The 71,638-nt window shown below is 38.0% G+C and overlaps 5 protein-coding genes across 9 annotated transcripts; 4 read left to right on the top strand and 1 right to left on the bottom strand.

Moving 5' to 3' along the window:
- Positions 1–254: 254 nt before the first annotated feature.
- On the bottom strand, positions 255–4,862 carry LOC104425528 (rab3 GTPase-activating protein non-catalytic subunit). The gene is made up of 8 exons (XM_010038233.3): positions 4,406–4,862; positions 2,988–3,122; positions 2,242–2,430; positions 1,935–1,996; positions 1,644–1,801; positions 1,266–1,414; positions 1,039–1,179; positions 255–546 (listed from the first exon to the last, which is right to left on the bottom strand). The coding sequence occupies exons 1-8, from the start codon at positions 4,748–4,750 to the stop codon at positions 358–360; spliced, it is 1,368 nt and encodes a 455-aa protein (XP_010036535.2). The 5' UTR covers positions 4,751–4,862; the 3' UTR covers positions 255–357.
- A 1,615-nt stretch (positions 4,863–6,477) lies between these two features.
- LOC104425527 lies at positions 6,478–23,541 on the top strand. 4 transcript variants are annotated; one of them, XM_010038231.3, is made up of 15 exons: positions 6,496–7,066; positions 8,332–8,466; positions 8,636–8,715; positions 8,851–8,934; positions 9,791–9,878; positions 9,994–10,142; positions 10,298–12,302; positions 15,812–16,122; positions 16,370–16,685; positions 16,783–16,938; positions 17,031–17,172; positions 17,829–17,905; positions 18,514–18,653; positions 21,233–21,341; positions 22,603–23,541. In XM_010038231.3, the coding sequence occupies exons 1-15, from the start codon at positions 6,899–6,901 to the stop codon at positions 22,795–22,797; spliced, it is 4,155 nt and encodes a 1,384-aa protein (XP_010036533.2). In that variant the 5' UTR covers positions 6,496–6,898; the 3' UTR covers positions 22,798–23,541. The 4 variants fall into 4 exon arrangements, 1 of the variants encoding a protein (XP_010036533.2); XR_005547790.1 differs by lacking the exons at positions 18,514–18,653; positions 21,233–21,341; positions 22,603–23,541 and having other exon boundaries at positions 6,483–7,066; positions 16,783–16,912; XR_005547792.1 differs by lacking the exons at positions 17,829–17,905; positions 18,514–18,653; positions 21,233–21,341; positions 22,603–23,541 and having other exon boundaries at positions 6,478–7,066; positions 16,413–16,685; positions 16,783–16,912.
- A 1,272-nt stretch (positions 23,542–24,813) lies between these two features.
- On the top strand, positions 24,814–26,977 carry LOC104425526. Its single transcript, XM_010038229.3, has one exon. It carries the CDS (start codon positions 24,840–24,842, stop codon positions 26,664–26,666), a length of 1,827 nt encoding a protein of 608 aa, XP_010036531.2. The 5' UTR covers positions 24,814–24,839; the 3' UTR covers positions 26,667–26,977.
- A 22,674-nt stretch (positions 26,978–49,651) lies between these two features.
- On the top strand, positions 49,652–53,904 carry LOC104427530 (disease resistance protein RGA2). 2 transcript variants are annotated; one of them, XM_018864709.2, is made up of 2 exons: positions 49,652–50,039; positions 53,625–53,904. In XM_018864709.2, exons 1-2 carry the CDS (start codon positions 49,740–49,742, stop codon positions 53,691–53,693), a joined length of 369 nt encoding a protein of 122 aa, XP_018720254.1. In that variant the 5' UTR covers positions 49,652–49,739; the 3' UTR covers positions 53,694–53,904. The 2 variants fall into 2 exon arrangements, with proteins under 2 accessions (XP_018720254.1, XP_010038912.2); XM_010040610.3 differs by having other exon boundaries at positions 49,652–52,319.
- Positions 53,905–67,780: 13,876 nt separating this feature from the next.
- Positions 67,781–69,516, top strand: LOC104425525 (strigolactone esterase D14). Its single transcript, XM_010038228.3, has 2 exons — positions 67,781–68,259; positions 68,949–69,516. The coding sequence occupies exons 1-2, from the start codon at positions 67,874–67,876 to the stop codon at positions 69,400–69,402; spliced, it is 840 nt and encodes a 279-aa protein (XP_010036530.2). The 5' UTR covers positions 67,781–67,873; the 3' UTR covers positions 69,403–69,516.
- Positions 69,517–71,638: the final 2,122 nt, after the last annotated feature.

The raw sequence follows: 71,638 nt of genomic DNA, 5'->3' as shown, positions 1-71,638 counted from the left end.
GGCCCCACAACAACCACTGTGATGGTGGTCAATTCGAGTCTATTGCAGCAGTCGTGCGAGATCACAGCGACAGAGAAAGAGAAGGACGAGATCTTGTCCTCAACGCAGCCACTGCGAAGGTGGTCTCAACTCTAGCAAAAGACACAAAACATAGAAAGAAGCAGATCCAGAAACCTCCAGAAACCTCCACGGCGACGGAGGTCGCAGGCGAGTGGAGTTCTTCGACCATTCATCTGACTTCTAACACTTGCATAGAAAGGAAAAAAAAAACGGGAGGGATATATTTCTTGACACAAGCAGTGAGAATACAATTATGCGTTTCTTTAGTTTAGAGGAAACAAGAATAGTCCGCTAAAATCAAAGTTTTAGCTGTGAATATCTATTGATAACTGAGATTTGACCTGAATCACCATTTAACAGGAAAACTTCCAATGGGACATATGGAGACGAAACTGACGTTCCAAATCTGTAAGTGGGCTGCAGCATTTTGCTTCCTTTGGCACATGAAATAGCCAGAAGACGAGGTCCGGTTCTCATCTGCCACACCTGCGTTGAGTTTTCGATCAATGGCATATTCAATGGGAAGGACTGTCATGTGGTATCTGAATAAGACTTTTAGATAGTGAATCATGAATGAAACATTTTAAGTTCACTCAAATGAGATGACAAGGAAATTCAATCAAAATGTGTTCAAAATGGCGATCACAAATGTGTAGATGCATATAGTATGGTGATGATATGTACTAACATCCAGAATCCTCAAATGGTCTTGAGTTCACACCTAATATAGGCTCAGATATATTCCATTTACTTGGATGGAAACTGGTCCTAGATCAAGTACTTTTCCTTGTTCAACAAAAAGATGAAGAAAAGATGGCCAAAGCAACACAACCCCACTTAACAGAGCTGTGATCGGACTTAGCAATTACAAGTTTGGATTCTTAAGCAGAATAAAACACGTCATGTGTGTAAACATGCATGTGTGCACACGAATACCAGAGAGAGAGAGAGAGAGAGAGAGAGAGAGAGAGAGAGCACCTCAATGATTCCTTTTCTAGGTGCATGTATAGCAAGGCAGAGGCAGTAGTCACTCTTAGTTGCTTCGTAGTGAGAGGAACTTGAAGACAAACTATTGTTCACTAGCATCTCCATGAACAGACAGCTAGCATCACGGTATCCCTGGATAGCAGCAGAAGCCCATTATCAGGATGGGCGGAAAGATACAACATACTAATAAAATAATAGGATTAAATTTGAAGAGAAACCTTCCACAGACGCACTACCACCAGGGCCTGAGTATCTAATAGCAAAACACGGCCAAGTGAATCTGTTATTGCAGCCAGTGTACCACTGGGAGATAATGTGAGTTTTTCACCCTTCCTAGGATGATCCTTCAAACATGTCAATGGAGAAGCTGCAATTGAGAACCACCCGCTTGTTAGTACTTAAAATGATGACGGAACAGCTAGGACCCTGGAAACCAGACCAGTAAAATATCGATGTGAATAGAGATGCATGCTTGGCACTTAAACAACAGGGAAACAAGCTGGCCGAGGATTCGGCGACACCTGTGACTATTTTTCAGAGTAAATTATGTCAGTTGCGGTATCATTATCACCAAAATATACACAATAAAATATTACCTCGGGCAAACGATTGAGGTTTCACTTCTGATTTTTGCATTGACGCTTGGTCACTTCGCCATATCATTTTGGAGAAAGAAGCTATTGTTGAAAATGTCGCAGGCACAACCTTTGAGAGAATTGCTCCAACTATGGATCTATTTCTATCTTCTGAAAGTCTTCAAAAGCATGAAATTGAACTTAAAAAAGGTATTCAGAATCAATAGGGAACAGAAATAGGGGAAAGTGGCAAAAACCATCAAATAACCAGAAAAACTGGAATATAATGACATCAAGATTGCAAGCCCTAACCTGAATGCTGAAATTACGGCATCCTCACCAATGGTAATTGCACGGTAATACCTTTGACTTGACTGCCTAACAATAAAGGCAGCTGACTTCAAATATCAGTATAACTACAGATAGTTTCCCAAAAGTAGACAGAAGAACTAACTGCAGGACCCATTAATCTAGACAGCAAAATGAAATCTTCCCGTATTTTATGAGGAAAAAACATAGGGTATACGGAGAAATACAACACAAGCTCAGCTTAACCATTACATAGGAAAATAAATGTCTTTTGGCAAATTAGGCAAGAAAAGCAGTGGATGTGACCAACCTGAACTTCCATCAAAGGAGGGGGCATTATCCCAGTGATTGCTGCATCAGCACATGCACCGTACTTGTTGACATTCCATAACTGGTAGGGTAATTGTTCAAAAGTGCTTCCCGGAAAACCAGACTTTCGTCTTTCCATTTCATCCCAAAACTTAGAATTTGTTTCTTGAGACCATCTAGACAGCATGCTCTACATTGCAAAAGGAAGATGTGTAGCAGTGTCCGGATTAAGAGCTTAAGGAACTGAATAGTGAAGTATCGAAAGAACTAGGAAATTTTAGTGCTCATTTGAAAGTCTACTAGGAAATTTATGGTCTTCTTCTCTCTCTCTCTCTCTCTCTCTCTCTTTTTGTTTTGGGGGGTGGTTGGAAGTACATGAAAATTTGCTTTTATACAAATTTTGAAGACGAAAGTGCACAGGAAGATTTCACAAAGACAATTACAATTGTTCTAAATATATTAAAAATTTCCTCATTTAACAGTTAAAATATAACAGTCAATTAGGACCTACATTCCACTGTCTTGCGTTTGTTTCCTCAAATCAAAAGAGACAAGAAAAGTGAAAACAACTAAAACATCATCTTTATATTTTCAAATCAAGCTTATATTGCAACAGTTTTAACTATAAAAAAAATGAATGATCTTTAATATTTTCCTTGTTAAGAAAAGGCCAAAATTTCATTGCTTGACATAAAACATTCAATGAAATTCAGAAGAACATATTAATCAGTCGGTAGGAAAATTCACCTGTATATCAGATCCATCAAAACGAGCGATAACACCTGGCATTATAGCACAAACCTCCTCTGCACAAGTGTCTGTCGTCAGGTCTTTCTTAGTTCCCCGAACTCTCAATCTTAATATCCGGGCAGTATGTATTATCTGTGAGAACATATATTCAGCCATGCATTCATGTTATAAGATAATGCTTGCACAACGAAATTGTTAATATCCCCATTCAAATGAGTGAACCTATTCTAGATTGATAACGTGGTCAAGCAACACAGATAAGGAAAGGTATGTTCCATCAAAATTCTACCTATATCGCTCAGTAGACTTGGTTTTCCGCACAGAACTTATTTTGATTATTTCTTCCAATTAAAGACGAAATAAGGAAGAGATGAAAAGAATGGAACACAAAAAATAATGGTGCGAAACCAGCCAACCAATTAACATACATTGTTATTATAACTAGAGGCTCTAAGGACATGGTAAGTTAACCATGAGGCTTTTGTTTTTGCCACGTAGAAAAGCATTGACTTAAAAACTAAAATGGAAGGCTCCCTCAGTAAATGCAAGGATTTTGAGCAAAAAATGGAAAGGCATAAAAGCTTAAAGGGCCGAAGGGATCTAGACCTTCATTTCCAGTCCGCAGTCGAAGGAAATGACTACGGTCAAAGATATTTTTGAAGAACGCCGGAACACACTGATTCCTAATTGCCTGCAAGTTCCACCCTACCCGTTTGGTGTGGTTAAGAGCTAATTGCCAACAGATTTTCCATTATAACTGCTGATAAAAAGGTGACAATCAAACAGAATCACCGGAGGTCCCTAACAATTTTATGGTTATTTTTGAATAGATAATAAAGGAGTTGAAAAGTCCAAGTACATCAGAAATGTATTAGGGAGAGAGAGAGAGAGAGAGAGAAGCAAACAAAAGAAAAGCATCTCAAGGCTATACTCCATCCAAGCAAGAAGACCGAAGCCAAATAAATGAAGCAACCAAGATTTTGAACACTCAAAACAATCTTGTCTTGGTTTTTTTTTTTTTTTTTTAATTTCAAAATGCACCACATGATAGTGCAGCCCTCCTGGAATAGAGTCCCCATTATAGGGATCCACCAGTTTAATAGCTGGGCGGTGCGTCTTGGAATGATCCATACCGGCTTAGACGATCTAAAGATGTGATTTTGAATGCGTGAGGGGGCGAACTTACAATCGAGAAAGAGATGATCAAACAGATTCACCCGAATTCTTACAGATACAACAGCAGGACATGAGTAATGGAATTCATATCACGATCATGACAATCAGGAAGACATGAAATACCCAGTGGCTGGAAACGCACCCAAAGGAGTAATCTTCACCCCCAATTCCCACAGAAGAGAATGAAAAGAACCCAGCGGGGAGAAGGAACAGACGGGCGCCATCCAGCGAAGATTTACCTGCTTGTGGATCAAATCGCCGTTCAGCGAGTAGATCAGCAGGTGGCCGCGCGAGGTGCCGACGGCGACGACCCGGATCTCGTCGAAGACCAGCCACTCGACGGCGCTGATGAACTCGGCGTGGATCGGGGAGAGCTCCGGCCGGATCTTGATCCGGGGGGAATCGGGGTCGGACCACCCGATGACGAGGACGACGGAGCGGTCGGCGAGGGCGAGGGCGTGGGTGTCGAGCGCGCAGAGGAGGTTGGGGTTGTCGGCGAGCCAGCCCTCCTTGCCGGCGCCGACGTCGGCGAGGTCGTCGCAGGCGATGCAGCCGAGGTCGGTGGTGTGGCTCCGCCGAGCCATGGTCGGGTCGGGTCGGGGCCGGACCTCGTCAAGCCATTGTCGGATTCGCGCAGGGAGAGAATTAGCCTGACAGCTTTTGGTCGGATCGGTGATGTGATGATGATTGAAGAAGAAGCAGACCGCAGTAACTGTCGAATAGAGATGAGGAAAAAAAAAAGAATTTGTTTTATTTATTCAATATAAACTATATTTTCTACCCAAAGAAAAGAATCGAACATATTCCAATTTAGGACAATCGACACGGTTTGTACATGAAATGTTGTCTTTGAGCTTTTAAGTTTATTCACTATAATCAATGAATTATTGATAAATATTCAGCGAAATCTTTCAATTTGCTCAAATGACAAATTAAGCATTGCTTGATGACATTAGATTGTTATATGTTGAATCGGATACTTACAAATAACAAGTCATTACATCCACCTTTTATCCATCTATTATGAAGAGAAAAGATTATTTAATGCGTTAAAATGTCTATCGTTATTTAATGACAATGAATTATTATTTTATTATATAAAATTAATATCTAACTTATATAATTCACGCATAATTTGTTTTGCTCTCCGTGGTTCAAAATTAAAGAATTGAGGGACACATGAGTAGCTCTCATTTACTTGATTCAACACAACGGTGATATTGAATATTTTTATATAATTTAGATAGATTAAACATTTATTGATAGTTGATGAATCATATCGAATAAATTAAAATTCAAAAGTATGATATCGCAAGTTAGACTAAAATTCAGAAATTATTTATATCATTTTCTTTTTCAATTTTTTCTTTTTCAAATGATACAATGTTGTTGAAATTCCTTCCGACTCGAACAAGCCTCTACCTACGGATCGGCCAGTTAGAGGGTGGCATTGGGCGAGACGCAGGGCATGATATGATTGGCGACATCAATGCGCCGAATGAGACCGTTCAACAAGCACGTCCGTGACGTTTGCTTCAACAACATCGACACCTTCAAGTTCCTCATCCCTCACCGACCCTGAATGCGACTTTAGCTTGAGAGAGAGAAAGAGAAGGGAAGAAAACAAGGAAGTAAAAAAAAAAAAAATACCCCTAGCTTTGCCATGAAAAAATGGCACGTGTGCTCATTGGCGGACGGTGAAAATGTGATGGCTTACTTGAAACTGGGGACGATTGAGTCCCTCCGATCTATTTAGGAATTAGAAATTGGATTGAACAGGTACAGTTGAATAAAATCGATCACTTAGTGATGATCAAATGACTATGCAATGAGATAGACATCGGTGCTCCTCCTCGGGAGTCCAAAAAGATTAAGGAATGTCTATAACGAGAGGCTTGACTAAGAAATGAACATGTTAATAAAATATTCAATACATGCTCATTATATGGAAAAACAAGGGAGAAGTGTAAAAAAAAAGACAAAAACACGTTGCATTATTGTCAATTTAGTCGCCTAATAATTTTTGCTAGATACTGTTTAATAGATTTGGTTGACTTACGTGACACGGCTAATATTAATCTAAACAATTAATATCTTTTTCAAATATATATATATTTAATTTTCCTTTTCTTTTCTTCTCTTCCTCCCTCAGAATTTAGGGAGAATTGCCCATAAGAGCTCCTAATTTGGCCCCTTCCGTTACACTCGCCCCCGTCCGTTTAAAAGGAGTCGTCGTCGGGACCATCATTAAGAAAAGAAAGAAAAGAAGGAAAATCAAGATTCGAGCCGGAGCTCGGACCAAGGCCTAGAAAAGACCGATATTCGATTCGATTCGATTCGATTCGGTGGTCTCGCACACGTCCCGCGACACCTTTCCGCGCCCGACCCCTCCCCGGTTCTCCGCTTTCATCACCAAAATCCACCAAAACCCCCCCAAAAAAGCGCAAACTCCGCCGTTCGCACTCGCATCGATCGATCCATCCCTCCATCCATGAATCAATCCGGGCCGAGCTCGATCGAGAAAACCCCTTCACTCCCCGTCCAAGTTCTCTGCCCTCTCCGGTGCTGGAAGCAGCAAGGGTGAAGTGAATAGAAGAAGAAGAAGAAGAAGAAGAAGAAGAAGAAGCAGCGGGAAGGGGAAGGGCTAAGCCCTAGCGTTCGCGGCCCGCGCCGGAGGATTCCTCGATCGATCTTTTCTTCGGGGTGCCGTTGGGGGAGAGAGAGAGAGAGAGATGGCGGTGTCGGAGGAAGAGTGCTCGACGGCGAGGTCCGGGGCGCCCGCCTCCACGTCGCGCAACACTCACTACCTGGCCAAGTGCGTCGTCCGCGGCAGCGCCGTCCTCCACGTCGCCTACGGCCGCCTCCGCTCGCCGTCCTCCCGGGACATCGTCTTCGGCAAGGTTCCTTCTTTTTGCCCCCCCTTACCCCTCTCTCTCTCTCTCTATAATCTGTTATTAATATGGTGTGTTATTGGAGTTGGATGGAGAGTTCGCGAAATCATGCTCGATTCGCGGGGAACTTGTATGATTCAGTTCGATTTGTGCATCGACAGTACATATGCCTGGCTTGGTTCATTGATTGAAGCTTCTTTATTGTGGACTTGTTTGACATCTATCCACCTTGAAGGCTTTGGCTATAATTTTGATCAGTTCTGTAGAATTCAAGGGTCCGCAATGTGGAGGTGTGATTATTTGGAGATTGCTTGAATGTCACTCTTTTTCGCTACTTGCTCTTGCGATTTGTTTGGTTGGTTTATCAAGAGTTCGGAAGTGGAACTGAACAAGGCACTGTAGTGTACTGACTCGGTGTGTTGTCCAGTGATGAACTATCTCTTAGGAAGGTTTAACTGTTGAGAAATTAAAAGGAATTGCACCACAGGTGGCATGGAATTCTCCATCCACCGTGTCTCGTTGCTGGTGGGGGTGGTTTATTATGAGAAATCCCCGGAAATTGTTATTTGACATGGGCTTGTGTGCTTGTCTTCTGTATAAGCAATTTATATCTAGTATTACGTTGTCAGTAAGTATGGTTGTACATGATAATATACAAAGAAGAACTGGAAGCAAATCAGTTGGTGGACATATTGTTTTAAATCTGTGGAGTTCGAGTTTCCTTGTGAAGACATGTTCTGATATTCTTTTTTTCCCATTTATTGTATCTGTCCCTGGAATCCTACATTTGCATTTAAATTCTTCGGGTTTATTCTTGACAGTTAGTTGCATATGAGCCTTCCATACTTTTTGGCATGTGCTTAATATTCCTTTTTAACAGTTACGAATGAAATTGAATTGGTAGGAAAATAAGGAACATACATTACTTTCAGAATTGGTGCCACCCTAATCAAGCAGGGGATTTTCATCCTTGGTTGTGGGTGGTAAGCACAAGTGCAGCTCTTTAGTTTCATGGAGCCTGCAGGTTGTTAGGATAGAATTGCAAAACCAGCTGTGATAAATTATTTTATGGTTCTATAAGACTGCCTGTCACAAAATCTACCTATCCAATTTTGAGAATTTAGGTTCCGGCTACAAATGTGCCCCTTGTCTAATTTGGACATTTCCAGTTTTGCCTGATATCTTCCCACATCTTGCGTTTTCATGTGAAGGCAGTTATTTACTCATAATGATATTGTCTCCTCTAAATGTGATCCATGGATATTTTATAACAGGAGACATCCATAGAGCTGGCATTCATTGGTGCTGATGGGGTTGTGCAGTCCATCTGCGAGCAGTCTGTGTTTGGAACAATTAAGGATCTCGCAATTCTGCCCTGGAATGAGAAGTTTGATGGACATAACATTCAGGTCTATCAATATATGTACTTTTACACAACCTTCTTATTGGAGATATTTTATCATTTCTTATCTTCCATGGAAGAATTTTTTTTGGGATGTCATGAATGAAATTTCTTTTGCAAATTACAATGCACATGTCGGTCATTCTGAATGTTATTTCTTTTGTAATCTTATGAAGATGAAGGTGAAGGATCTTTTGGTTGTCATATCTGATTCTGGAAAGCTTTCATTTCTCACATTCTGCGGAGAAATGAACAGGTCATTTCATTTCCTTTTTATCTCTTCCTGTATCAAATTCGAGTCTGGAAGATTGTGTGGTTTGTGCGATCCTTATTAAGAGAGAGTGACAAGTTTTCTTATCTGGGAACAATGGCTATTTGTTCATTGACTCAGGTTTTTGCCAGTGACAAGTGTGCAACTGTCCAATCCTGGAAACTCAAGAAATCAGCTTGGTAGAATGTTAGCTGTTGATTCAGTGTAAGTGACATATGCAGTTATGAGATTCAGAAAACACAACTAAATCTGATGATTCCAGTTTGCTAGTGTGATTATATTTTGTTTGTGCTGGAATCATATTTATTTTGCATGTCCATAGAATTGATAGGCTTCTTTGTCTTACTCTGCAGCAAATTGCTTCCTAATTAGCAGTAATTGAGTTTCATACATAGAATAATTTTTGAAGCATAAGCTTGTCTCTTGAAGGTGAGTATATGTATGAGGAATAAGTAGGACAATTGGAAGTAAACTTTGTGATTGACATTTTTGGAAATGACTAAGCAATTCTAAGTTATATGAACTAGGTACTGCGTTGTTAGGATGTGATGTTTATGCAATCAGTAATTGAAAATCATTAAAGTTCTTGGCAGTTGCATCAACTGGAACTATAACTTTTCTTTCTTCAGATCATGAGAAAGTAGTCTCTGCAGTTCAAAACTACCATATGGATGATATCAAGAATCATATCAACAAAGACCAAAGTATTTGGGTCTCAGTTCCTTTAAAATCTTTTGTTGCATTCTATCCATATCTACCACTAGGCATACAGGACCTAGCTTTGTGAAACAGGTTATATGCTTGGGACAATGGCATCCATAGGTTTTAAATGTCAATTCTCTTTTTATGAATAACAAGGGAATGTCTTCGTTGTGGTCATATACAAAGTGGTGGAGAGTTGTATGCTACTCTATAGCCATCATATCCTTCGTGTTCAACATCCACTCTTTTTGTCCCAGCTCGTGTACCGACACATGTGCTTCAAATTTAACTTAAGAAACATTTATGATTGAGAATAATTTCAAGATCTTATGCCTCCTCTATGCTTTTCTCTGTCCAGAGGTGGTTTTGTAGCTGTTAGCGCATATGAGGACCGATTTGCTCTTTTCTCGGTTTCAGTTTCTGTTGGAAGCTATACCATTGATCAGGTCTGATGCAAAATTATATTTCTTTGTACATGTTTCTGGAATAAGCAGTCTGTGAGATCTTTAATTTTTATGATGTTCTCAGTGCCCAATTAATTTCATTGTGCTGCAATTTCAGAGGATTTTTTATCCCCCTGAGAATGGAGACACAATTGCTGGAAGAAGTTTCCAGAAGCCTTATATATCTGGAACTATATGGAGCATGTGTTTTCTATCAAATCATCCAAGTAAGGAGCATGATGCCGTGTTAGCCATTCTTCTGAATAGGTATGAATTATGGGTATTATGTCGTACTAGGAAACTTGTAATACACATTTTTATAGTTGTTCACACAGCTATTAGATGAATCTTACTTCCTATTCCAGTTTTGTATTTGTTTTGGTGCTCTGACACCACGTCAAGCTGATTTATCAGTTCTTCAGGAAGGGCGCGAGTCTGAATGAGCTGTTGTTATTCGGATGGAATGTTAGAGAGCACGACTTGCATTTTATTTCTCAGTACGTTGAAGCTGGACCATTGGCGCATAACCTCATTGAAGTTCCTCATCTTCATGGATTTGCCTTTTTGATGAGGCTTGGTGATATCCTCTTGATGGATCTTCGAGATGCTTGCAATCCCTGCTGTGTTTATAGGACAAGTTTGAATTCTTTAACTCCTTCAGTGGAGGAGATTGATGTGGTGGAAGAAACATGTAGTGTACATGACTTCAGCATGGATGATGAAGGGTCAAACGATGCTGCCTGTGCTTTGTTGAAGCTGAGGGATCATGACCCCATGTGTATAGATGATGAAGACTGCAATACTAAATTGAGCTCCAGATATGTCTGCTCATGGAGTTGGGAACCTGGAAACTCCAGAAATCAGAGGATGATATTTTGTGTAGATACAGGAGAATTTTTCATAATTGAAGTTCCATCTGATTTTAATGGTCTTAAAGTTAATTTATCTGAATGTCTATTTAGAGATCTACCTTGCAAGGCTCTTCTGTGGGTAGAAGGTGGATACTTGGCTGCAATTGTTGAGATGGGAGATGGGAAGATCCTGAAATTTGAAAATGGAAAGCTAACATATACAAATCCTATCCAAAGTAATTGTCCTATCTTGGATATGTCACTGGCAGATTTTCATGATGAAAAACAAGATCAGATGTTTGTTTGTTGTGGAGTGGCACCCGAAGGATCACTCAGGATTATTCGAAGTGGCATCAATGTTGAGAAGCTGTTGAAAACTGCTTCCATTTATCAAGGCATAACTGGTATTTGGACAATGAAGATGAAAGTGGCAGACTCTTACCATTCTTTCCTTGTACTATCATTTGTTGAAGAAACAAGGGTATTATCTGTTGGACTAAGCTTTACAGATGTGACTGATGCAGTAGGTTTCCGGCCTGATGTCTGTACTTCGGCCTCTGGCCTTGTAGGAGATGGTTGGCTAATCCAGATACACCGGAGTGCAGTGAGGCTTTGTTTGCCCACCAAGGCTGCCCACTCAGAAGGCATTCCTTCATCCTCACCAATATGTGCAACTTGGTCTCCCAGTAATGTTGGTATCAGTATGGGTGCAGTGGGGCATCATTTTGTGGTGGTTTCTACTTCTAATCCTTGCCTTCTAATAGTTCTAGGGATTAAAGTGCTTTCTACATATCAATATGAATTATTTGAAGTGCACCATCTTAGATTTCAAAGTGAAATTTCATGCATTGCTGTACCTCAGAATTACTTTGAACAAGAACAGTCCTGTTCCTATGTCAATGGAAGAGACATTAAGCATACTGAATCTCTTCCTCGAGGTGTTCATATTGGTAATATCATTGTTATCGGCACGCATAGGCCTTCTGTAGAAGTCGTGTCTATCATTCCTGATCAAGGCCTTCGGGTGATTGCATCAGGGACCATATCCTTAACAAGTACCATGGGCACTGTAGTCAGCGGCTGTATCCCCCAGGATGTAAGGCTTGTATTAGTTGACAAATTATATGTTCTTTCTGGTTTGAGGAATGGAATGCTCCTCCGTTTTGAGTGGCCTACAGCCTCATGGATGAATTCTTCAGAGTTACTATGTCAGAATTATTCTGGTAGTTCTTATTGTGGAAATGCATATGCAGCAATGTCAGAGATAAAGGCAAATTATTTCAGCCGAGGAATGTCTACTGCTTCATCTGGGAAGTTTGGAGATAGCTTTCCTATTGATCTTCAATTAATAGCCACTCGTCGAATTGGCATAACTCCTGTTTTTTTGGTGCCCTTGAGCGATGCTTTGGACTCCGACATGATTGCTCTCAGTGATAGACCCTGGCTGTTGCAAACAGCGAAGCATAGCCTATCTTTTACATCAATTTCTTTTCAACCTTCAACTCATGTAACTCCAGTTTGTTCGGCTGAGTGCACCAAGGGAGTTCTATTTGTTGCCGAAAACAGTCTACATTTGGTGAGTATTGATCTTATTCCTATAGTTCTGGTGGCTTTCTCTTGTTAGATTGCTCTTTATTTTCATTGCGTTTGAAGCACTTCAATGTCATTCAAAATCAGCAGTTTGATAGCGCAAGTGTCCTTTACATCAGCCATGACCTCTAAATATGTGCAGTACTGATTTGTTATGACTTCTTTTTTTAAGTCCTAATTTTTTTCTTTTGGGGCTAAGGAGAAATTCGTACTTACAAAAGCATTGGGAACTGTCCTCTACAGTGATTTATTTGAACTAGATCGACGAAGAAAATATGTCTAAATACCCATTTAAAAAGATTTAGAAAATCTATATTGGTTGCAGGTTTAATGCATCGTGTTGACTCCCAGAACAACTGGAGTGAAGAAGAAAAAAAGTTATACTCTTCAAAAATCCTCCATTCGTCCCTGAATGAAAATACAGATTAAAGTTTTGTATTCTACATTTCCAAACAAACAACTGTTGGGCTCTAGGCAGAGTTGCTGGATAACATAATTCACATTTCACAATCAATCCACAATGGAAGCACTATTCCTTTTATGCTGTACTGGCAATTTTGACCACTAAATAATCGTTCCTGAGCTGTATATTAAGCATCATACGTACATACGACCTGTTTTGATTATTGTAATCCTAATCTTAGGCTTGTATTTATTAACTACGAATGTCCAACTTTAGTAAACAATGGAGTCTTTTAACTATGCATCAAACATGATACTGTCGACACAGTCCTAAAAAGAACTGAATATTTGTGTCTTAGTTCAAGCACACAATCTCAGCAAAGGACGTTCTACATTCTGTGTTTCTGCTCCACATGCCAGAGCGATTGACATCCTAAATAACCTTGCTTGTACACCCGTTATGTTCCTTCCAACTGTTGCCCCGCTAAATCCAGTCCATGTGTTGAGAAAAGAGCTATTATTGCTGTTTAGCACGGTAGCAGATAATGATATTTAGCATCTTTGACGTGGAAAAAGATCTACTTGCAATCAGAGGTCTTTTTTTCTTGACTTCATGAGCTATAAGAATGTTATCTATTGCTGCTTCTTAGGTAAAAGACAATTGTGCTTTAAGCTGTCTGCCACCCTTAAATGGTCCTCCAGGGATAAGTAGCTTTACCATAGGTTCACTTCCTTGATTAGTCAGCTTATGAAATTGTTATTTGGTTCCTGCCTTTTGTCTGTCAAGTGGAAGTTTTTGGTTGAAAAGGGTAAAAATACCTTTTTCTATAGATCTCTTATTATTTTGGATTGCGACTTCCATATGATTGACTGAAGTAGCCAAACTCAACCTTCTTTTGGGAACTCTATATGGACAGTTCACTAATATTTTTGGCTATTTCACCCATGAATAATAAAGATTAGGAACTTGAAAGGCTAAGTGCTCTGTTAATTGTAAATTGTGATATTGTGAGAACTTGAAGAAACTTGTAGTTTAATTAATATATTTTTGAGACAAAACTCCTTCCATACATCATAGCAAATCCCTTTTACTGTTAATGTATTTTTGAGACAACACTCCTTCCATACATCACAACAAGTCCCTTTTCTGGGATCAGTAAAATAAAAGCCAACCAGTTGTGCAACCCCTTTGACAGTTCCAAATTAAAAGAGTATTAAGATATATGCAAGCATGCAAACTACTCTTCTAGCGGGCCATGAGTTCATTGCCAATTGTTGCGGCTCAAACTTTCTTGAGTGCATATGTGATCAATTTCCTGGAGTATTAAGAGAAAAACATGATGCTTTTTCTTTGCAGTTTTACCGAATGATGCAGACTCTCTGCATTAGCATATTTAACTCGTCATCGCACTTTCATTAACTTCATTCAGTAGTTGTGCCCAATGTTGCCAAGTAGAGTGGAACCTTTTATTAATACTTGGCTGAAACACATGATGCTAGGAAAACATTAGGTATACTCTTTTAGTTGCCCAGAGAGCTCACATTAAAATAACTGAAAATGAGAATACATGCACTCTGATACCGGTGATCTAGAATTTCTTACTATGAAGGCTATGCAAATTTTTCTGACATAGTCTGGAGTTTTCAACATAGAAGGCAGGCTTAATTGGCTAACCAAAGTGCTTTGTGGGGATTGCCATTGGTTACTAAACGGGTGTGCCAAGATAAGAATGCTTTCAGGGAAGTTTAGTTGTCCAAGAACAGATGTTAGATGGAAGTATGTATGAGAAGAACTGTTGTGAACTTGATGCTTAAGGCTGCGTTTGGTTCAGCATTTGCAATGGGCTTTGAGTCCAATGCAAATGCTGAAAGCCCAAAGCTACTTAGGGAAAATGCAATTGTGTTTGGTAAAAATTTTTTGCAAATGGACTTTGAGTTGAATGTGCGTTTGGTAAAGAAAACTTTTGCAATGGGCTTTGATGGGTATAATATATATATATATATATATATATATATATATATATATTTTATTTATTTATTTTTTTGAAAATTCAGCTAAACCCTTCGCCGAACCGGCGAAGGGCTGCGGCCGCCGGCGAGCCAGATCTGGCGCGCTGTGACCGTTGGCTGAGGTCGCCCGAGATTGGGAGACCTCCGCGAGGGTCATGCGACCAGTGAGGGCCGCCGAGGTCGCCCGACCTTGGGCGACCAGGGTCACTCAATCCAGGGGCCGCGCGACCCGGGCGACCGCCGCTTGGGTCTCGCGGCTGCGGGCGGCTCTCGCCCGGGTCTCGCGAGGGTCGCCGTTGCGCGACCCTCGCGAGACCTAGGTGGCGATTGCTTGGGTTGCGCGGCCCCGGGTCGAGTGACCCTCGCCGGAGGTCGCTTGACCTCGGGCGACCTCGGCCCGACGGCCGCCGGCGCAAATGTGGCTTGTCGGCGGCCGTGAAGGGCTGCTCCTTTTTCAATTAAAAAATAAATAAATACAGGGGTAATAACGGAAATATGAAAAATTAATGAGGGTAGTTTAGGAAGAGAAAAATGTTTTCAGCATTCCCAAGGGCTGGCTTTCATTTGAAAGCTCCTTGAGATTGGTTGCCAAACATCCATATTTGGGCTGAAGGGGCTGTGGGGGCTGAATGGGCTTTCTAAATGCCCATCCAAACGCACCCTAAGCTGCTGGTCAAAAGTGCTGGCCAATGCCTGGGATATTGTGATTCGAAGATGCTTGTACTGAGACATTTTTTCACAGAATTGTGAAAAACTATGAGGCAGAACTGCTTACTCAGAAGATCTTTATTTTGATTTTTATTTATTTCTTTATTTTATTCCAAGGCTTCATAGGTGTTGTTAGCAAGCTATTTGTGGGCGGTGCTGATGATGCATCATCCCCGTGCTGTTCAATACCTTCCCTTCCACCAAAGATGGTAGTAATCGTGGACTTCAGAGTTAATGATGTTTCATGTCATACATATTGCATTCATTTCTAAAGCTCCACTGTGTCCTTCCAAAATTACTTTCTATTAAAAAGGAATGTTGTTGACACAGTAACATTTATTAAGGATATCACCATGATGTTCTGTATTTTGCAAGGTGGAAATGGTGCATAGCAAGAGGCTTAACGTACAGAAGTTTCAGATTGAAGGTACTCCACGAAAGGTCTTGTATCATAGCGATAGCAAGCTGCTACTTGTGATGAGGACTGAATTAAGTGCTGATACATGCACGTCAGACATATGTTGCGTGGATCCTTACAGTGGCTCAGTGTTGTCAACTTTTAAACTTGAACCTGAAGAAACTGGAAAATGCATGGAGTTAGTAAGGGTTGGGAGAGAACAGGTAGTTGTGATTGGGACCAGTCTATCTTCTGGTCCTGCTATAATGCCCAGTGGTGAAGCCGAGAGGTATACCTTCTTGCTAACATCCTACTATTTCTGTTAGTATTAAATTTTAATTAGATTTGGTCTGTCATGAAATAAAGATGCCATGTCATTTTGTATTTGATTCTGTTGCTTTCTGGAATTTATCTCTATTACCAGTTCATTCAGTACCTGTAATTATAAAATCTCAGAGATCTACTTGTGGCACTGTTGACTCATCCTTCTCTTTTTACCCTGATGATGTTTTTGCTAACTGGATGGTTTTCGACAGTACCAAAGGCCGTCTGATTGTGCTGTGCCTTGAGCGAATGCAGAATTCATTTGGTGGTCCAATGGCATTCTTCAGAAAGGCGGCTTCATTTTCTCAACACAGTTCGCCATTTCGTGAGAGTGTTGGATATGCGTCTGAGCAGCTATCGAGTAGTAGTTTCTGCAGCAGCGAAGATGATATTAATTGTGAAGGAATCAAACTTGAAGAAAGTGAAGTATGGCAGTTTCGGTTGGCTTATGCGACTACATGGACAGGAATGGTGCTTGCCGTTTGTCCTTATCTGGATCATCATTTTTTGGCATCAGCTGGCAATACTGTAATCTTCATTACCATATCTTTTGCTATTTTAGTCCATGAAAGGACAGGATATTTTTCGGCTCTACTGATCATATTGTTGGTGTCTTTTTTTCCAGTTTTATGTATGTGGTTTTACGAATGACAATCCACAAAAGGTAAAAAGGCTTGCTGTGGGAAGGACTCGTTTTATGATTACTTCTTTGACGTCGCATTTTACCAGAATTGCTGTTGGTGATTGCCGTGATGGTATACTTTTCTACTCTTATCATGAGGTCTGTAGCATTTCCTTAGTTCTGGAAACTACGTTTTTCCTGCTTATTCTTTGGTTCATGAATGTTCATTAGGGAACTTCTTTTGATGCCAGGAAGGCAGAAAACTAGAGCAAGATTACTCTGATCCATCCCAAAGATTAGTTGCTGATTGTACTCTTGTGGATGTCGACACAGCTGTTGTTTCAGACAGGAAAGGGAGTATTGCTGTCTTATCTTCTCCTGATCGTACTGAAGGTTATTAATTCTTCAACCACTGTACATCGGGAAATAACTCTGGATGTGAACTGATGTGAAACTTATACTTTGTCATGTGCACTATGTCTGTATAGGCACTGTCGTAGCGATGTGAGCATCTGCAATTAATAACATTAGAAGGCTAATGAAGATAGAAGTATCTTATTACTAGACTGGAGCATCTAGACGGGTTAGAGGATTACTTATGATTCTTATGGAGCCACAGTTTTATCTTTTTTACTAACCTTGATTTACTATAAAACAATACTTCACTAAGAATTGCTACCATAGTTAAAAGTTCGGGGACGACATTGCACATTGGGCTAAAGTTTAAGGAGTATATTGAACAAATTAAAATTTCAGGGACTACATTGCACATTAGGCCAAAGTTCATGGACTATTTGTGTCATTATCCCATTAAAGAAATGGTTCTTCGAGATAGCATGGTGTTTGTCAAAGAGGGTGAACTGTTGTTTGGCCTTTGATAGGAGACATATAGCCAGCTCCACTAAGTTGAATGAGTGTTTATTGAATTTTCATTTTGTGATTGTTGTTTGAAGAATAGTTGTTGCTTTGTCTATGCTGTTGATCCCTTTATTTCCTCGACCAAGTTTGTTTTCCTCTTTTGATTTCTGTCAATTTATTCTCCTTATCAGATAATGCAAGTCCAGAGAGCAACTTGACATTAAGTTGTGCCTATTATATGGGAGAGATTGGGATGAGCATCAAGAAGGTAATTCTTGTTATTGGCATGTAGCTGTTGTACAGAAAGTTTACAAGCATTTGGCTTTCAATTTGTTTAGTTGTCTATACGTGCAGAGCAGAAAGTTTACAAGCATTTGCTTCTGCTTGTGGAAGGTTTGGAAACTTATTGATGACATTGTTCGAGTATAAAACTAGAAAGTAAAACCATTCTAACATTGATAAGATTGGAGCATGACATTCAATGCAGTTGAGAGCTCAAATTGATTTGTTAAGATTTCATAAGCATTCAATCCAAACCTTGAAAGTGAAATTAGGTATGACTTAAAAGGTTTTGGCAAGAAATGACTGAATATTTGAATGAGTGAAATTAATTCGATTTTCACTTACTGAAATTCTCTTTTAGAGTTGCTAATTTTACTAGATTATTTCTTTCACTTTCAATTGTTGTTGATAATATCAATTAGTTGAATGTGTTAATTGTTGGTACATTTGGGAGCTTCTTTTCTGGCAGCATGTTGTTCATCTTATTGCTAGGCACGCTCTTTGGTTGGGCTTAAGTTGGTGCTGATGATCTGTTTCATATTAGGATGTTATTGTCCTCTGTCTCTGATGATGTGAACTATATTTTATTTGCAGGGATCCTTCTCTTATAAGCTCCCAGCTGATGATGTGTTGAAGGCATCTGATAACCCAATTTTGAATGTTGACTTGGCCCACAAGATTATCATTGTCAGCACATTACTAGGAAGTATAACAGTCTTTATTCCAATATCAAGGTATGGCTATTTCAGAATTTACTTCCTTCATGGGCAGAGATTTGAGTTAGTATGCATACCTGTAGCATACATTCAAGTAGATACTTGTCTTCAACTTGTGTGGAAGATTTTTCTGGGGTGCCTTGCCTGTGTCATTCAAGGTTGATGTTGATCAAGTAAGGAAGATAATAGCAAGTTAAGACTTCTGTTTCCAAATTGCAAAAGCGATGATTTACTGAAAGATGCCATACTGATATTCCCCTGAAGTTTGTATAAGAAGTGCAGGAAGCTTTTGGAATATGAAAGGAGTGATTTTTGTGTCCGAAGCATTAATGGTTTTGGTTTTTGCTGCTTTAAGTCCTAGCTTTGCACATCTTCTCTGCCCGGGGAAGGTTTGGAAACTTATTTAGGAGTTGGAGGATGTACTCTTTATGTCCAAGAAAAAATCATTTTCACGCTTTAATAAATTTATGAAGGCAAGAGCCACCATTTGTAGCTTTACATGTTGTTTTTATCATGCACTTTGGGAATACCTTAGCTGTTAGGATCAATGTTTGGCTACTCACAGACATCTTCACCTTATTTCCGTGAATTTAGATAAGAGAAGGCCTAATGGATTTTAGTCCTCTATGTCTTCTATCTTTGACAGTGATTTGTCATGATTGATTCATGGTATGTTTGGTGTTTGGGATATTGAGTTGTTCACTTGAGAATGATCATTTTGGGTATTTTAAAAGTAGAACTAGGTTGCCCCATGAGGCACTGTGTCTACATATGATTTTCTTTATAATTGGTAGCTTAGCATGGTAGTTTCTGTCTGAGATTTTCTTTGTGAGGTGAATACTTTATTGAATTATAATTGGTGGTACAGAAAACTCTTTCATGGTATTTTACATCCTCTTTACATCATAAATTGTTCTCATGAGAAGCTTCTAGTGCAAAAGCCCCTCATTTCCTTTCATTCCTGGTATGTTGAAGTCCCAATTTAGCTGATTCTCAATCTTCAACAGCTGAGAGAACTGAATGATGCGCCACCTTCCTTGGTCTGCTCTTTAGCAACAACCAGTCAATTTATGATATTCCTCACACCTTGATGACTTCTAATACTGTAGATAATATGCTGGAACCGATATTCTGTCAAGTTACCTTTACCACATATTAATTGGGGACAACCCGCTTTGTCATTGTCAAATTTCTCCATAATATGTGCTAGTGATGAGGCTTTTGCTGTGGAATTGTATCAGGAGAACGTTGAGGTTGAAGATCTGAGGTTTTAAGTTTTACAGCACCACAATTTAGTAAAGACAGCAGAGGTGTTTTATAGGTTTTGGGATGCCTCTTTTAGTTGCCATGGAAAGATCATTTCTGTATGTTAGTGTGGCTGTCATGTTGTGGCTAGACTTGGTTATTTATACATGCAAAAGAAATTTCCAAGTTTTAGTTGTGCTTGGTACTGTTCTGTGCTGACAATTGGCATGCTAAGTACCGCTAATAGACTTCTTTGGCTAAGGTGTTAGTGGGGTTTTCCTTCCTTTCTTTAAAGAGGGGATCACTTTTGATAAACAAGTTAAAGAGAGTGAAGAACTAAAGAGGAGAGACACTTTGGGCTGTAGTTTTAGCTTTGGATGTGAGAAGTGAAGCAAAGCCCAAAAAATAATCCCTTTATTGGTGGCACTAGGTTATGGTGCCCAGAAAAGTCTTATATTGCTCATATCCTGCCTCATGAAATCCAAGCTCTTTTTATTTATTGGTTCACTTTATTGAAGAATCTGATAGTTAAAGAATTTGGAGTATGAAATGAAGAAAAATACAACCTTGTAAACTTGTTTGATACTGATAAGTTCAACACACAATGACATTGGCTATGGGTCAGTAACTATGCTTGGCATAATTGCACTCTTGTTTAGGCATCTAAATTAGTGGAGACCAAAAATATCTAGAAATATAGCTTTAAATCTGGCTAATAATCTATTTTATCATCTTTATTAGTTCTTTACTTTATTATTATTATTATTATTATTATTATTATTATTATTATTATTATTATTATTATTATTATTATTTTTTTATTTTTAAAGTAAAGGGTATTTCATTTAGAGGGCAACAAGGGTATACCTTCCCATGTACAAAAACTATATGAAAGATAAGGAGTCCAATAGGTCAATGAAAGCATTTACACCGAAACTCGAGGCATCAAAAGTGACTATTTGTTTCAGATCCAATCCGTATATGGAGATTTTTTTTTGCCTTTTTATTTAGTATGATTCCCTTGTTACACCATACATCCGTAGCATGAATTTGTTAAATATTGTTGCCAAGCATAGGACACTTTCTTTTCATATTTATGCAGCATGTTGCTTTAATGCCGTGGAAGGCCGTTGTGAATGTAATGCATATTCTGATCGTTCTGTTAGACGCATTCAACTGCGTCATGTGTGGGGAAGCGTTTGCTTGAATGTGGAGGTTGGACCAAAGTGTCGATGCTCTTTCAGTGTGAAAATTGTTGCAGCCTATTGAAGCAAATGGTGATTTTGTGATCGTCCTCTTGTTATTGATTATTATTCGACTTAATGTAATGCTTAAAATCGCCATGCCTGCAGGGACGAGTATGAACTCCTAGAAGCAGTGCAGGCTAAACTTGCCGTTCATCCATTGACTGCCCCAGTTTTAGGAAATGATCATAATGAGTTCCGTAGTCGTGAAAATCTGGTAAGGACTGATGCACTCTCTTGTTGCGGTTATCTATATACTGCAGATATGAAATTTTTTTCGAACTATGAAATTAGCACTTCAGTTATTATCTCCTTTTCTGTACTCGAGAGTCATTGAAATGTTTGTCCTTTTTGAACATTGTGGCGATTAAATACGTAACTTCTGCCTTTCTGGACAGATGTGTGTGCATCACCACGATGCCAATTTTACCTTGCATTAGTGGAGCCCTTGGTGGAGTTGAAATTTTGTTTCAGTTTTTCAAGCACATGTGATTTCACAATTTCATTTTCAGATACAGAGATTGTCCTACTTCAAATTAGTAACGTGGTCCTGCTATTTGATCATTTTATTTGCGAGTGCTCTCTGTTGTGTAAGAGCAGGCATACATAGTTACTAATGACACTTGTCTTAAAAGCTTAGCATCAGTCTTAAGAAAGCTTCTTGGGGGTTGGGGTGTGGGGCCTGTGCCAGCTGGTGAGGGGTACAATTTTGTGAACCTGTGAATGACCCACCTTTGCTTGGGGCAGAAAGCCTTCTTGTTGGAAATGATATCCTTCTAGTATTTTAAAATCTTTATAAAGAATCCCAGACTACCGCTGTAACTTGAACCAGAACAACTTCCATCTATCCCGTTGTCTAATGGCCTAACAGTATTGGAGAAAGGGGAAGCGCACTTTGGGCTGACAGTGCTATTTACTGATTGAGGGGTTTATATGCCATGTGAGTAAAACGATGAGAGAAGCTCTGAGTCTAACACATCCTTAGGAGAAAATTGGGGAAACACAAAGCTTGATGAAGATATAAAGGAGTTTCTGTCATCAGAATATGACTTAAATCGTGCATGGATTTGGTTATTTGGTCCAGTGGCTACTTGTACATAATAACCCCCTCAATGGAGAGACGCAGAATAATTATGACACATGGCAAGTGAACTCTGCTTTGGTAACCCTGCTTTGGTGCAATGTAAAGATTTCACAAACAGGCGGAAAAAGTTCAGTAGTATGTGAAAAACTATATGTTAGAATGTGAATTGATTACTCTATGCTCTTCCTATCAATTAGGTTTCTTCATAATTTTCAACTCCTCTGTGTTTATTGTTGTGCTGTTAACCCTCTGCCGCCCCCTTGTCTCCAAGAGAGTTATTGAATTTAGAAAGTCTTTGTAACTGAAAGAAGAGCCTGGGAACAATGACATTATCTGCATTCGTTTCATCCTTCTTACCTCTGTCTTAAGGTTTCTCCTGATTCTTTTGTTGAAGGGTGGGATACCTAAGGTTCTAGATGGTGACCTGCTCTCTCAGTTTTTGGAGCTTACAAGCATGCAACAGGAGGCCATACTATCACTACCTCTTTGTGCACCAGACACGGTCAAATTGAGTTCAGTACCATTTTCTCCTATTCCGGTCAATCAGGTCGTGCAACTCCTCGAACGGGTTCATTATGCTTTGAATTAGTCCCAGACATTGCAAGTTTCTTTAGGTCGAGCTGTGGATACATATTTGCTCCATGCTTTATCCATGGAAAGATTCTGTCAAGCTGCAGAATATGCCAAAGGCACCGTGTTTGCGGCAGCACAGTCTGCATTAAGCGATGAAGTGTTATCTGAGATGCTCAAGTATAACATGGGAAGTTACAAACTCAGATCGAAGACCATATCAATACTACGCGAGGGTGGAGAATTTTGCTACATTGAAGCTTTGTGAACTCCAATTCTCTTACCCAGGATGATGTCATGGGCCACTAAGTTTGCCTATATGGGTAAATTATACGGTTCGTTCGTTTTGCTAGAGCATTAGAGGTGCAGCGGTTTGTACATTTGTGCTGTATATATGATGACAAGGACCTTACTTTCTTCTTTCTGGCTACATACCTTTCCAAGTGAATTTACAGAAGATGAATCGTGATGTTTCTGGCTGCAGGCCTCTTCAAAAAGAGTGCTTTGTTCTCACGCATGGAGAGGCGATATTACTCTTTCGTACGTGAGAGGCATTACGATTGGAGACAGGTCGAATTGATTGTATGCACAATACCGTTTGACAGAGTCCCTGCGGGGTCTAGTGGACACACTTTTTTGTGGTGATTCTTTTATTATTTAAGATTTGTCCGATAATGTCTGGAAGTGGTGTAGGTTTCTCAAGTTGATGTGCAGGGTACTTTGCTATGCATATTAAGGATTTGACCTTGGAGATTGAAAAGCATTGATCGTACTTGCTTTGCATTAGAAGGATTTTACGTGTTTCTTGCGGAACATAAATCGGAACACCAGTGAAACGTAGAAAGTAAATCATTTAAAAGGGATTTGGCAAAATCAGTACAAGTTCAATAGTGCTCATTGTACTTTTAAAGATGTCAACAGAACTTATTGTAATGTTCCCTCTTCATTTTAGTAGTGTCAATTTTTCTTCATTTAAATATTTGTTTTTACTTTTACCCCTTTTCAACATATGCGTGTCATAGAATGTATCAATCTTTCTTATGAATTTAGGTTGTGTGCATATGTTAAGTGCTTTGAATTATGAAAATAATACATTGACTGTGCAGACAGCCACCAATTCTTTTGCTCTTAACTTCTCCAGATTTGATTACCCGAGTGTCTTGTTAAATTGTTTAACAATAATTATATTTCAATTATCTTCCAACAATTTGAATGACCCTTCAAAACCTAGAGTTCAGTATCGATTACATTCACGATTCAAATTACTATATATGTACACACATCTATATATCATGGTTGCAAGTCAAAATGGTGTGAAGTGCTTTTATTAGCAAAAAGCAAAGCTAATGTTTCAAATTTATATTTCTTGCTCCTCATGCTTATATTATCAAAACCCCGCATCAGAGTTCATTAAATTTGATTTCGATCGGTCAAAATCAACTCGCCATTTGATTTTCGATGTAAGAACCTTTCACAAGAGTTATTTCAAATTTTGCAAAATAATTGTTAATATTTGGAATTTTTTTTATTTTTTTTTTTTTTTTTTTTTATGATAACCCAGGGAATCCCGCGCAAGTACCAACATGGACCAACACGCTGGCTGGTAACCAATCCAACAGTTGGTGACGAGGGATAAACCCCGACGTTGCGCGATCTCGTGTGGGCTAGAGACTCACTCCTTTCGCATCACTCGACGTCGCACTTAAGATCTCGTGCGCCAACGGCGAAACTCCTCTCCTCTTGCAAAGATCATGGGAGCACTTATCCAACTAAATCGGCGCAGGTGATTAATATTTGGACTTATTTATTTTTTTGGTAAAATAATATTTGGACTTATTCATATTTAGGTTTGAATTAAATCAAGTTTAATTGAGTTTCACCAATTTTTTTTTTAATGTATTTTATTTGTTCAGATTTTCGAAAATATTTAATAGTTATAAAAATGGACATAATTTTTTTTAAAAAAAATAATATCGAACTTTTGAGCTTATTAAACTCGGTCGAGTCCCTCTTTAAATATTTAAAGATTTGATAGCCAAGCAGAGGTTGCTCTGCTCCAAAATGTGGAACCAAGATCTGCTGTGCCTCTCCTTCTCTAAAACCCTGAACCCCCTGATATCTCCCCTGCACCTCCCCTGCCCCAACCCCATCACCTCCAAGAAGACCTTGTTTCTCAAGCCGGAGCCCCGGTTGCAGAGACCCCTCTGCCTCTCCTCGCCCCGGTTCTCTCGCCGGAGCGACTCCCCGCCGCGCCGCCACCGCCGCAGCCGCGATGCCCGGGCGTTCGCCGGCAGGAGCAAGAAGAAGGGCGGGGGCCCGTCGCCGGGCCGCATCGAGGGCGGCGCCGAGGTGCGGCGCCAGGCGAAGTGGAACGCCCGGAGGAAGAGCCGGAAGCTCGCCGAGTCCCTCTTCTACCGCCTCAAGAAGCCCAGCAAGAACCACGCCGACAACTTCTCCGAGGAGGAGCTGGAGGCGATTGGGCTGGGGTACGATAGGATGGTCAGGTTCATGGAGAAGGATGACCCGAATCTGCGGCACCCTTACGATTGGTACAAGTACGGCGAGTTCGGGCCGTATTCTTGGAGAGGGGTGGTGGTGGGCGATCCGATTCGGGGCAGGTTCTCGGACGAGCAAGTGACCTTGATTAGCGAGGTCCGAGATCATGAGGAGTGGGAGAAGATTGAGCAGTTCGACATGGCGGCGGATTTCGGGAAGCGGTTGAAGGAAATGGATAAGAGCGTGGGGTTTAGGTACTTTTGGGTGTTCGTTAGACACCCGAAGTGGAGGGTTAGGGAAGCGCCATGGCAACAGTGGACTTTGGTGGCCGAGGTGGTGTTGGAAGCTGGGAAGCAGAGATTGGATAAGTGGAACTTGATGGGTAGGCTCGGGAATAAGGCTCGGAAGTTGATTACCCAGTGTGCGGCATGGATGAGGCCTGACATTATCTATGTTAAGAAACCAGTGTATCAATGTAGGTTTGAGCCTCAGGACGATTTCTTCCGGTTGCTGACGCCTTTCCTCGATCCCAGGACAGAGAAGGACTTTCTTTTCGAGGTGAAAAATGACGATGGGACGGTCCAATTGTGTACTTATTTCAATGGCTTGTGCAAGATTCTCAGGGCGAATCCCAAGGCCTTTGTAGATGATGTGATTAAGGCTTATGAGAAGTCGAGCGATGAGAAGAAAAATGAGTGTTTGGAGTTTTTGCTGACAAATCATCCTGCTGAGTTGTTGCATCCGTATACAAAGGAGTGGAAAGCTAAGTTGGAGGAGATGGAATTGGGTTGTGATGCTCCTGACGATGAAGATGATTGGAGTGGTAGTAGAAGTGATAATGAGATTGTAGATTGGATAGAGGATGATGATGATGATGATGCTGAGGAGGAGGAGGAGGAGGAGGAGGGTGATCAAGATGATACAGTCATGGAGTTGGAAGATGGTGGAGATGATGAATCGGGTATAGAAGATGACAACACCGATGAAGAAGAGGGGGAGAAGTATTGGCAAGAGGAATTTAATAAAGCAGCAAACAACTCTGAACGAATGGAAATGTTAGCAAAGCGGAGTGTTGAAGTAACAACGGAGCACTATAAGAAGCAATTGAAGGAAATGAAAGATGGAGATGAAACTGCAATGAGGGGCGCAAAGGAAATGAAAGATGGAGATGAAACCGCAATGAGGGGCGCAAAACCAAAAGTCAGTCCAGAAGAATGGAAGACCATTGGAATTGGCCCATGGAGGAAGAGAATTAGGAAGAGCAAGATTCCTCCAGAACTATTTCTGCGAGCAGCAGTTAGGCCGTTTACTTATAGGAATCTCGTGAAAGAGGTTGTTCTGACTAGGCATGCCATTTTAGATGGTGACATTGGAACAGAAAAGCCTGAATAGGTTGTTTGCCATTGGGATAATAGCTTTTATGCATTTGCCGCCAGATAAGGAATACCTTATTTGTTAGATATAAGGCACTAAGAGATATTTTGAGGAATATTTCATATTGATTTAAAATTAGGATCTGCTCAGTAGCATGATGTAGTGTAATGTTGTTTTGACTCATATTTACATTTTCATTCTGTTAAGTTTTATTCTGAAACTGATTATAGGTAAAGTTAGCTCTGGGAATAATCTCGATTTTCTTGAACTCAAAATATATTGTTTGGGAGATTACCTTCTTTTATAAATATATATAGAAGAATTCGACATCCTTTCAAAGTACATGATGTGATGTCCATTATTAGCTAAAAGTTTGGAAAATTAGGTGAACTCTACCGTCAGTCTTCCAAGTTATGTATGTTCCTTTGGTTTCATATGTTTAAAAACTTAAAGGAAATCATTTGCCTGATCTTTTGTGTGCATAATTTGAGATTGCAAAATGAAGGTCTGACATATCTGTATCCGAAATATACTTTACGTCCCGTGATCTGAAGAATGGATGTTAGCCAAGCTGCATCTGGTGATAACTCTTTTAAGAGTTCTCGGCCTTTCCTCTGTTAAATTATTCTTGCTTGCTTTTCACTCTGTTTAAATCTTTTAGTTTCTTCAACACACATTAAGTGTTGTGGGAAGTAATGGAAGAGCAGTGCAAGACGTGGTTATCCTCGTGAACGTATTTTTGTCATCGAGCTGTGCCCGTTTTAAACTTAGGTCCATCACCTCATTTGTTTGGCATTTCTCTCAGTGTGCTTCTGTAGAGGTTCTATAATCATTGTTAATCTCTTGCTATCTTAAACAGGGGATGGAACAACAAACTGTTTCTGAAATGTGATATTTTGCGAGTCGAAGAGTGAGTTTGTTATCTTGAGATTCTGCTATCTCCAACTTCTTAACGTAAGGTGCAGCAAAAGTTTTGCTGTGTATTAATGCTGGGAAGAACATACAGAAAGTGCTATACGTGTTGGTGTTCTGTTTCGTAGGTGATTGAGTGCTGTTCTGAGACCTTTGATGTTGCACAATGGAAAGTCATATGGAGTTCTATTACTTCATTTTGACAATCTTGTGTCCTCGGGGCTTGTAAGAATAGATCCCACTATTTTAAGGACATTGGGGATTAAGAGCTATGGGAAATATGTTCAGGGTTTGCAACTCTTTTGAGCATTAAGAGACTTAAATGTGTCGGCTTATATGTTTGTTATGTATGAATGCTGAAAAGATCTCGTTCTGGTTCCATCGATTAGGATGCAGACTACTTATTCCTGAAAGGGGCGGTGGACGAAATGAAACTTTGGTTCTTTTGTTGTGCCTAAGGAGTATTCATCATTCATTCCAAGGAACATTCCCGTCCATCTGATTCAATCTCGTTCTTTCCAACCTATGCACTATTCATCATCTGCAGATCTTGCACTTGACCATGTTTGCTCCTCCAGGATTCAGGCGGACCACTTTCAAGTTCTTTTTCTGTCAAAAGACAGATCTCCTAAGACTTGCAAACTCCTGTTCGGATGTGTCGGCTCTCACGTGGAATCGCTGTGCCTCCCTTTCACCTTACAGTGATTTCGACACTCTCCCAGGATTCCTTGTCAGGAAATGCAGGATGACATACTAGGAAGGACGGCGATTCTCTTGTTTTTGGGATAAACGGGTCATTTGCTTCTCTGTATTTGATGATTGGTAGGATCCTCCCAATGCACAATGTAGTCATATTGTCGAAGGACGGAATTGTGCGATTGCTGGCCGTCGGCAAAGCTTATGGTATCACGCTCCTCAGGAAGTATAAAAGGATCCGTTCCAGTATCCACGTACGTTAATCTGGAATTTGCTTACGGCAAAAGATGCTGGCAATTATCGGTAGTTCAATTGGGCTGATAAAAAGCGTTCCTGCAACCAGATCTTGCGTTCATATACTCTGGACCTGATAAACTGACGTGGAAAAAAATGTCATTCCTGGGTCAAGCAAGGTCGTGGTAAGTAAATCAGGGAAGATAATGGCAACTTGAGAGTTCTGTTCCAAATTGATAGTGAAAGCAATGACTTACCAGTATGAAATCCAGTCTTGAGACTTTATCTTGACTATCATATTGTTTTAGTTTGATTTCATTTGCCAGATGGGTGACCATCGACGAGCAATGGCCTATGACAGCCTGACAGGTGTTGGCTGGTTGCGATAAGTGGCAATATATCATGACAAGTGTAGCATATCTTAACATGCGGCGGTCAAACCATCCTCACATAGGATGAGTTTAAAGCGAAAGCGGTCAAACCGTCCTCACATAGGATGAGTTTAAAGCGGGGTTTCGTCGAGTACCCATGGAGTTGGAGATACCCGCCGGGATTCACAAGACCATGTGGCGTCCGCTTAACGGTCTAGCCAATTCCGTCATTATCATATTTAAGAGTGATAATCAAAATTTAACAGATTTTACAACAGAGAAGCAAATGGTCCATGGTTTCGTTCTATTCTATATAAACGACGTTTCTTTAATATTTTTCATGATTTGGTTCCGTTGAATTCTCGGTTAAGTTTGCTTGTTCTATTCATAGAGACATCAAGGGATATCATATGGGATTGGAGATCCTCGGCAGCCTGTGTAAAACTTACTTGAGCCTCACTAATAAGCATGCACACATATGTTAGGAAATGAACACAAAACAAAGGATAAAATTATCCAAAAATTTCTAAATCTATTGCACTTTTATCAAATTAGTTCTAATCTTTTCAATTTTGCCAATAGTCCTAAACATTTCGATAATTTGCTAATTGAATCTATTCGGCCAATTTTGACTAGAAATTGTTGATAAGATGCCGATCATTCTAGATGGCACGGCAAATATTGACATGATCATTTTTTAAAACAATATTTGTATAATTTTTTGAAAATTTTATGGTTTTTTGTGTTTTCTTTTTTTTTTTTTAATTTTTTTTCTTGTATTTTTGAGTAAGGACCAGCAACCCTCGTTGGCTTTGGGGAAGGTGTCAAGGCTTGGCCAGCAAGGGTCGCCAAGCCCTTGCCTAGCCAAATTCGGTGAGGGAGTTGCGATCATTGGTAGATCTAGGTGGGGGCTTGTGCGCCCTCACACAAAGCCGGTGAGGGTCCATTAGCCCTTACTAGTGACTGTGACTGACGAGTTGTCTGCCCCAACTTAAAAGCCCAAAGAAAAGCAAAGAAAAAGGATAAAAGTAGAAAAAAACAAAAGAAAAATAATAAATTTTTAAAAATTATTAAAATATTAGTAAACCGACAATATCGGTAATTTCTAGCCAAAATTAGACCGGATTGACTCACCTAATAAATTGTTAAAAGACTTATGACTAAATTAATAAAAAGTAAAAAATTTAGGACATAATTGACAAAAATGAGATAATTTTGGTTTTTTGGATAATTTTTCCAGAAATAAAGCAGAGAAGCCGAAACATCATTTTTGAAAAAATAAAAAGAACAAGAAAAAAAACAAGAGGCTCATATGAAATAGCTCCATATTTACCCACTCCAAGCCCAGACGGCACCCTTACGGGACACTACATTCACCTTCTTGTGTTCATTAAAACTTTCAATAGAGAACAACTGTTACATTGGCAAAGAGGCAGAAAGACCGTAAAAGAGTGAGCGAATCACTATGCAGCAGCGGAGGCATCTTCCAAACCCCACACGGCCGCGTCCACGGCAACGGGACGCAGACTCTGGTCCCGTCGCACGGCTTCACTGCCGACCAGACAGTTTGGCACGACGTCGTGCCATTCTTTGCGTGCTTCTTCGGAAGTGGTGGTCTACGACTTGGCCTTCGTCCATCAGTCCGGGCATGTACGGCACAGCCGCAAGCATGTACTCGGACCTGGGGGGTTACGCTGAAGACTCGGTGCGCATTCTGGACGAGCTGAAGCTGAAGAGGAGCATTTGCGTCGGTCACTCGATGTCAGCCGTGATCGGGTGCTTGGCAGCAATACGCAGGCCCGACCTCTTTAAACGCCTTATGCTGCTCAGTGGATCTCCCAGGTAGTCTCTCTCTCTCTCTCATTTTCCTTTCTTCTCTGTTGACCAAGCTTTTTCCATGCATTTTTGCTGAGTTGTACTTCATATAATGCATATACTGCAGCCAGATATATTTTCTGTAGATTCACATGCACACGTAAACAAACATCATATTCCATTATCTTTTTAGAGTTTAAAGAATTATCATTTTGCCTCATAGGCTAACTTAGGGGGAAAAACGATTCTGTTAAGTGCACGACATCGGTCATCTTGATTTCAATTTGTTTAAGGATGGCGCTAATTCCACTTCTTACATAACTAAATCCATCCCATTTTACATTGGAAAGACAAATTACCTCAATAATTTAATTGCAATTTAAAGTGATGGCTTCAAATTTTTTTACCTTCCTTCTTTTCTACTTCTTCTATTTCTATATAGGATCTAGTTTCCAAAACTAAGGATTTCACATGTTTTGTTTTTATTTATGATGTATCTTAACCCATATTAAAGTCACAATATTTTCTTTTCTATTTTTAGATTTTACTTCCGTCAAAATAAGTTTGTTGAAAAGGGGAAATTCCCAAAAACTTAGTTAGTTGTCAAGGAGATTTATAGATTCATTTTAAGTAAAATCTGGAAAACTTTTAACATACACAATTTTTTTAGCAAAATATATGTTTATAAACTTCTAGTTTTTATTGTGCATATTACAATCAAACCGTTTCTTATGCACAACAAAAGCGAAAGTTTATAAACAAGTGACCATGTTAAAACTTTTGGAATATTTCTGGATTTTACTTCACAACCAATTCACAAATTTGCTCAACAATGAAGAAAATAATTATGTTTCTTGGAAATTTCTCTTATTAACAAAACTAATTTCCACGAAGTAGAATCTTTAAGAAAAAAAAAAAAAAAGCATAGTGCCGTTGGCATGCATGAAATGGCCACAATAAGCAAAAATTAAAAAAAATTAAAATTCTTAATCATGGTAACCAGATCCTACGTAAAAAAATAAATATATATATATAAAAGCTAAAAAGGAAGGAAAGTAAATAAATTTGAGGTCACCAGTTTAAATTGCAATTAAATAGTCAAGGGCAAATTTATCTTTTTGGCAAAGATTGATGGAATTAGCCATGCCCATATTTGATAACTACATGTGTCTGTTGGCAACTAGTTTGAGTGTCGCATAAAAATGGATATGATTCTTGATCGTTTAACATCAAAACATCAACATATGTCTGTGAACTCCAGGTACCTCAATGCCAAGGGATACACCGGAGGCTTCGATGAACCGGCGATCGACTCGATACTCCGATGAATGCGTGCGAACTACTTGGGGTGGGTCCATAATTTCGCTCCAACAGCAATAGCAGAATACCATGAGTGCGCTGACGGAGTTTGAGCACAGCTTGGGACGAATAGAGCCTGAAATTGCGGTAAGCTTAGCTGAAATCCAGAGTGATCTGACATGGGCTCTGCCGGAAGTGCTGGTTCCGTGCTCCTTCGTTCAATCCCAAAAGGACGTCGTCGTCCGGCATCGGTCCTTCATTGCATAAGTTGGGAACGGCACCTCCAAGGTGACAATACTGAGGATACGAGGCCACTTTCCAATGCTCATTAGCATTGCTTATCCTTTGCTTCCGGATGCTCTGAAGGGAACCATTTAACTTCACTCGACGTCCGGTTTGCATTAAAGAGAAGTAATCAAAACCTTCGCTGGAGCCGGGCCACCTGAATAATTAGTTGGGAACATGAATGTTACCCAATTTACGTGAAAATTACAGATAGTTTTCTTTATTCAGATGTTTATGGCCAAAGGCTTTGAGACATTAAGTTGTATATTGTCATGCCTAATTGATTATATCGAATTTATAATGCTATAATATGGGAGATCATTGTGCAAGAGTTTCGATTTTGAGAATTTTTTTATTTTTAATTATATTTTTTTGTTTGTCTCTATTGTTATTTTATAAATAATAGCTTTTGCTGACAGAAGAAAGATGGAAGCTGATTATTTGATTCAACTTGTTCAGTATCTAAAAGCAGCACTCTACAAATTTAAGGATTTTATATTAAAAAATATTTGATGCTAAAATTGCAGGGCTAAAGTCTTGCTTTCTTTATTTGTAGACGAAAGCTTTCTAATATTTCTAAAATTGGTTCTTTATTGAATACACAATAAAATTTTTTTGGCTATAAATAAATAAATAAAATACAGAAGTAAATAAAAGCTCCATTTAACATGAGAGAATTATACACAAGAAGAAGAAGAAGAAGAAGAAGAAGAAATTTATTATTCCTAGACTTAGCGTGAGTGAAGAAACTATATTAAGCTCAAAACCTTTAAATTCAACGGGTTAAACCTAACTCAATTAAAGCTCAAATACTCTAATTTTGGCTTGGAAATTTCGGTCACTACTCCCTTGCTTGGCAGAATTTTGTTAAGTATAGCCTTCAATCCCCATGATTAATTCAGGTTCCTTCACCACAGCCAATCCAATGCAAATGCAATTAATGATGAATACTCCTAAAAACTTTATGCCATGCAATCTAATTATGACAATTTTTGTTTAGGGGCTAAAGAATAGTTCCTAATGTTTGATGTAATTAAGTTCATAAATGATTAATCAAAATTTAGATGTCAACATAATATAACTAAAGAAGATATTTAAGAAAATAATAGACACAAATTAAGTATAAAGGGAAAATGCCACAATATAAAAATGTGTTGTACAATCACAATAAAAACGATATTGTACAGGCAAACAAAATTTACTTTTGAAGTGATTCTAAATTTATATTCCCAATCATATCTCATGTAACACGCCAAATAGAACTTACATGCCAAAACATTACACAATTAGGCAAGAAAATATGCAACATGATCTCTCGTATTTACTCTCTCATTATCCCTAATAAGAAAAAAAATGTAAGTGCAATTGCTAGGATTTAACCCATCTTTCAATAAATAGGTTTATCTAATTATTTTTGAAGATGCAGATAGTATCAATGCAAAAATCACACCACAGAGAAATAGAAAGAGCTTAAGATAATAACGAATAAAGGAGTGGGAGTTTGATTCATCACACGAACGTTAGTGAGAAACCAAATTCGAATGAGTACAAAGTGTCAATTAAAGTAAGAAATAAACCAAAGTGCCAGAAACTTCATGTGATTAATCAATCCAAAGGTCTTTGAAATCTAAATTTCACGTTATAGCCTTGGTAAGAAACCAAATTAGCAAATACAAAATTTCTTCTTAAATAGGATCAAATCATGATAAGCAAAAAAATGCAAGTGCAATTGCTAGGATTTAACCCATATTTCAATAGATAGATTTGCATAATTACTTTTGAAAATAAATATAGTATCAATGCATGCGGTGAGACGGCATTGACAAGACTACAAAAGATCACACCTTAGAGAAAGAGAAAGTGCTTAAAAGAATAACAAACAAAAGAGTGGGAGTTTGATTCCTCACATGAACATTAGTGAGGAACTAAGATTGAATGAGTATAAAGTGCCAATTAATGTAAGAAAAAAACCAAAGTACGAGAAATTTGCTGTGGTTAATTAGTCCCGAGGTCCTTGAAATCTAAATTTCATGCTATAACCTTGGTAAGAAACCATATTAGCAAAAATAAAGTTTCTTCTTGAACAAGATTGAATCATAATAAGGAAAAAATGCAAGTGCAATTGCTAGGATTTAACCCATATTTCAATAAATAGATTTATATAATTAATTCTGACAATAAATATAGTATCAATGCATGCAATGATACGGCATTGGCAAGACTGCAAAATATCACACCTTAGAGAAAGAGAAAGTGCTTAAAAGAATAACGAACAAAAGAGATTCCTCATGTGAACATTAGTGAGGAACCAAAATCGAATGAGTATAAAGTATCAATTGATGTAAGAGAGAAACCAAAGTACGAGAAACTTGTTGTGGTTAATTAATTCCAAGGTCCTTGAAATCTAATCGGTAAGAAACTTGGTTAGCAAATACAGAAGTTTCTCCTTGAACAGGATCAAATCATAATAAGGCAAAAATGCAAGTGCAAATGCTAGGATCTAACCCATATTTCAATAAATAGGTTTATATCATTACTTTTGAAAATAAATATAGTATCATGAATGCAGTGAGAGGATATGGACAATACTGCAAAAAATTACACCATAGAGAAAGAGAAACTTGTGAGTACAAAAGAGTGGGAGTTTGATTCCTCATGGAACATCAACAAGGAACCAAATTTATGAGTACAAAGTGTCAATTGATGTAACAGAAAAACCAAAGTACAAGAAACTTGACATGGTTAATTAATATAGGGATCTCTGAAATCTAAATTTCATGCTATAACCTTGGTAAGAAACCGGATTAGCAAATGCAATAGTTTCTTCCTAATCAGGATCAAATCGTAATAAGAAAAAAATGCAAGTGGGATTGCTAGGATTTAACCCATATTTCAATAAATAGATTTACATAATTACTTTTGAAAATAAATAAAGTATCAATGAATGGGGTGGGAGGACATGGACAATATTGCAAAAAATCACACCATAGAGAAAAGGGAGAGCTTAAAAGGATAATGAACAAAAGAGTGGGAGTTTGATTCCTGGCGCAAACATCAATGAGGAACCAAACTCAAATGACTACATAGTGTCAATTGATGTAAGGAAAAACCCAAAGTACAAGAACCTTGATGTGGTTAATTAATCTAGAGGTCCTTGAAATCTTAATTTCATGCTATACCCTTGGTAAGAAATCGGATTAGCAAATATGGAAGTTTCTTTTTGAACAGCATAAAATCATAATAAGGAAAAAATGCAAATGCAATTACTAGGATTTAACCCATATTTCACTAAATAGGTTTATATGATTACTTTTGAAAATAGATATAGAATGAATGCATGCTGTGAGAGGAAATGGACAAGATTGCAAAAGTTCACATCACAGAGAAAGAGAAAGTGCTTAAAAGAATAACAAACAAAAGAGTGTGGTGAGAGGACATGGACAAGAATGCAAAGGATCACACCACGAGAAAGAGAAAGTGCTTAAAAGAGTGACGAAAAAAACAATGATAATTTGATTCCTCATGCAAACATTAGGGAGGAATCAAAGTAGAATGAGTACAAAGTGTCAATTGATATAAGAGAAAAATCAAAGTACGAGAAACTTGACTAGGTTAATTAATCCAGAAGTCCTTGAAATCTAAACTTCATGCTATAACCTCAGTAAGAAACCCAGATTAGCTAATAGAAATTTTCTTCAAGGACAGGATCAAATCGTTTTTCTTTTTATTGCTATCTTCTAATCAAATGAACTAACAAGATGAAATGGCCGACCTAACCTCTGATAGTTGGGGGACATGGAAAAAAATCTCTCTCTCTCTCTCCCAAAACTGGACAACACAAACAATGAAGGCAGAACATAAAAGTAAAAAAATATTACTGCGAATTTCCTCGCTGAAATCTGGAAAATTGGTGAATGTGATTGGATTCTTTATCAAGTTATGGCGGTAACGCCACTAATTTCGTGTAATTCGGTTGCACGGTAAGGGAGAAAGGAGCTCTAAGGCGTCGAGCGTGCGGGTTGGATTCATGTAATGTACTTTTTTTGGTGTAAGTCTTCTAATAATTTATTTATTTCCAAATTGTCATGCAATTAAATTGTGTTGTATGTAGTTTCTCTCATTTTCTATGTAATTAATTTTCTAAATGATTAGTCAAAATTTAGGTGTCAATAGAATATAACTATACAAGATATTTAAGTAAATAATAGAAACAAATTAAATAAAAAAGGAAAAATGCCTCAACGAAAAAATGTATTGTACGACTATAATAAAAAAGGATATTGTAATGAGGCGAACATATTTTAACTTTCGAAGTGATTCTAAATTTATATTCCCAATCATATCTCATGTAACACCCCAATTGGAATTTAAGTGCCAATCATTGTACGATTACGCTGGAAAATATGCAACATAATCTCACTTATTTACTCTTGCGTAGTCCCTAATAAGGAAAAAAAATGCATGTTCAATCCCTAGGATTAAACCTATGTTTAAATAAATAGGTTTATATAATTATTTTTGAAAATAAATATAGTATCAATGCATGCAGTGAGAGGACATGGAAGACTGCAAAACTCACACCATAGAGGACAAGAAAGAAATTAAAAGAGTAACGAACAAAAGAGTGGGAATTTGATTCTTCACGCAAACATTAGTGAGGATCCAAATTTGAATGAGTACAAAGTGTCAATTGAAGTAAGAGAAAAATCAAAGCACAAGAAACTTGACATGGTTAATTAATCCTGAGGTCCTTGAAATCTAAATTTCATGCTATAGCCTTGGTAAGAAACCGGATCAACAAATACAAATTTTCTTCTTGAACAAGATCAAATAGTAATAAGGAAAAATGGCAAGTGCAATTGCTAGGATTTTAACGCATATGTCAATAAATAGGTTTACATAATTACTTTAGAAAATAAATACAATATCAATGCATGCGGTGAGAGGACACAGACAAGACTACAAAAGATCACACCACAAAGAAAGAGAAAGCGCTTAAAAGAATAATGAACAAAAGAGTGGGAGTTTGATTCCTCACATTTTTTTATTCCTCACTCGACATTAGTGAGGAACTAAATTGGAATGAGTACAAAGTGTTAGGGAAATCCCTCATGATGTTTTGAAGATGACAAAATAAATCAAATGCTACTAACATGTTTAATGGTTAAATAATAGGCCATGTAGATAATAGAACATGTAAAGGATATTGTCAAAGTCTGAAGACGGCCAGAAGATTGAACGTAACATATGTCCAAAGTATATTCTGAAGATTTCCAGACTTCTGTGTCAAAGTCTGAAGATTGCCAGACTTTAGTGTCAAAGTCTGTTCTACATCAGAAGTCTGTCAACTCTGACTAATTCCAGACTGAATGTGAATGATGAACTAGAATACAGACTCTATGCTGAAGCTGAACCAGAAGACAGACTCTATGTTGGAGCTGAACTAATTCAGACGGTGTTCAGACCTTAAAGCTAAATCTGTTCAGAAGTAGAATATGTTTAGACTCAGATTGTAAAGTCTATCGCACTCAGACTCAGATTCTAAAGTCTATTGCTCTCAGACTTTATATCCAGATTCGACAGAACGTAACTCAAGCCCAATCATATAACGGCTAGTGATCTGGTTTGGATTCCATATCAAGATTGATTTGATTGACTCAATCTATTTGATTGACGGTTGGATCTTAAAGACAAGATCTTTCTATACGAAGAAGCTTTACTTATGGAAACCAAGATTTCGTTTGTATGGGCGATCGGAATCAATTTGGGATTCTACCTTTGTCACTCAACGGCTACCAAATCTTCTAGATACGAGCTGTCCAATGGGTATATTGGAAGACGATCCTCAAGATACTGTCCAACGGCTAGTTTGGAAGTGGAGGAGTATTTAAGGAGATGAAGGACCGGTGAGCAAGTAAGAAATAGAGCGTAGAATTTATAATTCCAAAGTCTGAGCGACCTTCGATCATATACTTGTCTCTTGAGAGCTTAAACGTTTGTGATCGTGAGAGAAATACCAAAAGAGTGACTTAGTGAGATAGTGTGATCTACTAAGTGTTTGCACTTGAAGTTGTAATATCTTGTTGATTGCATAGTGGAATCCAGCCAAGAAGGCTGTTAGCGTGGGAGAGTGGACGTAGGCTTGGATTAAGCCGAACCACTATAAATCTTGTGTTCTTATTCTCTTCCCTAACTCCTTTGTTTGAAGTTTATTTTATTTTGCATATATTTGCCAAGAGTTATTTTAAACACCTATTCACCCCTCTCTAGGTGTTCATACTAGCACTCTCACAAAGTGTCAATTGAAGTAAAAGAAAAATCAAAGTAGAAAAAATTTGACATGGTTAATTAATCTAGAGGTCCTTGAAATCTAAATTTGATGCTATGGCCTTGGTAAGGAACCGGATTAGCAAATACAAATTTTGTTTTTGAACATGATCAAAACATAATGAGGAAAAATTGCAAGTGCAATTGCTAAGACTTAACCTGTATTTCAATAAATAGATTTATAAATTACTTTTGAAACTAAATATAGTATCAACGTATGCGGTGAGAAGACATGGACAAGATTGCAAAAGATCACACCACAAAGAGAAAAGATGCTTAAAAGAATAACTGGCAAAAGAGTGGGAGTTTGATTCCTCACGCGAACATTAGTGAGGAACCAAATTCGAATGAGTACAAAGTGTCAATTAATGTAAAAGAAAAATCGAAGTACAACAAACTTGACTTGGTTAATTAATTTAGAGGCCCTTGAAATCTAAACTTCAAAGTACAAAAAATTTGACTTGGTTAATTAATTTAGAGGCCCTTGAAATCTAAACTTCTTGCCTTGGTAAGAAACTGGATTAGCAAATATAAATTTTTTTCTTGAACAGGATCAAATCGTTTTTTTATTTTTTTATTTTCTAATGAAATAAGCAAACAAGATGAAATGGCTGACCCAACATCTGATAGATGGGGGACATGGAAAATACCATCTCGCTCTTTCTCTCAATTTGGACAACACAAACACTAAAGGCGAGCGGAATGCAAAAGTTTAAAAAAGATTAAAAAGAAGAAGAAGAACAACAACAACTGTGAATTTTCTCGTTGAAATCTGGAAAATTGGTGAAAATGATTGGATTCTTTATCAAGTTATGGCTCTAATGCCACTAATTTCGTGTAATTTGGTTGCGAGGCTAGGGTGAAACGAGCTCGAAGGCGTCCAGGGTGCAGGTTGGAACTCGTAGCACCACTAGTCAAATTTAAGCCTTTTTAACCTGTCTTCTGGTCTTCTTCTTCTTCTTGGTGTGAGTATTCCGACAATTTCTCTGTTTCAAAATTGTCATGTAATTAAATTTCGTTGTACGTAGCTTCCCTAATTTTCTATGTAATTAATTTCTTAAATAATTAGTCAAAATTCAAGTGTCAACAGACTATAACTAAATAAATTTTTTAAGGAAATAGCATACACAAATTTAATAAAAAGAAAAAAATTCCCCAATCAAAAAATGCAATTTACGATTATAATTAAAAAAAAACGATATTGTACTCAAGAAAATATATTTCAACTTTTGAAGTGATTCTAAATTTATATTCACAATCATATTTCATGTAATACACCAATTAGAACTTATGCGCCAAACGTTGCACGATTAAAAAATGCAACCTCATCTCACTTATTTAACCCATATTTCAAGTGCAATTGCTAGGAATTAACCCATATTTCAATAAACGTGTTAATATAATTACTTTTGAAAATAAATATAGAATCAATGCATGCAGTGAGAGGACATGGACAACACTGCAAAAATTCACGCTAGGAAAGAGAAAGAGCTTAAAAGAATAACGAACAAAAGAATGGGAATTTGATTCCTCAAGCGAAAATTAGTGAGGAACCAAATTCGAATGAGTACAAAGTGTCAATTATTGTAAGAGAAAAACCAAAGTACAAGAAACTTGATGTGGCTAATTTATCCAAAAGTCCTTGAAACCTAAATTTCATGCTACGCCCTCGGTAAGAAACCGATTAGCAAATACAAAAGTTTCTTCTTGAACAGGATAAAGTCATAGTAAGGAAAAAATGCAAATGCAATTACTAGGATGTAACCATATTTCAATAAAATGAGGTGAGAGGACATGGACAAGACTGCAAAAGTTCACATCACAGAGAAAGAGAAAGAGCTTAAAAGAATAATGAACAAAAGAGTGGGAGTTTGATTCCTCACGCGAACGTTAGTGAGGAACCAAACTTTGAATGAGCACAAAGTGTCAATTGATGTAAGAGAAGAACCAAAGTACAAAATGTAGAAAATTATTCATGTAAACAACTAATTGATTAAGAAGAAACATATCCATATATGATTGTAAAACACCGAGATCAATAAACACAACGGAATTAAAGCGTACCTATTTGAGCCATTGCTTCACTTGAAGAAAATAGATTAATCTGATAACCAGTGATCTATCGGAATGCCAGATTTTCCTCTCTATGACTTATTTAAGTATAGTAGCTTTCAATGGGATTAAAATAACTGATAGCTATAATCTACCATTTTATAGACTAGAGAGGGGACCTAACAAACCCTAATCAACAGCGTGTCAACTGGGCTATTCCCATTACGGGCTTCGGTTAAACACAATTGTCTACACTTTGCTGCTCAACTAGGCCCGTTATTAATAGATGCCAATACCCAATTCAATCAGATCACTGTAGGTTCAACAAATATTACAATATCCATTAACCCGATTATTTAAAATAAAAAATTAATTAATTAATGTAAGCCCATATTATAGGAACTTTTCAATGCAAAAAACTTGACGTGGTTAATTAATCCAAAAGTCCTTGAAATCTAAATTTCATGCTGTACCCTCAGTAAGAAATCAGATTAATGATTAGAAATTTTCTTCTTGAACAGGACCAAATCGTTTTTCTTTTTATTGCTTTGATCTAATCGAATGAAATAACAAGAAGGAATGGGCGACTTAACATATGACAGTGGGCGGACATGGAGAAAACCTCTCTCTCTCTCTCTCTCAAAAATTGAACAACACAAACAATAAAGGCGGAACATAAATCTAAAAAAAAAAAAAAATACTGCTAATTTTCTAGCCGAAATCTGGAAAATTGGTGAATATGATTGGATTCCTTATCAAGTTATGGCTGTAATGCCAGTAATTTCGTGTAATTTGGTTTCACGGTTAGGGAGAAACGTGCTCGAAGGCGTCGAACGTGCAGGTTGGAACTCGTAGCACGACTAGTCAAATTGAGCCTTATCTGTCTTCTGGTCGTATGTTTTTTCTTTTTTTGGTTTAAGTCTTTTCATAAATTCTTTGTTTCGAAATTGTCATGCAATTAAATTACGTTGCATGTAGCTTCCCTAATTTTTTTATATAATTAATTTCTTAAATGATTAGTCAAAATTTAGATGTTAACATAATACAAGTGAATAAATTTTCTAAAAAAATAATAGACTCACATTAAATAAAAATGGAAAATGCCTAAATCAAAAAACATATTGTACAGTTATAATAAAAAATGACATTGCACTCGGGCTATTCGAAGTGATTCTAAATTTACATTCTCTATCATATCTCGTGTAACATGCCAGTTAGAACTTACAAGCCAAACATTACACGATTATACTAGAAAATATGCAACTGGATCTCACTTATTTACTCTTGTGTAATAAGGAAAAAATGCAAGTGCAATTGTTAGGATTTACCCATGTTTCAATAAATAGGTTAATATAATTACTTTTGAAAATGTATACAGTATCAATGCATGCCATGAGAGGACATGGACAAGGTTGCAAAAGATCACACCACAGAGAAAGAGAAAGTGCTTAAAAGAATAACGAACAAAAGAGAGGGAGTTCAATTCCTCACACGAACATTAGTAAGGAATCAAATTCGAATGAGTACAAAGTGTCAATTGATGTAAGAGAAAACCAAAGTACAAGAAATTTGATGTGGTTAATTAATCTAGAGGTCCTTGAAATCTAAATTTCACGATATAGCCTCAGTAAGTAACCGGAGTAACAAATATAGATTTTCTTCTCGAATAGGGTGTAATCATAATAAGGAAAAAAATGCAAGTGCAATTGCTTGGATTTAACCCATATTTCAATCAATAGGTTTATATAATTACTTTTGAAACTAAAGATAGTATCAATGCATGTGATGAGAGGACATGAACAAGACTGCAAAAGATCACACCATAGAAAAAGAGAAAGTGCTTAAGAGAATAATGAACAAAAGAGTGGGAGTTTGATTCCTCAAACAAACATTAGGGGGGAATCAAATTCAAATGAATACAAAGTGTCAATTGTTGTAAGAGAAAAACCAAAGTACAAAAACTTGACATGGTTAATTAATCCAGTGGTCCTTGAAATCTAAACTTCATGATATACCCACGGTAAGAAACCGGATAAGCAAATAGAAACTTTCTTATTGAACAGGATTAAATCGTTTTTCGTTTTATTATTATTATTTTTCTAATCAAATGAACTAACAGTTGAAATGGCCGACCCAACATCCGATAGTCGGGGGACCTGGAAAAACACACTCTCTCTCCAAAATTGGACAACACAAACCATAAAGGCAGAACGTAAAAGAAAAAAATTACTGCAAATTTCCTCGCTGAAATCTGGAAAATTGGTGAATATGATTGGAACCTTTATCAATGGTTGTAATGCCACTAATTTCGTGTAATTTGGTTGCACGGTTATGGAGAAACGAGCTCGAAGGCATCGAGCGTGCAGGTTGGAACTCGTAGCACAGCTAGTCAAATTTGGGGTCTTATTAACCTGTCTTCCTGTAAAAAAATTTCGGTGTAAGTCTTATAATTTCTTTGTTTCAAAATTGCCATGCAATTAAATTGGGGTTATATTTAATTTCTCTAATTTTCTAAGTAATTAATTTCTTAAATGGTTAGTTAAAATTTAGGTGTCAACAGAATATAACCAAATAAGATATTTAAGAAAATAATAGACACAAATTAAGTAAAAAGGCAAAATGCCTCAATTAGAGAATGTTTTGTACGATTATAATAAAAAGAATATTGTACTCAGGCCAACATAATTTAACTTTTGAAATGATTATAAATTTATATTCCCCATGATATCTCATGTAACACGCCAATTAGAATTTAAGTGCCAAACATTATACAATCCCGCTGGAAAATATGCAACCTGCTCACTTATTTACTCTTGCGTAGTCCCTAATAACGAAAAAATTCAAGTCCGATAGATAGGATTTAACCCATATTTCAATAAATGTGTTTATATAATTACTTTTGAAAATAAATATAGTGTCAATGCATGCGGTGAGAGGACATGGACAAGACTGCAAAAATCACACTATAGAGAAAGAGAAAGAGCTTAAAAGAATAACAACCAAAAGAGTGGGAGTTTCATTCCCATGTGAACATTATTGAGGAGCCAAATTAGAATGAGTTCTAAGTGTCAATTGAAATAAGAGAAAAACCGAAGTCCAAGAAACTTGACATGGTTAATTAATCCAAAAGTGCTTAAAATCTAAATTTCATGCTATAGCCTTGGTAAGAAACTGGAATTAGTGAATACAAATTTTCCTCTTGAACATGATCAAATCGGAAAAAGTAAAAGTTGCAAGAGTAATTGCTAGGATTTAACCCATATTTCAATAAATAGGTTTATGTAATTACTTTATATATATATATATGCATGTGGTGAGAGGACATGGACAAGACTGCAAAGGATCACACCACGGAGAAAGAGAAAGTGCTTAAAAGAATAACGAACAAAACTATGAGAATTTGATTCCTCACGCAAACATTAGGGAAGAACCAAATTTGAATGAGTATAAAGTATCAATTGATGTAAGAGAAAAATTGAAGTACAAGAAACTTGACTAGGTTAATTAATCCAGAAGTCCTTGAAATCTAAACTTTGTGCTATACCCTCAGTAAGAAACCAGATTAGCTAATAGAAATTTTCTTCATGAACAGGATCAAATCGTTTTTCTTTTTATTGCTATCTCCTAATCAAATGAACTAACAAGATGAAATGGTCGACCTAACCCCTGATAGTTGGGGCACATGCAAATCTCTCTCTCTCTCTCTCTCTCTCTCTCTCTCTCTCTAAAAATTGGACCACATAAACAATGAAGACAGAACATAAAAGTAAAAAAAATATTACTGCGAATTTCCTCGCTGAAATCTGGAAAATTGGTGAATATGATTGGATTCTTTATCAAGTTATGGCGGTAACGCCACTAATTTCGTGTAATATGGTTGCACGGGAAGGGAGAAACGAGCTCTGAGGCGTCGATCGTGCAGGTTGGATTCATGTAATGTATTTTTCTTTTTTCTTTTTCTTTTTTGGGTGCAAGTCTTCTAATAATTTCTTTATTTCCAAATTGTCACGCAATTAAATTTTGTTGTAAGTTGTTTCTCTTATTTTCTATGTAATTAATTTCCTAAATGATTAGTCAAAATTTAGGTATCAACATAATATAACTAGATAAGAAATTTAAGTATATAATAAAAACAAATTAAATAAAAAAGGAAAAATGCCTCAACGAAAAAATGTATTGTACGACTATAATGATAATAAAAAAAAAGATATTGTAATGAGGCAAACATATTTTAACTTTCGAAGTGATTCTAATTTTATATTCCCAATCATATCTCATGTAACACGCCAATTGGAATTTAAGGGCGCGTTTAGTAACGATTCTGTTCCCGGGAGTAGATTCTGATAAGAAATTATTCTTTTTTGTTCTGTTCTCTAGAACTGATTCTAAGCATTTTAAGCCGTTTGGTAACTGTCCAAAATTTCTGATTCTGGAATAGAATTGTGTTTGGTACCGTACTCATTAATTCTATTCCAAATCAATTTATTTTAATATTTAAATAATTTTTTACTTTTTCCTTTTTTTCCTTTTTCTCCTATTCTTCTTTGGTACCTCACGGAGCGTTGTCGCCCTCGTCAGCCGAGCCTTGCTAGTAGCTGGGTGAGGCTCATCCAGCCCCGCCGAGGCTCGGCCTTGCTGGTGGCTAGGTCGGCCTTACCGGGGCTAGGCAAGGTTTGCCTGGCCACCGGCGAGGCTAGGCGTCGCGAGGCTTGCCCAGCCCCCATGAGGCTCGGCCTCGCCAGATCTAGGAAGGCTGAGCCTCGCCGGTGGCTGGGCTTGCCTCCGGCGAGCTTGCCGGACCTTGCGTTGGCCTAGCGAGCCTCCGGTGAGCTTGCCGGACCGGCGGACGGCAACCGGTAGTGGCAGACGGTAGCCGGCGGCGGCGGCGGGTGCCGGTGGGCGCCGGCAGGCGGGGGTGGACGGCGGTCGTGAGATGGCCAAAGGGAAGAAGAAGAAGAGTTGGTTTTTTATTCTCAAATTTGTTCTTGGAATAAGAATCAACTTTTTTTTTTTTTTTAATTCTTGATTCCACTCCCGATCTGTTTCTGGGAACAAAAATTTTACCAAACGCGATTCTCGGCTCAAACTGATTCCGAGAACAAAAAATCAAAATTTGGCCCTGTTTGGATGGTTGCCAAACAGGACCTAAGTGCCAATCAGTATGATTACGCTGGAAAATATGCAACATAATCTCACTTATTTACTCTTGTGTAGTCCCTAATAAGGAAAAATGCATGTCCAATCCCTAGGATTAAACCCATATTTCAATAAATAGGTTTATGTAATTATTTCTGAAAATAAATATAGTATCAATGCATGCCGTGAGAGGATATGGAAGATTGCAAAAATCACACCATAGAGGACAAGAAAGAAATTAAAAGAATAACGAACAAAGAGTGGGATTTTGATTTCTCACACAAACATTAATGAGGATCCAAATTTGAACGAGTACAAAGTGTCAATTGAAGTAAGAGAAAAACCAAAGCACAGGAAACTTGACATGGTTAATTAATCCAGAGGTCCTAGAAATCTAAATTTCATGCTATAGCCTTGGTAATAAACCATATCAACAAATACAAATTTTCTTCTTGAACAGGATCAAATTGTAATAAGGAAAAATGGCAAGTGCGATTGCTAGGATTTAACGGATATGTCAATAAATAGGTTTACGTAATTACTTTAGAAAATAAATGCAGTATCAATGCATGCGGTGAGAGGAGACAAACAAGACTACAAAAGATCACAGCACAAAGAAAGAGAAAGTGCTTGAAAGAATAATGAACAAAAGAGTGGGAGTTTGATTCCTCACGCGGCATTATTGACGAACCAAATTTGAATGAGTACAAAGTGTCAATTGAAGTAAAAGAAAAATCAAAATAGAAAAAAACTTGACATGGTTAATTAATCTAGAGGTCCTTGAAATCTAAATTTGATGCTATAGCCTTGGTAAGAAACTAGATTAGCAAATGCAAATTTTGTTCTTGAACATGATCAAATTGTAATGAGGAAAAATTGGAAGTGCAATTGCTAGGATCTAATCCATATTTCAATATATATATATATAATTACTTTTAAAAATAAATATATTATCAATGTATGCAGTGAGAAGATATGAACAAGACTGTGAAAGATCACACCACAAAGATAAAAAGTGCTTAAAAGAATATCTAGCAAAAGAGTGGGAGTTTGATTCCTCACGCGAGCATTAGTAATGAATCGAATTCGAATGAGTATAAAGTGTCAACTGATGTAAAAGGAAAATCAAAGTACAAGAAACTTGACTTGGTTAATTAATTTAGGGGCCCTTGAAATCTAAACTTCATGGCTTGGTAAGAAACTGGATTAGCAAATAGAAATTTTCTTCTTCAACAGGATCAAATCGTTTTTTCTTATTTATTTATTCTTCTAATCAAATGAACAAACAAGATGAAATGGCTGACCCAACATCTGATAGTTGGGGGACATGGAAAATACAATCTCTCTCTCTCTCTCTCTCTCTCTCTCTAAATTTGGATAACACAAACAATAAAGGCGGGCGGTATGCAAAAGTAAAAAAAAAAAAAAAAAAAACAAGAAGAAGAACAACTGCGAATTTCCTCGTTGAAATCTGGAAAATTGGTGGAAATGATTGGATTCAAGTTATGGCTGTAATGCCACTAATTTCGTGTAATTTGGTTGCAAGGCTAGGGTGAAACGAGCTCGAAGGCGTCCAGGGTACAGGTTGGAACCCGTAGCACCACTAGTCAAATTTGAGCCTTGTAGACCTGTCTTCTGGTCTTCTTCTTCTCCTCCTCCTTCTTTTTTAGGTGTGAGTATTCCGACAATTTCTCTGTTTCAAAATTGTCATGCAATTAAATTACGTTGTATGTAGCTTCCCTAATTTTCTATGTAATTACTTTCTTAAATAATTAGTTAAAATTTAGATGTCAACAGACTATAACTAAATAAGACTTTTAAGAAAATAGCAGGCGCAAATTAAATAAAAAGGGAAAATTCCTCGATCAAAAAATGTACGGTATGATTATAATAAAAAAAAACAAACAATATTGTACTCAAGCAAACATATTTTAACTTTTGAAGTGATTCTAAATTTATATTCCCAATCATATTTCATGTAATACACCAATTAGAACTTATGTGCGAAACGTTACACGATTAAAATATGCAACCTCATCTCAATTATTTAACCCATATTTAAAGTGCAATTGCTAGGAATAGCCCATATTTCAATAAATATGTTCATATAATTACTTTTGAAAATAAATATAGAATCAATGCATGCAGCGAGAGGACATGGACAACACTGCAAAAATTCACGCTAGGAAAGAGAAAGAGCTTAAAAGAATAACGAATAAAAGAGTGGGAATTTGATTCCTCAAGCAAACATTAGTGAGGAACCAAATTCGAATGAGTACAAAGTGTCAATTGTTGTAAGAGAAAAACCAAAGTACAAGAAATTTGTTGTGAGAGGTCCTTGAAATCTACATTTCATGCTATACTGTTGGCAAGAAATCATGATTAGTTAAAATTTAGGTGTCAACATAATATAATCAAATAGATATTTAAGAAAATTATAGACAAAATAAAATAAAAAGGGAAGATGCCCCAACAAAAAAATTTATTGTCCAATTATAATTAAAAAAAACAATATTGTACACAAGCAAACATATTTTACTTTTGAAGTGATTCTAAATTTATATCCAATCATTTCACATGCAACACATCAATTAGAACTTACATGCAAGTACAATTGCTAGGATTTAATCCATATTTCAATAACTGGTTTATATGATTATTTTTGAAAATGTACATAATATCAATGGATGTAGTGAGAAGACATGGACAAAACTGCAAAAAATCACGCCAGAGAGAGAGAGAGAGAGAGCTTAAAAGAATAATAAACAAAAGAGTGGGAGTTTGATTCTTCATGTGAACATTAGTGAGGAACCAAATTCAAATGAGTACAAAGTGTCAATTGACATAAGAGACAACAAAAATACAAGAAACTTGACGTGGTTATTTAATATAGAGGTCCTTGAAATCTAAATTTCATGCTATAGCCTCAGTAAGAAACCGGATTAAAATAGAAATTTTCTTCTTGAACAGGATCCAGTCGTTTTTCTTTTTATTGCTTTTCTCTAATCAAATGAACTAACAAGATGAAATGGCCGAACCAACATCTGATAGTGGGGGGACATGGAAAAACTCTCTCTCTCTCTCTCTCTCTCTCTCTCTCTCTCTCTCTCTCAAATTGGACAACGCAAACAATAAAGGCGGACCGTAAAAGTAAAAAGAAAAAATGTCGAATTTTCTAGCTTGAATCTGTAAGATTGGTGAATATTATTGGATTCCTTATCAAGTTATTGCCGTAATGCCACTAATTTCGTGTGATTTGGTTGCACGGGTAAGGATAAACGGGCTCGAAAGCGTCGAGCGTGCAGGTTGCAACTCATAGCATGATCAGTCAAATTTGGAGCCTTATTATACTGTCTTCTGGTAAAAAAAAAAATTATTGTGAGTCTTCTGGTGATTTCTTTGTTTTGAAATTTTCATGCAATTAAACTATGTTGCATGTAGTTTCCCGGTTCTTGGTTTGGTTCTCACCTAAAAACCGAGAATCGAACTGCACAGTACCATTTTCAAGTGTGGCCCATCCGAATTCCACAAATAGTTATTGGACCTGTGCCTAACGTCCGAAGTTTTTCTACCAGTGTCCTAATTTAATATCGCGTTAATGATAATGATGCTTCTTGCTTGGATTGTGTTTGATGTTTTGTATTTTGTTTCCTTTGGTTATATTTTGATGATTATTATGTGAATAATCGACCGCCGACTTTACATTGAAAAGTCCAGTGACAATGGTCGTAGTTTGGGGCGGGAAATACGCGGCTATTATTACTGAACCGACGTTGGGCAAAGCTTGCGCTACTATTGGTGAGGCCCTAACATCGACGTGGGATCGTCCATTATAAAAGGGACCCGAGTTAATCTGAAATGTAGTCATCGAGACATTCTCGTTTAGACCATCTAATTCTCAAGCTAAATAGGCAACTGCCAATTTCTTCCACCTGTTTTTGGCCCATTCCCTCCTCAGAAAAACATGGCAGACCTCTTGAGCATGGGAGAGGGGGTGCTTAAGAAGATAGCCTCCCTCGCCCTCGTAGAGGCCGTCGCGATTTATGGTGTCGAGGACCAGATCAGCGAGCTTAGAGAGACGTTGAGTTACATCAAGGCAAAGCTGTCAGATGCGGAGAAGCAGCAAGGGAAGAACCACTGCCAGCAAGTGTGGTTAGATCAGCTTGAAGACATATTCTACGACGCGGAGGATTTGCTCGATGAACTCGAGTGTGAAGCCTCAAGGAAGAAGGTGATAAGTCGCTACGGAGGCATCAAAGAGAAGGTAAGCTTTTCCTTCTCTGATCGACTAATATTCCGTGACAAACTCAGTCACAAAGTCAAGGAGATAAATGAGAGATTATCCAAAATTTCTTATGACAAAAGTCAATTCGATCTTAATCTGGAGAGTACTGATGATGACATGGCACATATGAAGTCACAAGAGGTGACTTACTCATATGTACACGAGTCGGATGTCATCGGAAGAGATGCTGATAAAAAAAAGATAATTGAGATGTTGATGCAGCCAACAGATGACAAAAACCTTTCGGTAATTCCCATTGTGGGAATGGGAGGTCTGGGCAAGACAGACCTAGCTAAATTAGTTTACTATGACCGTAGCGTGCAAGCCAAATTTGAGTTGCGACTATGGGTGTGGGTGTCAAAGGACTTTGATTTAAAGAAAATCATTGAAAGAATTATTGAAGGTGCAACTGGTCATTGGTTGAGCAACCTTGATATTGAGCAGTTGCGACCTTGTTTGCAAGAAACCATCAAAGACAAAACATTTCTTCTTGTCTTGGATGATGTATGGCGTGATGTATGCTGTGAAGACTTCTGTAGATGGAAAGAATTGAGAGATTTGCTTCGCGTTGGAGCTAGTGAAAGTAAGATAATTGTGACAACACGCGATTCAAAAGTCGCTTCTACAATAGGCACCCATCGGCCGTATAATCTAGAAGGTCTTTCTCATGAAAGCTTTATGGTCTTGTTCAAAAGATGCGCATCCAGTGGAGAGGAAAAGGAGCCTCGTACTGAACTCCTTGAGATTGTAAATTATAATGTTGAAAAATCACAAGGAATGCCTCTCCTTGCGGTAATTTTGGGGAATCTACTTCCCAGAGAGGAAGAAGAATGGTATGGGGCAAATATGAGAGATAGAGAAGCACGTGAGTTAGTGGAAGTAAAAATTCTGCCGAGACTTAAGCTCAGCTATGATGATTTACCAATCCACTTAAAACGATGTTTTTCTATTTTGTCACTTTTCCCCAAAGGACAAAAAATCAAGGCCGGGAAATTAATTAGGCTATGGGTGGCTCTAGGACTCATTATTCCAACAAAGGAAAAGCAAAAACCGGAAGACATTGGTGTTGACTATGTGAAAGACCTTGGCCAGAGATCTTTGATCCAAGAAATTGAGGAGTACGGATCAGTATTATCTTTCAAAGTGCCCGATTTGGTCCATTCTCTTGCAACAACTGTAGGACGAAAATATTGTTCTACCGTTGACTTAAATCCTCTACCGATTCCTGAAAGTGTTCGGTACATTTCGATCCCTACTACTTCGTTAGAGGAAATTCCGGACTACGATGGAGTCCCACATTTTTTGAGAAATAAAACTTCAAAGAAGCTGCGTGCAATTATGATTCAATCCCAAGTCGATGAAAGAGTTATTACTAGAAAATTTGCCAGAACATGCATCTCCAAGTGTAACCACTTACGGTATCTCGACTTGTCATATGGTAGCTTTGAGAAGCTGCCAAGTTCCATAGGCAACGTAAAGCAATTGAGATCATTAATTCTCTCTAAGAACAAGCAATTGAAGAAGCTTCCGGACGCCGTTTGTGAGCTACAGAATTTGCTACATTTAGATGTCAGTGGTTGCTCGGAGCTAGACGAGTTACCAAAAAATATGAAATGGCTTGTCAATCTTATGTACCTATATATAACAACAAAGCAAAAGAGTCTGCAAGAAAGCGGAATACAGTATTTGAAAAACCTGAAGTTTTTGGGACTCAAGGCATGCCAAAATCTCCAAGTTTTGTTTAAAGGTGCCTACCGACTGACTGGCCTTCAGGAGTTGCTAATTAAAAACTGTGGGAGATTAATATCCGTACCTTTTGGGGAATTAATCTCGCTGGAGCGTTTGTCCATTGAGAGGTGCCCGCTCATGTTGATCCAGAAAAAGACCAGCTTTCCTTCGCGTCTTTGTGTACTGTCAATTGCAAGTTTGGAACAAGTGATGGAGCTGCTCCAACGTCTCAATGAATCTGCCTACACTTTGAAATCGCTTTGCATCCGTGACTGCCCAAACTTCACGGCTCTACCCGAATGGCTTCCCAATTATACATGTCTCAAGGAAATTTGCTTGATCCAATGTCCCAATCTAGCGTCCATGCCACAAGGAATCCAATCCCTCACTACTCTCAAAGAATTACACATTTTATATTGTGGTGAGCTGAGCAAAAGATGTGATCCTCAATCTGGCGAGGATTGGCACAAAATTGCTCATGTTCCTCGAATCAAACTTGATTCAAAACAAATACAATGGACGGAGGATTAGGTACACATCAATCTGCCTGTGCCTTCATTTCTTCTTCGTTCTTAGATGTAATATGTCCATATAAATCAAAATTTTGTTCTTGTATATATTTTTCTCCTGACTTCCTCACTTCGTGAAAATTAGGAGAAGAGAATGTTGCATTATGTACATTCATAACATTGACGACTTAAACTATATACTTACTTGGACAACTTTTGACAAATCCCAATTCGAGTTCCATGTGGCACATTGAAAGTAAAATTTGCTTCCTCACAATGGAATCTCGTTCTCATTTTAATTGAAATCTGACGTACTATTTTTGAACGTATGCTTAGTCTCTTAATGATTATTATTGCAGAAGGCTAAAGCTGTGAAACAATCGGATATTTCATTCTGCCGTATATGAAGTTGAAAACTATGCATTCATACTCAATCATAATAATATCATCGGTAGTTTTTTTTTTTTTTTTTTTTGTCAAAATAATTATTATAGAATGATCGAACAAAAGTATTCATGACGACTCACTTAATGATCACCTATGCTGATTTATATATAAGATAGCCGTTGTAGCTTAAGTTGATAGTTTAAATATAATTTATCAAATGAATCTGTCGGAAGCGTCCTGAAAGGACTACTTAAGTTCACTTGCCACATCAAATAGCAATTGTGAAATAATTTAAAACTCATTGAAGAATGCACTTAATAGAAAACCACCTATATAAGAAACTTTACAAATCCTTTGATTTCAAAAATTTCCGTTTTCACTTTTCTTTCAATTAAAAAGAGAAAGCATGAGCAAGTTTTAGGGCCGGTTTATTTCTGATTAAACAAAAGTAATTTTTTTAATTTTTTTTTTACTTTCTTGTTTAGAATGTTATTCCAATAAAGAATTTGAAAAAAAAATATATATATAAATCCGGTTGCCGACATTTACAAGTTGCAAAAATTTAAGATGTTTGGGGTCAAAATGTGTATGACATAAGATTTAGATTCGAGGCTGTATATGGATTCTCCATTTTGATCTAACCTATTAATAGTAAATCGAGATTCATTACTCGAGCACCACTAGCACACTGTTCAAAAACTTTTACATTGGTTTTTATGTGAAGAAATCTTACATTCATATAAAAGTTTACTTTGCTAACTAATGAAAAATATCTTAATAATTAGAATCTCCATGAATGGCGAATTCACATGACACCACCTTTCTTTTCTCTCTCTCTCTCTCTCTCTCTCTTTATCAAAACATGACGCCATCTTAAATGCCATTATAATTTGTTATAGACATTCTAAACTCATTTCCTCTTTTCTTCTTTTGAGTGCAGATGAACTTCCATAATCTATTTGCCATGCCATGTGGATTTCTGCAAAGATTTAGACATGACCTCAGTTAATCCTTCGTCAATCTCTTTCATTTTCAGGGATGAAAACAATAACCGTTGATATTGTACTTTTTACTTTCTTTACTTAAATGAGTGGTGCTTTATTATTGTGTGTTTGTATTGCAAATTTCTCCATTCGGAGAATGTCTTGTTCGTATTGTAAGAGACCTACTGTGGTATTGTCTACTGGAATTACCTCGGAATGATTTTTATCTTTCGTTTACAGACAGCCGCACTATTAAGTCTTATTTTGGTAAATTTCTATAAGCTGCTCGATCTTTTTACAATTATTCCACTAGATTATTAATGAATTTATAAATATAAAAGACCGTATCTTTTCCATTTCTAAATTGTTTCACTTCACTACAACATAGGAAGAATAAGTTTTTCTTTTTCTTTTGTTCCTCAGACTAGATCTAATGAACATGAAAGCAAAAGGCTAATTGTATGGACAATAAAGTTTTTGTTATCTGCCCAAAGCTTTGTCAGCTCTAGTCTCCCAAGTACTTTTGTTTGAACTCATGATTGTATATGCTATAGTTCCTCATAATTTCAACATCTCCTAGGTCGATTTTATGACTACACTAGAGCGCATAGAATTGCCCAGATTGGACATCCCGAAGATGAGATTGATGTCGAGAAGGCTCGGTCAGTAGATTTAGCCAAATGGGTATCATTCGAAGCTGAAACAGTTCTCAGCCTGAAAAGTGAGAAAACAAACTATTAACCAATATGTCTTAGAAGAACCACTAATCGAGTCACACCATATTAAAACCTTAACGTTTCGTTCCATTGCTTATAAAACAAAATGATCCTTTTAATTTTTTTTGTAGCTATTATGATCTCTTGCCAAAAACGAGACAACATTGGCATTCGTTGTTTGCGTTTCATGAAGCTCTCTTGAGACCCCCATCCTGTTTTTCCAACGGCAAGAAAAGAAATTGGCTAAATCGATCCTTTTCGGCGTTGCAACGAGTGGTCGAGCAAGCTCGGATCGCATGTCCTCCCATTATTGGGATAAGATGTTTAGGCTAAACCGTGCTTGCTAAACTCGTGTGCAGCGAAAAGTGGTCCTGGAACAATTTGGTTTCAGAATATGGGTATACATTTTCGATGATTGTAATCTAAAGAAAGCTCTTGAAAAAGTCTTTATGGACTTATCGGTCAGGATTTGATCAGAGTTTCAGCCGCTATTAGATACCTTGAACATTGAGCTATAGTAGACCCCTCTGCGGTACAAAGTAATCGGTAATAATATTTTCCTCACGCTAGACGATGTATAGGGCAGTGGTTGGACTCATAGCATCTGGAATGAAATGAGAGATTTGTTCGTGGAAGACACTAAGGGAAGTTGCCTGGTCGCGACTGCCCGCAGTCACGAAGTCACTTCCCTAACGGAACCTGTATTAGCATTCAAGTTAAAGGCCCTTCTTTTCTGGACATTCTCTTCCTTTTCCTCAGATGGGAATCCGACCGCAAGCAAGAAAATGCACTTATCGAGCTCGCAAACAAAATTGTCAACAAATGCAAGGAAGTTCTTCTAGCTCTGAGACCTCTAGCGGGCTTCATGTAAAAGCAACCGATCAACAATATTGGACATCTTCTGAACCCGAAAAGAAAAAGAAAAATCATGGACATCAATAAGAGAAAATAGCAGTGTGCGGGAATCAGTACAAAAACGAAACGATATCCTTCCTGCACTCAAACTTAGTTACAATGATTTGCAGCACCAAGTGAAACGTGTTGTTTCGCATTTTTGTTCCACGTTTCTTAAAGATTACTGGCACACCGACTATCTATTGAGAAATCTTTTAAGCAAACGGGGACTGATACATCCGTCAAATGAAAACAAAGCACCGTAAGAAGTTGGGGAAGATCTTGTGAAAGATGTTAGAAATTAAACCAAATTCATCGATGCCGATACTTCGTCACCGAGATACCAGAATTGATACCGGAGATTGTTTAGTACTAGTATTGAATAAGAGTCATAATTACTGTGTTATCTTTAAAGTTTGTTCGTATTTCTAGATGTAGTGATTGTCTAGAGAGATATGGTGAGATATAATGAGATATGGTAATTATCTTGTTAATTTCTAAATCTTGTCCGGAACACTAGCTATTTTTATGGGGAAGAGCAAAGGTCATGTAACAAGTTTATAAATAGGAGAATCTTCTAATTGTTTTTTTTTTTGTTAAGGTGAAATAAATCTATGAGTCTATCTATCTTTGTGTCTTCTTTGTGTGAGTTAGGAGCATTTCAACTTCAAATTACTTCCATCAAATTGGTATCGGAGTGCACAGTTTATGATCATGGCCTCAACAAACACTCAGCTTCCTCTTCAATACCCTCATCTTATCAAAGAAACTTATGGTAATTCGGCCGCTAGACTAACAGCTCTGCTAAGCGCATATGGTGTGTGGGACCTTGTCAACATTGGCCATGATGAGCTAGAGGATGAAACGACCTTGAACCAGAACCAAAGGAATGCCTTGGAGAAGGTACAAACAAAAAATCAATATGCCTTGTTAATCATCTATCAAGCTTTAGATGATTCCATATTTGAAAAAATTTCGAATGCGACTACTGTTAAGGAGGCATAGGAAATTCTTCACAATACACATCAAAGAGTACAAAAAGTTCAGAAGATTTTCCTTCAGACCTTGAGAGGCGAATTTGAGGTAATTTATATAAAAGAATATTAATCAACTGCTAATTATTTTACAAGAGTTTTGATGATTGTCATTTGGATTAAAAGAAACAAAGAAAACGTTTCAGATATTCGTATTATCGAGAAAATACTTCAGTCCTTAGATAAGAAGTATGACCACATCGTTGTTGCAATTGAAGAATCCAAAGACTTGGATGCCATGATGATCAATGAGCTTTTGGGTTCATTATAAGCCCACAAAGAAAGGCTCAGAAAGAAATCGAACCGATGGAGGAAGTTCTCCAAATGCGGCTAACCATCCAAGATGAGAAGGAGTAAGGAAGAGATCTCACACAAACTCGTGGGACAAACCAAGATCATGATCATGGTCGAGGTTGAGGTCGAGGTCACTTTCAAGGAAGAGGTTGTGTGCGAAGCATATGAGATGTTGCTCAAAGTGACAAAAGATATTAGTATCAAAGGGGTGTTCATGGAAGAGGAAAGAACTCAACAAGCCAATGGTATGATAAATCTAAAATTCAATGTTATCATTGCAATAAACTTGGTCATTATACTTCTAGCTACTGGAACAAGGAGAGTACCAAAGTGAACAAAAAGGCAAATTTGGTGAATGATGCTGATCAAGTTTTCTCATTGGCATTCAAAGAAAATGAAGGAGGACAAAATTGTTACTTGGTACTTGGATACCGGTGCAAGCAACCATATATGCGGGAGAAAGGGGATATTTGCCAAGTTATATGAGATAATAAAAGTGAAAGTCTCTTTTAGTGATAACTCTAAAATTCTTGTCAAAGGCAAAAGTACAATTCTAATTCATTTGAAGAGTGGTGCATGTCAATTTCTTACTAATGTTTATTATGTCCCGAAAATGGCAAGCAATATTTTGAGTTTGGGACATCTTCTGGAGAAAGGCTATATTGTTCATATGAAAGATCTTAGTCTTGTGCTAAGAGACTAGAATAATAAACTGATTGCAAATTTAAAGTTGTCGAAGAACATAATGTTTACTGTCAATATAAACAATGAAATGTCTCAATATCTAAAAGCGTGTGTGGATGATCCTTTATTGTTGTGGCATTTGAGGTTTGACCATCTCAATTTTGGCGAACTCAGTTTGCTTTCTCGCAAAAAGATGGTTTATAGCTTACCACATAATCATGTGAAGGGTGTATTACCGATAAGCATTCCAGTGCTAGATGTGAAGGGTGCATTATCGGTAAGCATTCCGGTGCTAGTTTTCTAAAAGAAGCGACATCGAGCAAAGAAGCCGCTTGAGTTAATTCATTCTGATGTGTATGGCCTAATCACTCCTCACTCATATAGTAATCATCGATATTTTGTTACTTCTATTGACAATTTTACTCAGAAAACTTGGGTGTATTTTTTGAAAGAAAAAACATATAAGTGTTTGATACATTCAAACAATTCAAAAACCTGGCTGAAAAGAAGAATGGTTATTTTATCAAAGCTTTGAGGACTGATTGTGGCAGAGAATTCACCTCAGCCATATTCAACAAATTTTGCGAGGATCATGGTATTCGGCATATCTTGACGGCTCCATATTCTCCTCAACAAAATGGCATAGCTTAATGGAAAAATAGAACCATTCTTGACATGGTTCGAAGCATGTTGAAGAGCAAAAAATTTTCCAAGGAACTTTGGGCTGAAGCTGTTTCATGTGCGATTGATCTTCACAATAGATGTCCCACATTTAGACTTGAAGGTGTAACTCCACAGGAAGCATAAACTGGGAGAACACCAAGTGTTTTAGAGTTGAGAATTTTCAAGAGCATTGCATCTGCTCATGTGCCAAACTAGAAAAAATCGAAACTGGAAGACAAAAGCAAAATGCTCATCTTTATCGGGTATCCAAAGCCTATAATTATTTGATCCTAACACTTTGAAAGTGTATATAAGTAGAGATATCAAGTTTGATGAAGATGGCACGTGGGAAAACAATGAAAAAGAAGAAGCACATGCTCATGGTGGTTCCAATCAAGCGGAGTTAAAGTATCATTTTACACATTCTTCTCCAATATCTTCTTCAAGTTCATCATCGCCAACTTCTTCAAATGGTATTGATGAACCGCTAGTGCCAAGATTAAGGAGATTGTCTAACATTTACAAAGCTACCGATGAGCTTCACCTTATATGTCTTCTTGTAGATTGTGAACCACTTGTCTATGATGATGTGGCCAAAGAAGGAAAACGGAGAAAAGCCATAAATGAAGAAATTCATGCCATTGAGAAGATTCAAACATGGAAGCTTGCTGATCTTCCAAAGAACAAGAAAACGATTGGAGTCAAATTGGTTATACAAGGCCAAGAAAAACGAGAAAGGAGAAGTGACAAGATACGAAACTAGATTAATCATGAAGGGTACAAGCAAAAAGCCAGAATTGACTATAATGAAGTTTTTGTCCCTATCATCCGCATGCAAACGATTAGATTGATCATTTCCATCGCTGATCAAAATGATTGGCGAATTTATCAAATAGATGTCAATTCAACATTTTTGAGTGGCATCCTTGAAGAATAAATTTATGTTGAACAACCCAAGGGGTATGTTGTGAAAGGTCATGAAGACAAGGTGTTGAAGTTAAAGAAAGCTCTATATGGGCTTAAACAAACACCGAGAGCATGGAATTCCAAAATTGATGCAAATTTCAAGGCGAATGGATTCTCTCAATGTCCATACTAGCAAGCACTTTATTTGAAGCAAGAAAAATGTGATGTTCTACTCGCTTGTTTCTATGTTGATCAACTTATTTTTACAAGAATTAATCCAACGATAATTGATGCTTTTAAGGCATTGATGGTGAAAGAATTCGAGATGACTGATAATGGTCTCATATTATTTCCTTGGGATCGAAATGAAGCAAAGTACTGAGGAGATTTTTATTTCCCAAAAAGGATATGCAAAGTACCAATAGAAGTAATTAACAAAAAAAAAAGGGAAAATACCACAAAAAACCCTAAACTTTGCCCAAAGTGATAAATTTACCCCAAACTTTTTTTTTGGTGGCATGAAAAACCCCAAACTTTGCAAACGGTGACACATTTACCCCACCAAGGGCATTTTCATCTTATTTTTATGTTTTTTCCTTTTTCTTCTTTTTCTCTCTTCCCTCCGCCGGCTGCCGGTCGCGGTTGCCGCCGCCGCCGCTGCCAGTAACAGTGACCGGCAACCGGTGGCGGCGGCGGGCGACCGGCGACCAGCGGCAATGCCGACGACCGATGGACGGGGGTCGGCGGTGACGGATGATGGACCGGTTGATGAATGATGAGAAATTTTTTTATTTCTTATTTCTGTTCTAGAAATAGATAAGTAGAAAATTTCTACTTCTAATTTCTATTCCAAACCTATTTCTGGAACAAAAATCTATTTTAGAAATATAAAAATTGAATAAGTTTATCAAACGGATTTCTATTCCAGAAACAAGTCTGGAATAGAAAAATTATTTCTGGAACAGAAACAGGTGGTTGTCAAGCACCTCCTAAGCCTCTGTCATTTTCTTCTCTGTGTCGAAGATCTGTAAGGTCCTCCCAACACACAATGTAGTAGATTGTAGAACAGCTTCCTTTAGAGGCTCTAGTTGTGTCGAGAGAAGCAAATCCAGTAGAGAAAAAGCTTTAGATGCACCCAAAGTGTCGTCGGGAGGCAATGCCCCGCTTATAAGAGCGAAGGTATTCAGTCGGGACCGCACTAATTCCTCATCATCTAGCAAAACTCACGAAGGCGTTGTTATAAGAATATTGTTGAAGGATGGAATTATGTGATCCGCCTGTCCTCGGCAAAACTCATGGCGTCACCCTTCATAGGTGGTATAAAAGGCTCCATTCCAGTAACAAGGTATGTTTACTCAGAATTTCCCCATCGGATGGTTAGACTGGGATGATAAAAAGCGTTCTCTTGTGTTCATGTACTCTGCACCTGATAACTCGGGCAGAGAAATATTTCATTCCTACGTCATGTACGGTTGTGATAAGTAATCAGGGAAAGATAATCGCATGTTGAGAGTTCTGTTTCAAATTGATAGTGAAACCAATGACTTAGGTATGAATTCTAGTCTCGAGACTTTCTCTTGATTATCAGATTGTTTTAATTTGATTTCAATTGCTCAATGGGTGATCATCGAAAAGTAGTGGCTTAATTGCGACAAGTGTGAACTCATTATGATAAGTGGTGATACATCGTGACAAGTGTAACATATCTTAACATGATGATCAAACTCTTTTAAGGGTCAATGGGCCACCAGGGGATCACATTTCAGTGGAGATACCCATCAGATGGGGATACTCCATGAATGACACTCTTTGGCGGAGATTTGAAAGAACTCTTTCCTCGCAAAGTTTTGATTAAGGAATGAAAAATCTAAAACATTAAATTTGTAACACATGCAATTGTTCCATAAAATTACGAATTTGGTTATTCTGATTAGTCCAAATTATTTTGAGCCGATTTCTTTTAGCATTAATAAATTTATTGAAAACTCAAAATTCATTTTGACCTCATGTATTACACAATTACAAAACGTTGATAACTGATCAGAAGTAGCCTTAATTAACGTTGGATTGATGTTTTTAAGCAACTAATAATTGCCGTTTGGTCGTCACCATTACATGACATTATGGAAGACAAGAAAGAGATAGATTCGTGGACAAGCCACAACCTTGAATTGAAATTGAGGATTATATATCATTGAACGTTGATATTGAGGATTATATATTATTGAATGAGGCCTTTTTTATAGGGAAAATAATTTAATTCAGAAAGCCAACACCCAACAATAATTGAATTTTGGGATGCCAAGTTTGTTGGTCCCCAATCGATATTGATCTCTCCGAGGCGCCTACATTGGATCCTTGGTGTGCTTACATGCTTCCTCACCTAGGTAAAGGTTGTTTCTAACCAACAGCTGCCTATGTCTATCTGCTAATGCAGTGGGCTGCCAAGTTGCGTTCAGTATTTTAACATATCAATATTCACACATATAGTCCCTTCTCATTAAGACAATATATTTTTCAAGCGCCATACCTACTCCATCCTCTAAGTATTTTTCACATTTAAGAGATCCTGAGGTCTAGACAAGACCCCAAGATGTACCTTTTTAACACCTTGCTAAGGACGGATACAGAAAATCATTCAATTCAAAAAGCTAACACCCAACAATCATTAACTTTTAGGACAAGAAGTGTTGGTCCCCCCCCGGTTGAAAATTGATCTCTCCAAGGCGCCTACCTTAGATCCATGGTATGGTTATATGGTTCCTCATTAAGGTAGAGGCTATTTCCAACTAACAGAGGCTACCTGTGCCTAACCATTAATGTGGTGGGCTGATAAGCAGTGTCCATTATTTTAACGTGTCAATACCCACATATCTTGTCCCCTTTATTGGTGTAGTATATTTTTCGAGCTCCATACCCACCTCCACCTTGTAAGTGTTTCTACATCTGAGTCCTAAGGTGCGGATGAGGGCCGACTTTTTAATATCTTACAAAGGACGGATACAAAAGAATCATTTAATTCAAAAAGCTAACAAGTCGACAATCATTAACTTTCAGGACGGCAAGTTAGTTGGTCCCCAATTGATATTGATCTCTGCATGGCCCATGCACTGTTCGCATGTGGATGTATTGGACATTGATTAAATGAATATTTTGGGACACTTGCTAAGCAATTTAAGTTCTAAAAACCATATTATTTACGTGATGCAGGTGACAGGTGCTTTAAAAATCAGGATAATGATGGCTTCAGTGTCACAATCATTATTATATGGCACAATTTAAGTACCATGATCTTTAAAAAGCACTGTACTTAAAGTACTTTTATGACTTAATCTGTCAAAATATATGCGTGGCTTGCCGGAGTCAATTAGATGGAAGCTTATTAAAAAAATTGAAACTAAATCGTTCGTTCATTGACTTTTAGTAGATTTTTGGCTCTACACTTTTTTAATTTGACCAAACGATATCATGAGCCAAAAGTGGAAGCACAAATATATGCTCTAGTTTTGCCAGTCTTTTTCTTAATTTTGTTAGACTCAAAAGCAAAATCATTGAGCAAAGATTCTCTCCAAGTAATTTCGTTTAAAATCACAACAAAAAAGGAAGTAAGCAAATTTTCTTCACCTCTCGAAATTATGCATTTGTTTTTCTCTGAAATTGCTCTATTTTAAGATGAAATAATAACGTTTGGAACTTTGTGGTAATGTACCAATTCTCTTCGATCAACTGCAAGGATCGATAGTACTACACGTTTGGGGACCCATTTAGCCCCCAATTTCTCAATATGTGAAAAAATAAATGCATTTAACGAATTGTGCACCGCACAAATTGGAATGCTTTGTGCTGAAAATATAAGAACGGTCACTTTAAGAAGACTTTATGAACCATCAGTTTAGTGTCAATTTTTTTTGAAAGTGTCTAAATCTTATCTCTTACAAGTCTCAAAATTCAGAAGCACGAATAGAGAGATCTAAGTAGTTTCTATATGCAATTGTGCAATTCGACTCTCAATAGCTTCCTTAACCCTTTAGACCGTGTTTGGTAGTCCGGATTTATGTTTAGATAGGATAACAAAATATTCTATCTAGTTTGACAACATCTTCTGAATTGGATAAACTCGGATTTACCTTAATATACCCAGATAAAATGCCAGATAAGAGATCTGGGTTATGGGATGGGATAAATCCGAATGGATAATTTTTTTTTAAAAAGAAAAGAAAGAGTGATGGAGTCCGGCTTCGTTGGACCATTGACAACCAATCATCCTTACTTCCAACCACCAACGCCGTTCAGCCGATCATCCTTCGATGGCCATCTAACCAAAGCGGCTGTCAATGATGAATAACCCAAAATCAACTGGCCTGAAAACTCGTCTTTGAAAAAGTAGAAGATGAAGAAAAAAAATCAAAATGCATGAAGTTTTGGGCATTCTTATGTTGGTCCTGGACGGTGATCACTTGATTTTGTTGTGTTGGTTCGACGTGTGATCCTATCCTCAACTAAAATTTGAGAATTTGAAATAACAACCGAAAGATTTCGAAGGAGGAGGAGCTCCAGCAAAAGTGGTGACTAGTGATAGTCTCGACCGTGCGAGATTACGTCTATAAGATGCTGCAGGATATATCTGGCATGAAGGTTCTCATTCTTGATTCTCAAACCATAAGCTCCTCTTTGACTCAATCATTTATAAGGGAAATTTCACAATTTCATCGCGTCAGTTCGCGTGTTGTCTCTTGGCTCGTTGCTGTTTGCTGTGGAATTGCTTGACCGAGCAATTGGTAAGGGATGCGATGTTAATGGAATTTGCTGTTTGTGTTGCGGTGAATATTGTGATTCGTAGTAAGCATTGTTAGTGTTGTGTACCCATAGTACGAGCTTCTTAAGAAGGAGGTGCTCTTGGCGGAGGTGGTGGACTCCATTTTCAAGTCTTGAGAATCGATGTCGCATCCCAAGGCGATTTGCTTTCTCTGCACGACGTCGGAAAATGTCCAGCATTTGCGACGCCTGCTTGCCAGCCCTAGATCCGGAAAGTGTAACCTCTGTAAGCAAATGACATTTTCAAACATTTTGAAACCTATATTAAATCGCACTAAACATGGAATAAGTTTTTTTACAGTCCAAAATATATTTGAAAGATTTCTAATCATATCTTATCATAATCTTATCACAATCCAAGTTCAGATAATCAAACGTCACCTTAAATTGCACTTGATGGCCTAGATAAGAGGCGGGATAAGATCAAAGTTGCCCTATCTAGCGCTTGGTGATGCACATTGGATGGGATAAATCCGGTTGTGTCTAGATTGAAACCCAAATTTCTTGGCTTTGAGGGTGGGCAAAGCTTGGATAACAAAACATAGTACACAATAGTTTAAAAAAATAAAATAAAAAAGAAAGTAAGAAGAAAACCAGAGATGTTTCCTACTTTGCTGGCCACGGTTGCGCCACCCAACGGTGGTCGCTTGAGATTTTCCATTTTCTCTCACCCAACTGCGGTGGATTGTGCAATCCTTCGCGGTGGTCATTGATCACCGCGAGGCAGTCGCACCTCCTTGTCACGGTAATTCCAAAAGGTTGTGCCAATTTTAAGAATTTCAGAACCACACGCGAAGTCGACCCAAAAAGTTTTATCACGCGATGATGACATCATTAATCCATGAAACTATTTTAGAATAAATTGTCCATCGCGCGTTATACTAGATGCTAAAAATGTCAAACATGAAAATAATTAATAAATAATGATTCGGTGACATCACATCGTCGTGTAACTTAAATTTAGATGCATTCCACCATCTATGATCTCTCCGCCTTATCACAATCAAGTCCATCTTGCGGCAATTGGAGGATGTCATATCCATGGGTGGGATCCCTATTACAGCTTCCTCAAGCATGTAAGTTTTAAGACAGGTCTCAACGTATTAGAACATTCCTTTGGCTATCAGCATATAAGCATTTATTAACCAATGAATTGAAGATGTCTCGCAATACGAGAGGTAATTCTTACTGTCTATGTTGTGAATCCAACATTACATGTTTTGCAAGATTGTCCAGTCATTAGGAACATTTGAGTTGATCTCGTCCCACAAAATTGAAGAGTTCTTCTCCATGAATGTTTCTCATTGGTTGAAATTCAACTTGGCTAACGTTGGGAGATTTTACTCCCACTTTGATTGGAGTACTACTTTTGGTATAAGTATATGGCTTTTTTGGCAATAGCGAAACAAGTCTCTATCTCAAAAAAAAATTGTTTTTCCTTCCAATCCTGTACAAGTAATTCTTTTGCACATGAAGGAAATCATTCCTTTGCTCATGATCAACTTGTCTATAAGTGGATTACGTATTTCTCCCATTATGATTGCTTGAGATCCTCCTCAACCGGAATAGATTAAATTGAATACGGATGGAGCGTCTAAAGGTAATTATGGACTTGCAAGAGTTGGGGGATTGTTCCGTAATGAAGGGGGAGACTAGCTTGGGGTTTTACCTCATTTCTTGGAATATGTTCGTCTCTATAGGCTGAACTATGGGCACTACATATGGGACTTATCATTGCAAAGTAACAAGGTTTCCACAAAATCATCATTGAGATGGACTCCAAAATTATTACCCAACTTGTTAACAATAGAGAGAGTAGTGGATGGTACTAGTCTAGCGCTACTTAAGGATATCATAAGGTTATAGAGCTCCCATTTTGGCCTCAAAATTCATCATATTTTTCAAAAAGGTAATAAGCCTATTGATATACTTATTGACAGCGAAGCGTTTGAATATTACATTTTACCCACAACTGCTTAGAAAATTATCTTATATTTTGCTTAGTGATAAAATTAGTATTAAAGATTTAAGATGTTAATTTTTCTTAATTTTGTACCTTGTATTCACCAAAAAAAAAAATTAAAGTTTTAAGACAGGCCAGTGCAGAGGATTCCTAGCCACAAAGGGCCTATTTGTTTGGGTTCCTAGCCTATGTTTATAAACACAATTTCTGCTTTTTTGTTCCGGCGAACAAAAAAAGAACAAAAACATGTTTGTTTGCGTTTTTGTTCCAAATCTATTTTTTTGTTCCCGAGAACAAATTTGGAACAAAACAAGAAACAAGTAAAACTTGTTTCTTGTTTCTAGAACACTTTCGAGAAATAATTTTTCTCTCCTTTTTTTTTCTTTTCTTCTTCTTTTTTCTTTGGCCGGTCGTTGGCCTTAGCCATGGGTAGCGATCGGCCACGAGGTTCACCGGCCTCTGGCGAGGCCGAGCGTCGCCAGCCCCTAGCGAGACTCAGACTCACCTTGGCTAGGCAAGCTCAGCCTCGCCGGATCTGGGTGAGCTCAAGCTCTCCCAACCAAGGCAAGGCGGAGCCTCGCCCAGCCACAACAAGGCTCGGCCTCGCCGAGGGTCGGCAAGCTTCGCTGTGGCTGGGCGAGGCCACTAGCCCTCGTCGGCCAGTCGACCGGCCAAAAGGAAGAAAAAAAGGAAAAAAAAAAAAAAAAATTAAAAAAAAAAAAAAAAAAATTATACAAGTTTACCAAACGTATTCCTATTCTTTTTTATTTCAGAAACAAGTTTACCAAACACATTTTTCTGTTCAAAAATTATTTTCCGAAACAGAAATAGTTTTTCTTCTATTTTTATTCTTTAAAATAATTTTTAAACAAAAATATTACCAAATACACCAAAAATAATTTGGTCCTCACAGCGCTTAATCCTTTTCAGATTCATGTCCCATGAACTTTTTGAGGTTGGCCTTATATAATTGTAGCTCTCGTCTTTTCGTTGTGTATTACGATAAGACCACACGTCAAGTCAATTTTGAGATTTGCCGTAGCCAACACGATGACAACGAAGTACTCTACCGAACGAGTATAATAAAAATATATTTATAGAGCAACGTCAAAAAAAGATATTTAAATCGGTTATTATATGCAATAATAATCGGCCACGACTTCACATATTGATTTTTTTCCTTCAAAAAGCTTAACACATCTAACACCTCTAACTATTGATTGGACACATATGAGCTCATAAGAGAATTTTGCATAAATTTAGGGCTGTTCAATGCAACTGAGAAAATAAGTGATGAAAAAAAGGATAAAAAAGGTTGTCTGAGGACAATTGAAATGTAATAGTTTTATATTATAAATATTTTTTTTATCAAAGAAAGAACAATAGTTGTTAGCAATTGGCAAGTTCTAATTGCCATCAATCATTTTACTATTGGATGAATTAAGAGACCTGTCTTTACTTATCACATTTATCATTGAATCATATCTATTAAGTTAATGCTAAGTAAGGTTATGAAACAAATATAATCTTATCAAATAGGCCTGTAGTTCATAAATGATGTGGTAGATGCAACTGATCAAACTAAATGAGCTATATAGATATAAATGGGATCAACTGTGAATGTCATGGATTCCTAAATAATGATTGACTTGGTCTAATAAGGGGCTAGTGGGGAATAAACGAGAGTAAAAACTCACGGAATGTAAATTTATCATAAGTGTATTATTTTAGGATTTTCATGATCTTTACCTAGACTCAATATAGGATGGAGATCCTATCTCAGCTAGTACTTTCGTTTCAATGTCTCGATCGTGCTGATTATCGATTCATGTGGAAAGGGTTAGTTCTGAATAAATTCACCGTTCAATGCACTACTGGTGTTTGACTCATGGAGACATCAGGAGACGTGATTGAAGATCTTGGTCCACCTATACCACACTCGATCAAGCCTCACTAATGAGCGTGTATTTATATGCCGGCCATGTAACACAAAATAACTTGCTCAAAAAAAAAAAAATGTAACACAAAATAAAGTGGAGAAGCTGAAATATCATTTTCAAAAAGAAAAAATGAAAAAGAAAGAAACAAGAGGCACGTATGAAATCGCCCCATATATACCCACTCCAAACCTCAAGGGCATACTCACCACACAAAACATTCCCATTCTTGTGTTTCTTGAAAACTTTCAGTACTAAACAACCATTACATTCGCAAAGAGGCAGAGAGAGCAAAAAAGAATGAGTGAATCGCTATGCAGCGGCGGCGGGATCTTCCAAGCCTTAAACGGCCACGTCTCCGGCAACGGGACGCAGACTCTGGTCCTGTCCCATGGCTTTGGGGCCGACCAGACCGTTTGGCACCATGTCGTGCCGTTCTTTGCATACTTCTTCAAAGTGGTGGTCTACGACTTGGCCTTCGTCCACCCAGGCGTGTTCGGCGCAGCCGCGAGCAAGTACTCAGACCTGGGGGGTTACGCTGAAGACTTGGTGTGCCTTCTTGACGAGCTGAAGGTGAAGAGGAGCATCTATGTCGGTCACTCCATGTCGGCCATGATCGGGTGCTTGGCCGCAATACGCAGGCCCGACCTCTTTGAACACCTTGTGCTGCTCAGTGGATCTCCAAGGTAGGCTCTCTCTCTCTCTCTCTCTCTCTCTCTCTCTCTCTCTCTCTCTCTCTCTCTCTCTCGCTCTCGCTCTCTCTGTGTAGAAACATCTGTTGTAAGTTGTTGATTTAATGAACGGAGTTAAGAAGGAAGAACATTTTTTGCCTTTCTTGACAACCTTTTTCCATGCATTTATGTTGATTGCATATACTGCAGTCAGGTATACTGTCTGTAGATTCACATGCACATAGAAATAAACACTGTATCCCAAATGTCATGTTAGGGTTAAAAAGAATTACCATTTGAGAAATACTTATTTAACTATTCTTAAGTTTTTTGCCACAAAAAAACAAACAACGAATAATTAGACATTATTGTAAAGTCTATTCCTTCAAGAATTTACAATTCATAATATGTTGTTAAAAAATTACCATTTGAGAAATGCTTACATGACTATTCTTATAGTTTGGGCCACAAAAAAAAAATTAATTAAAAACTATTATATTAGTAAAACTCTTATTATTTTGCATCACACTTATTTTTTCAAAAAGAAAAAAAAAAAGAAAAATCGATGTAGATTGTGTTAAATTTACGACACGTGTCACCTTGAGTTATCCGTATACATGTTCCTCGGCAACTAGCTTGAGCGCTACAGAAAAGCTGATTGATCTTGTAAAATCATTTTATTAACAAATATTTTTGAATCACAGGTACCTCAACGCCGAAGGATACGTCGGAGGCCTCGATGAAACAGCGATCAACTCGCTACTCCAATCGATGCGCGCGGATTACTCAGGTTGGGTCCATGATTTCGCTCCGAAACCAATAGCCCTGAACAACACGAGTGCACTGATGGAGTTCGAGCGCAGCTTGGGAAGACTAGAGCCCGAAATCGCGGTGAGCGTAGCTAAGACCGTGTTCCTGAGCGATCTGAGATGGGCTCTGCCGAAAGTGCTTGTTCCGTGCTCCATCATTCAATCCCAAGAGGACGTCGTCGTGCCGGTGTCGGTCTCGTATTACATGAAGAGCAAGATTGGGAATGGTTCCTCCGAGGTGAAAATACTAAGGACCCAAGGCCACCTTCCAATGCTCACTGCTTATCCTTTACTTCTGGATGCCTTGAAGGGGACAATTTTAACTTCGCTCGACGTCCGGTTTGCATGAAGGAGAAGTAATCAAAATCTTCCTTAGAGCTGGCCCGCCTCATTATTTAGTTGGGACCAATATTACCCAATTTATTTTTAGTTAAGTTTGTACGAAGGTGATGTTTATATTGAGAGGCTTTTCTTTGATTCGAGACTGAGAAAAGCACGACCATCTTGACGATGGTTTAATCCCGATCCTCTTTTTTATCTATCATATGTATTTTTCATTTTATATATTATAATGAATATACACTCTTGGTCCCCTTACCTCATCGATGTGTCTACTACGGTTTCTTAAACTTTTTCATGCAATTAAGTACACAATCTCGTTTGATTTGTGTCTGCCTGCTATCTACTGCCAGTTATTTGAATCTCCCTCGTTATATGTTTTCGGAAGTGATGGGGCTCGTTACTTTTAGGGCTCATTTGTTTGTATTTCTGTTTAAAAAGTGTTCCAAGGAACAAAATAGAAAAATCTATTTCTGTTCCGGAGAACAATTTTTAACCAAAAAAACGCATTTAGTAAACTTGTTTCAGGAATAAAAAAAGAATAGAAACATGTTTGGTAAATTTGTGTTCTTTTTTTTTCTTTTTTTAATTTTTAATTTAATTTTTTTCTTTATTTTTTATTATTTTATTTTATTTTTCCATTTTTCTTTCTTTTTCTTTTTTTTTCTTCTTTTGGCTGGTGGCCTCGCCCAGCCACGGCGAGGCTCACCGGCCCCGGCCAGGCCAAGCCTCGCCGTGGTTGGGTGAGGCTCGGCCTCACCTTGGCCGGGCGAGCTCGGGCTTGCCCAGATCCGACTAGGCCAAGCGTTGTCGGCGCGGGCGAGGCTTGGCCTCGCCTTGGCTGGGTAAGCTCGGCCTCACCCATATCTCGGCGAGGCCAAGCTTGCCCAGCCACCTCGCGGTGAGGCTTGGCCTTGCCGAGCCATCGCCAGGCGAGGCTCAGCCTCGCCGGTGGTTGGGCGAGCTCAGCCTCGCCAAGGGCCGGCGACACTTCGGCGAGGTCGCCGACCCTCGACAGCTGGTCGCCAGCCATGGCTGAGGCCGGCGACCGGCCAAAGAAAAAAGAAGAAGAAAAAAAAGAGAAGAAAAGAAAGGAGAGATAAAATTTGTTCTTAAAAATTGTTCCTGAAACAAGAAACAAGTTTTCTTTTTTCTTATTTCTGTTCCAATTTTGTTCCCGGGAGCAAAAAAATAGATTTGTAACAAAATGCAGACAAACTCATTTCTGTTCTTTTTTTGTTCCGGGGAACAAAAAAACAGAAAATCTGTTCATGAATAAAAATTATAAATGCAACCATGCACGCCCCTAGTGGCGGTGGGCCGCTGCTGCTCATGATCAAGCCGTCGCGCAAGCTGGGGAGGGCAATGAGGACCTAAGAGCCCTTGCCAGATTGGTGGCGGTGGTCCAATCAAAAGGGCCGCCATTGGACCTGGTGGCAAGGGCGATAGCCCTCGCTCAAGTAATAGCGACGGCTAGCTGGCCTTCTCAAATTTGAGGGGCGGAGCACCTTCCATCCTCTGGCCGCTCTTCACTTCTCTCCCCTTTTCTCCTATCCAACGCATAGTAGAATTTGCAGTAGTGGATCATCTATGGACTTCGTAACGCGACGCTGATGCTTGTCGATGATTCCTTAAAAGTTATCGATAACCCTTAAACGCAGCTGTCAATTTAGCCGCATCCCTCAAATTTGTAAACTTGCACCAAGTATCTAACTAACCGATCAAGCCTCGTTACTTGTTGATTACAAAGAATTTGTTATTTTTTTGTAGACGTGTTAAATGGGTTGTGCAACCCATTTATGGACCCATTTAAGCATAAATGGGTCGTTAATGGGTCAAGCCTTAAGAAATAAGGTACCCTTATGGGTTTTAAAAATAAAAGAACTAAAATAAATGGGTCTTAAATGGGTACCCATTTAAGACCCATTTACAAACCCATTAAAGTCTAAAGATGGGTTGTGCAATCCATTTATTTTTCTTTCTTCTTTTTTCTTTCCTCTTCCGGCCGATCGCCGACACGGCAATGGCCGGCGATCGGCCAGGCGACCTCAAGGCTTGCCGGATCGGCGAGGCTCGAGCCTCGCTCGACGCCGGCGAGCCTCCAGTTCCTTGGATCTGGCGAGGCGGAGGCCTCGCCCGACGCCGGCGAACCTCGAGCTCGCCGGATCTCGGGAGGCGGAGGCCTCGCCGATGTCCGGCGAGGTTTGAGCCTCGCCGATCTAGCGAGACTCGAGCTCGCCGGATCT

This window comes from Eucalyptus grandis, chromosome 11 (assembly GCF_016545825.1).
Source record: "Eucalyptus grandis isolate ANBG69807.140 chromosome 11, ASM1654582v1, whole genome shotgun sequence".
Lineage (NCBI taxonomy): Eukaryota > Viridiplantae > Streptophyta > Magnoliopsida > Myrtales > Myrtaceae > Eucalyptus > Eucalyptus grandis.
This window is presented reverse-complemented; position numbering and strand designations above follow the sequence as displayed.

Bases quoted from the DNA above. Each gene is read 5' to 3' on its own strand.
- LOC104425528 (XM_010038233.3), bottom strand. From the start codon at position 4,750: ATGGCTCGGCGGAGCCACACCACCGACCTCGGCTGCATCGCCTGCGAC. The intron at 3,123-4,405 runs GTAAATCTTCGC...ATGTTCTCACAG, and splicing joins GCGATTTGATCCACAAGCAG to ATAATACATACTGCCCGGAT. The intron at 1,415-1,643 runs GTAATATTTTAT...TCTCAATTGCAG, and splicing joins ACCTCAATCGTTTGCCCGAG to CTTCTCCATTGACATGTTTG.
- LOC104425527 (XM_010038231.3), top strand. From the start codon at position 6,899: ATGGCGGTGTCGGAGGAAGAGTGCTCGACGGCGAGGTCCGGGGCGCCC. The intron at 9,879-9,993 runs GTCTGATGCAAA...CTGCAATTTCAG, and splicing joins GAAGCTATACCATTGATCAG to AGGATTTTTTATCCCCCTGA. The intron at 16,123-16,369 runs GTATACCTTCTT...GGTTTTCGACAG, and splicing joins CCCAGTGGTGAAGCCGAGAG to TACCAAAGGCCGTCTGATTG.
- LOC104425526 (XM_010038229.3), top strand. From the start codon at position 24,840: ATGTGGAACCAAGATCTGCTGTGCCTCTCCTTCTCTAAAACCCTGAAC.
- LOC104427530 (XM_010040610.3), top strand. From the start codon at position 49,740: ATGGCAGACCTCTTGAGCATGGGAGAGGGGGTGCTTAAGAAGATAGCC.
- LOC104425525 (XM_010038228.3), top strand. From the start codon at position 67,874: ATGAGTGAATCGCTATGCAGCGGCGGCGGGATCTTCCAAGCCTTAAAC. The intron at 68,260-68,948 runs GTAGGCTCTCTC...TTTGAATCACAG, and splicing joins CTGCTCAGTGGATCTCCAAG to GTACCTCAACGCCGAAGGAT.